At 40.2% G+C, this 72,089-nt stretch overlaps 1 protein-coding gene across 1 annotated transcript; it reads left to right on the forward strand.

Annotated features, from left to right (window-relative positions):
- The first annotated feature begins 11,624 nt into the window (after window positions 1-11,624).
- On the forward strand, window positions 11,625-59,430 carry Sp3 (Sp3 transcription factor). Its single transcript, XM_057755211.1, has 7 exons — window positions 11,625-11,763; window positions 12,387-12,535; window positions 13,016-13,165; window positions 20,567-21,926; window positions 50,463-50,655; window positions 55,842-56,038; window positions 57,517-59,430. Exons 1-7 carry the CDS (start codon window positions 11,757-11,759, stop codon window positions 57,831-57,833), a joined length of 2,373 nt encoding a protein of 790 aa, XP_057611194.1. The 5' UTR covers window positions 11,625-11,756; the 3' UTR covers window positions 57,834-59,430.
- The last annotated feature ends 12,659 nt before the right edge of the window (window positions 59,431-72,089 follow it).

A 72,089-nucleotide genomic window follows, 5' to 3' on the forward strand; every position in this document is an offset into this window, starting at 1 on the left:
TTACTTATGTTTAATGTAAAGCTTCTGATGTTAAACATTTTTATTCTTTAACCAAGTCCCACAAACTGTCCTTGGAGTCTGCATGTGCCTGCCCCCAACAAAACAAAAAAAATCTAAAAAAAAAAAATCTTTTAAAAATCAGAGTAATCTCAAATCCAAACAACAACCCCCCAAACTCTCCATTAGACCCAAACCAAATGACTCTATCTCCAAACCCCCAAATATGAAGACATTCATATTTAATAAAAATATTAATAAAATTGATGTCACTTTGAGAAGAAAATGATGGGGCCAGAGGGATAGCGCCATAGTTAAACATAAGCTACCTTGTAGCTCACAACTGTATCTCCAAATCTAGGAGATCGGATATTCTCTACTGATTTCCACGGGCACCAGGCACACAGATGGTGACCATACATACATATATACACTCATACGCATAAAATAAAAACAGGTAAGATTTAGTAAAGGGTATCCACACAAAAGGTCCTAACCATGTAAAAACATCTTCTTTCACTCAATAGACAAAGTCAGCAAAACAAGGGGGAAGGATACATTAATTTCCTGATGATATCAAATGGACCAGAAATAAAAGTAGAGTTGGTAGCCAGGTGCAGTAGGGAGGCTGAGGCAGGAGGATTTTGAGTACAGTTTGGCGAGAGCCGTCCAGTGAGTTCAACGTGAGCCTGGCATACACTGGGAGACCTCATTTCAAACAACAGAACAAAGCAATAAGCAGAGAAAAGAATGAAAGAACCCTCCTAGCAGTGTACTTAAAGGCATGTAATCTTGGACCTGTGGACGTGTGCACAGACCAGTGCAGAGGTTTAGCTACAAGTATATTAAATAACATATCGATGCCATGAAATTTTACATAAGCATTATGAATGATGCCAGGAATGCTTGTTATATAAAAGGGTATAAACGATATACTCGCATTTAACAGCTAATTAAAATTAGCATCTGTCTATAATACAGCTTTTACCTAAGAAAACGTTTGTGGATAGGAAGCAGGCTGATGTCTCACGGCTTCAGGAGGAACTTGGGCAATGAGTGCTGTCATTTTCTAAGTTTAAATATTTTTTTTTAAAAAACATGAAGCGATTTTGATGCTGCCCTTTTTGAGACAGTAATGTGAGGACTGTATCACGAATCAGAAAATTTGCTCTAATTATATGATCTTGCTCAACTGATTTAATTTAATCCCTTTTACTTAAATGATGCTCTGTGGACTTAAAGTCCATAATGGTTAATGTAACCATGAAAATAAGCACTGACATTTGCTGAGTATAAAAATAAGTCAGGGCCCAAAACTGATGACACAGTCTGCATGATGAAAATATCAGATGACTCAGATTTAGGGACATCTCAAAAAATGCTTTACTATGGCGAAAGATGGCTCAGTGGTTAAGAGTACCTACTGCTCTTGCAGAGGACCTGGGTTCAGTTCTCAGCACCCATATCAGGCAGCTCACAACCTCCTGTAAATCTAGTTTCATGGGATCTAATGCCCTCTTCCAGCACCTGTACTTTATGCACCTATATAAAGAAGTAAATAAAATTCTAGACTGGCTTCGTGGGGCATGCCTTTAATCGCAGCACTTGGAAAGCAGAAGCATTTGGATCTCTGAGTTTGAGGCCAGCCTAGTCTATAGAGCTAGTTACAGGGCAGCCAAGGCTACTCAGAAAAACCTAGTCTGGAAAAACCAAAACAAAACCAACCAACCAACCAACCAACCAACCAACCAACCAACCAACCAACCAGACAAACAAATTCTAGCGGTCTGGAGAAATAGCACAGTGGTTCAGGGCATTTGTTGCAGAGGATCCAGGTTTGGTTCCCAGCATCCACATGGTGGTTTGAAGCCATCAGTAACTCCAGTTCCATGGAATCCAGTGCCCTCCTTCTGACTTCCATGGGCACCAGGAACTTATAAAATGAAATACACAAATCTTAATAGAAAGAAGGAAAGGAAGGGGCTGGAGAGATGGCTCAGCGGATAAGAGCAATGATTGTTCTTCCGGAGGTCCTGAGTTCAATTCCCAGCAACTACATGGTGGCTTACAACCACCTGTAATAAGATCTGGTGCCAACTTCTGGCCTGAAGGAACACATGCAGGCAGAACATTGTATACACAGTAAATAAATAAATCTTTTTCCCCCCTCCCCAATAAATAAATCTTAAAAAAATTATTTAAAAAAAAAAGAGGGAAAGGAAGGAAGGAAAAAAAAGGTCAAACTAACACCCTCAACAACCCAGGAACAACTGAGCTGCAGTAGTTAAATGTCTCCCCAAAGTCTCCCCAATACATTCACCGAGGTCCTGCTGTGCGCAAGGGTTTCTGCTTTCAGGAGGTTTGAGCAGATGCTCACACACGTCTCTCCTACTCTCTTGCTACTGCATTCCATGAAATGCAGGTTTATGCCTTTGCAGGGAGCTCTGTTTATTCCTTCAGCCTCCTAAGCATTTGCTCTCAGTGTGTATTAAATAAGCCCTAAGGATGTTTTGCTTCTTTCCATTTCATTGGCTGATTTATGTGTATTTTTTTTCTTACTTTCAAACTATTCATTTCTAAGTTTGTGTTCATATGGGTTTATCTTCTTTAAAGTTTCCACGGGGCCAGTGAGATGGCTGAGTGCCTTACAGTGCTTGTTGTCAAATCTGACCACCTGAGTTTGGCCTCTGGGACTCACAGTGAGGAAGAAAAGAGCCAAGCATTGCAAGCTGTCCTCTGGCTCCACGTGGGATGTGCTATAAGAAATAAAAAAGGAAATGTAGGGGCTAGAGAGATGGCTCAGTGGTTAAGAGCACTGGTTGCTCTTCCAGAGGATCTGGGTTCAATTCCCAGCACCCACATAGTAGGTCACAACTGTTTGTAACTCCACTTCCAGGGGATCTGACACCCTCACACCAATGCACATGAAATAAATTGAAATTAAAAAAAAAAAAAGGAAAAGGGGGAATGTAATTTTTAAAAGTGTCCACAGAGAATAGTCACTGTTGGACTCTCCAGGGGCCTGTCCCATGCCCTTTGCCAGCATGTGTCTGTGTGTTAGTCACTTCTCCAGGTCCCTATGGCCGTCTCCTAGGGTTTCTTCCTCTCACTACTCAACAGGACAGTTTAACTAACGTGCTGACTGGAACTATATGGTCCGTCCATCCCACGCGGCTTCACACTTTGATATCAAGGTCAATGTTGAGTTGACTGAAGTAGTTTATCCCAGTTTACATTGTTTTAGCACCAGGGATTGTGCCTAGGGCCTTGTGTGACAGGAAGATGTTCTACTCCTGAGCTGCATCTCCATCTCCGGCCCTTCCACTGGGCCTTTTAGAGTGAGCAATCTATTGACTCATTTCTCTCATTATAAAAAAAGCAGGGCCGGGCGGTGGTGGCGCACGCCTTTAATCCCAGCACTTGGGAGGCAGAGGCAGGTGGATCTCTGTGAGTTTGAGGCTAGCCTGCTCTACAAAGCGAGCTTCAGGACAGTCACTGGTGAAGAGTCCTGGCTGCTCTTCCAGAGGATTCTGCTTTGATCCCCAGGATCCATGTGGCAGCTCACGACCATCTGTAACTCTTCTTCCAAGGGACTCATTGCCTCCGTGAGCACCAGGCATATAGCAGACAAAACACCCACACTCATAAAACTAAAATAAATTTTAAAAATCAAAGTATAATTTACATATAGTAAAACATTTTAAGGGTATGGTTCTATAGATTATGACTCTTGAATTTTTACTATTGTAATTCAAATATTTCCTTCTTGATTCTTAATAGATGTTCAAACTCTTCCATAAAGACAAAAGTGTCTTGAATTGTTTTATCTTATGACTTTGACAGTTATAATAGGCAAAACTCTCATTAAAATACTGTTCATTATCTATGCGCCCCCTCTCCCATCCCCAGTACAGGATCTAGAGTTACTCAGATTGATGTCTATAGAGAAAGCATTGGTAGGCTTTGTTGGAAATCAACAATTGAAAACATCGGAAAGTTATGATTTAATTTAGAGAGAGTCAGAATGAATTCATCTTATCTGCCTCACTGTTATGAAATAATTGCTGAGTCTAATAATGAATAACAGCTGAGGAAGCCAAGAACCAAGTCCTTAGACTTTGGGATGAAGTACCACGGAATGATACTACACAAACAAAGCTAGATGTTAGCCAAGTCCGGCAGAGGGATGAACTACTTAAGTTGATTAAACATTGATTTTGATATCAAAGTGTGGAACGGGCTGGAATAGATGGTCCACAAAGCTCCAGCGATCAATATTAGGACCAATTTTATTCATTATGTCAATGGTTTGGAAGAAGGAACATGCAGTAAGCTTGTTACACAAAACTAGAGGGAGGGTCAGTCAATACAAAGAGGGGATGGAATGAGTGGACTAGGGACATAAGCAGTTAAGTGGCTTATTCCGTTCGGGGGAGGAAATATGAAGCAGAAAGATCATCTCACAGGAGTGTGAAGTCAGAGCATTCAAAGTGGGGCGAAGGAAGAGTACAGCAGCAAGCGAGGACGGGACAAGTAAAATAATCCAAACACTTAAAGGCAAAAATGGTGACTAGGGAAGCTAGATAAAGATGCTTTACTAGATTGGGTTAAGAAAACAACTCATGAAACGCATAATTAAGAACGCTTATCATCACAGATGACAAAACTCTTGAATTAGGGGTGTCATCTTAAAATTAGATGACAGAGCATAAGAATTACTTATTATGTGTTAAAATTTGTATTTATTATGTATTTTACATATTAGATGACATATAATAACAAATATTGATTTGTAAGTTATTCAGTTTATTTGGTTTTATTAGTGTTATATTTTTGTATAGTGTTAAGAAATATTTCCAGCCGGGTGATGGTGGCACACAACTTTAATCCCAGCACTCGGGAGGCAGAGGCAGGCGGATCTCTGTGAGTTCGAGGCCAGCCTGGTCTACAGAGCTAGTTCCAGGACAGGCTCCAAAGCCACAGAGAAACCCTGTCTCGAAAAACCAAAAAAAAAAAAAAAAAAAAAAAAAAATTTCCATACCTTAAATTGGAAAAATAACCTTTTATATATCCTAAAATTTTTGTTTTATCAATTAAATTTGTTCTTTGACAATTTTATAAATGTGTCTATTCCAATTACTCCTGCCGGACAGGCTCCTTGTCCTCTCCCTCTGCCGGTCCCTCCACTCCCCCTACGGTCCCCTGCCCCTCCCCACAGGTCCCTTTCCCTTCTTGTTCATATCTTGTTTTGTGACCCACTCAGTTTAACAAGGGCCATCTTTGTGACCAAGGGTATGAAACTACGCTGGAGACTGGTGATTCCCAAGAGAACCCACAGGTCAGTGAGACATGCAGTCCAGGCTGGTCTGGAGTTTACAGGCTTCTTTCGTCAGCCTCTAGGGGCTTGGACTGGATTTCAGACAGGGCCATCACCATCTTCTTTACAATTTACGATTGTTTGTTCAACTGGTGAGTACTGTTTTTTGTTTGTTTGTCTCCTTCACAATCATTTTATGGTAGGTCATATCACTAAATAGTTCTTTTCATTAAAATAAGAAGTTTGAACCATTAATACTAAAATTACAAACTTATAGCTTATTGAAATTTATGCCTTGTTCAAAAATGTTGACGCACGCCTTTAATTCCAGCATTTGGGAGGCAGAGGCAGGCAGATCTCTGAGTTCGAGGCCAGCCTGGTCTACAGAGCAAGTTCCAGGACAGTCTCAGTTACACAGAAAAACCCTGTCTTGAAAAGAAAACAAAACAAAAACGGGGGCTGGAGAGATGGCTCAGCGGCTGAAAGCACTGGCTGCTCTTCTAGAGGTCCTGAGTTCAGTTCCCAGCCCCCACATGGTGGCTCACAACCATCTGTACTGAGATCTGATGCTCTCCTCTGGTAAGCAGGCAAACATGCAGATAGAACACTCTATATTTAATGAATAAATAAATAAATAAAACAAAAACAGAAGGTAAGAAGAGCTTGTGAGCACAATGCTTATGGTTAGGCTGTACCTGACAGCGCAGAGTCATTGCTAAGCCGCGAGTTAAAAGAGCTGTGGAGGGTGCACAATAAGAGTAAGGAAGGTTAAAGAGGAGGGGCTTGCTGCCAGGCGCCAGCGAAGGCTTTAAGGAAGGCTTGCAGGGAGTTTAAAGTCTTGTCCCAGTTGCCAGGAACACAAGGGACCCGGGAGCAGGATCCCGACAGTCAAGTGTGGAACAGTGAGGGATTATGAGGGCTGTCCTTGATAGGACCCACGAAGGAGCTGGAGCTAGGAAAAGGGAAAGGAGTAGAATGGCAGATTTAGAACACAAAGGGCAGGGAAATGCAGACCTGGCCAGGGCCAACCAGGCCTTCCTGCCTTTCAGCAGTGCTGGCTGACACTCAGTGGTTGAGAGGAATGGGAGAGTTCTTCGGCGAAGCATTTGGTCTGTCTGACTTTTTTTTTTTTGTTGTTTGTTTTGTTTTTTTGAGACAGGGTTTCTCTGCGTAACAGTCCTTACTGTCTTGTAGACCAGGCTGGTCTTGAACACACGGAGATCCACCTGTCTCTGCTCCCAAGTGCTGGGATTAAAGGCGTGCGCCACCACTCCTTTTGATTTGTTTTGTGGTGTGGAAAACTGAATGCAGGACCCTGTGAACGTCAGTCCACCACTGAGTATGACACATTTTGTGTCTTCTGCAGACTCCATTTCCTGAGGGTAAGAGCCTTGCAGGGTCTTGCAGAACAGGGGGCAATAAATTTTGTGCTTTTTAGCAAACAAGTCATTAAGAGAGATTATACAGGAAAACTTGCCAGTACCACATGGCTTCTGCTAGTGGGAAAGCTGGGGAAGACTGTCAGACCTGACTCCTGCCTGGAATTTTGAAAAAAAAAAAAACAAAAAAACATGATGGCACCATTGTGTCCAAAGGGAAGACAGAGCTGTGTTTGTAGACAGGTTAGGAGTTCAGCTGTGAACATTTGCAGTTTGAGGCTAAGTGAGACATTCAAGAGGAATTTATGGAGCCTAAGGTACGGAACAGGAACTCAGGAGATAGCAGAAAACGAAAGATAAGAGGTAGACCTTAGTTGAGAGGTGGCGGCTGGAGTTGCAGGAGTGCCGAGCTTGCTGAGAAAAGCCCAAGGACCCAAGAGCTGCGCCTGGAGTGGTATTCTTCACATGAAGGGCCGGAAGAGGGCCGATACTCAAAGCAGTTCTGTCCAGTATGTTAGCCCTTGACCATGGGCAGCCATTTAAGTTTGCATTCATTAAAATAAAATAACTTAATTGCCCAGCCACACTGATCATATTTCAAGCACTAATGGTTGCGTGTGGTTAGTGGTTGCTGTAAGGAACAGATAGGAAGTGTTTTCACTGCCCTAGATTGTGTTTGTGCATGCGCGCACACGTGTTTGTGTGTGTTTAAATTAGACTGTGTGGCTAAAATGGAGAAATATTCATTTGAGAGAAAACCAGAAAGCAGATGAGGTACTCAGGAAGTGTTTAGTGCTGAATGTTGAAACTGGCGTCAGGAAGGCAAGCTCTCGAGAGCTTGCGTAAGGAAAACTCAGACCACTCCAGAGGCAACCGCATCGTCCCACGGAGGGGTCACATATAGGTGACGGGGACTGAACATGGGGTCTCTGACATATTCGGCAAGCACGTGGCCACTGAGATAACCGGCCCGCCCTCTTCACTTCTTATTTTGAGATAGTTTCATTGAGTAGCCCAGCAAGCCAGTTTGAGATTCTCCTGCCTCAGCATGCCAACTGCTGGGATTTCAAGAATGTACTAGCACGCCTGGCCTACATGGAGTGTTTTAAAGGCAAGAAACTTGTTTGTGTCTGGAACAAACAGCCAATAGGACTGTGAGCACGGCAAAGTCTCCTGAGTTTGTGCCCTGGTCCCCTTCTTCTTTTAGCTCTGCTTCCAAACCCTCCTATCCATGGGCCATGGCTGTCCCCTGGTAGCCTGCCCACACACCGGAAGCCATCTCCCAGCTGCTCTGTCTTTATGGTCCTTGCTTCAGTCCGGTTCTCCAGTGACTATGGCTGGAGCCCTGAGTCATGAGTCACTCCCATACTGGTCAGTCAAGGCATGCTTGTTCCACCGCCTTTACAGGCGCTCATTTAAAAGGTTTGCCTTCATTTGAAGACGATGATACAGTATTTCAGACAACACAGTGTGTAGAGCGACGGCGCTGCCCTCGGCCTAACTGAAGTAAAACCTGACAGCACCTGGGAAGTTCATTCAAATCTCGTTTTCCTTACATTTTCTTTTCATATTTACTTATTTATGGTGTTTGTGGGAGGGCCTGAGTGCTACGGCAGGTGTGTCACAGTGAGGGGACCACTCGTGGGGGAGAGTTCTTCTGTCACGTGGGTTCCTGTGACCAACCTTACAGCTGTCAGGATTGGTCACAAGCCCTTCTGATCTGCTAAGTCATCTGTCTGGTCCTCATTTCCCTCTTTAACCATTTAAGACTTAGCGTCTGTCATCCCCGCCAGGAATGTTACAGTGAGTTTCTGTATCGGTGTCACTTCTGTTGCCGTGACACAATGCCCTGACCTGAGTGGAGGAAGCTCCTTTCAGTTTAGAATTCCACCTTACAGTCCTTTTCTAGCGGGGAGCTCAAGCAAGGAATTCAGCCTATCGCATGGCATACACGGAGAGAAACGAAGGCTCGCACAACTTGGTCTACTGTCTCCGCAATCCAGGACTCAGATCTAGGGGATGGCGGCACCTGTGGTGGGCTGTATCTTCCGCATCAGTTAAGACAGGCCCTCACAGACACAGGGCGACCTGACCTGGACAGCCCCTCGCCGAGACACTCTTCTCAGGTGATTATAGATTGTGTCAACGCGACAACTGAAACCAATAGCTACCATATTATTTATATATATTTATATATATATCCATGGATGGTCACAACTTGGTGTGTTTTAAAACTTATGCTTCTGTAACTAGCTCCCCCCCCCCCCGACTGCTTCTTAAAAGCAGTTCTAAGTTCTACATCTTCTGAACCAACTCACTGATAGAGATGCAAAAAGGAAAACCAAGAGGCCAGTTAAACACGCCCAGCTGTCCGGACAGCACTGACATTTTCAGCTAGATATGGTAAGACTAACTGCTGATCATGACGTCATATTTCACTGTTCAGTGCAGTGCCTTCCAGTCCCAGCTTGGTTTCCTCGTCTTTTCCTGGAGTTGTAGCTGATGTCATTACTGAGTGTTGTCCTAGTCTACAGAGGAATAAGGTGATCTGGTTTTGTTTCTTGGCCAGGAATAGCTCATGAAAATCTTGAGAGAAAACATGACAAGAAACTGGGCCAAGGCATGAGGATGGGGAACAGATCTTACTGTTTTGAGATTTATTCATGATATTTGTACTTTTAAATTAATTAATGACTATACCAAAACATATTACTCCATTGTGAATTATACTATATTAGTTACTACATGTTTTATATATACATATATGTTTTGCATACGGTTTGAATGTGTCTACACTAGTTAAGAAAAAAGTAATCTTTCAAGACACCATAGTCTATAATAGTGGGGCGGTGGTGGTGCACGCCTTTAATCCTAGCACTCAGGATGCAGAGGCAGATGGATCTCTGAGTTTGAGGCCAGCCTGGTCTACTACAGATTGAGTTCGAGGACAGCCAGGGCTACACAGAGAAACCTTGTCTCGAAAAATCAACCCCTCCTCCCGAAAAAAAAAAAAAAAAAAAAGATAGCCTATAACAGTAACTCTTTCAGATGTGGGTGGAGTTTATTGAATCTCACCATAGTCTTGAGTGATGCTTTTGCTAACATGCACTCTTTAAAAGCTATGTATCAAAATAGCTAGTGTGGGTTATCGTTTTTGTGAGCTAAAAAGATTGTTCATTTACAACACAATAGAGAATATGTGTCATTGTCAGCATTAAAAATATCAGAAAATATCTGAAATATTCTTTTTAGAGCATCCAGGTCAGGATAAAGTTACAAGTCTGTGACTCCCATTAACTTGGGTTTCACCTCTACCTTACTCTTTCATCCATCCATCCCTCTAATCAGTCCATCATTACAAATTTTCTCCAAAAAGTTAGGTGTAAAAGTGTACTATTTATACTATTCAATTTAAAAGCAATACTTCTAGTGAAATATAGGAACACAGGAAACTACTGTTAGAAGAAATGAATCCTATTCTTGGATTTAGAATTTCAAATTTTGTTTTTGCATGTCTGCACATGTGTGTGCTTTAAGGACAAGTCGTTGGTAAGATTTTGCATAATAAGCACAGGTTTGCTATTCTATGAGCATAGACAACAAATATGAGTCTTCTGGAACTGAGATGCATTTTTTTTTGCAAATGAAATAAGATTTCTTTTTAAGTTAGTGCATTAGTTTAGATGTTTCATCTTCACAATATCCAAAATGTAACTACAATAATCGGAAGGTTGATTCCAGCTTGAGACAGACTTCTAATAAATGGAGTATTGTGGACAGTGTTTCCTCCTGTTGAATTTAACCTTTTAGCAAATGTATCCAAAGGTACATAGGCAGCTACGTCTCTTGTTGGCAGAGCACACAGAGAACCTGAACATTTTTCTCCTGAATGACAGCAAGTCATTAAGGCTGTCAAAGGAAGGAGTGTTAACCTAAATCACTAAGTGAAAAAGTGTACCTAAATGCTCCCAAGGGGGAGGGCACTTTAGTGAGATTTACTATTTTAACAAATGTTGGCAATTGTTGACTTGCTTTCTCAGGAGGATTAAGCAGCAAAACAATTTGAAAAGGTGATTGTGCTTCATTAAGTATAATATAGCTAAGCCTGTTTTTGTATCACGGGCCAGAATGAAAACTCTTTTTCCCTTAAGAAGCGACTTGAGATACCTTTTAGCAATAAGCGCCTGCCTCTAGGGTCCATAAAAGATGGTTGGAAACCAGGGGCTAAAGGGGGTCCGTAGGGGGGATGGGAAGGCGATGGATCCGACAGTGGATTGAATGTGTGTGAAAAAGTCCTCCTCCAGCCTCGGAGGGGGTGTCTCCCCCAATACCAGCTCCCTCCCCCAGGGCTCATGGGGCGGGTCCGGTTTGCTCAGTAGCAGCGGCGACCGCAGCAGCAGCCTTGGGGCTCAGCGGCGGTGGCCTCCTGGCAGCGCCGGCAAGAGGCAGCTCCGAGAGCCCAGGCCCTGGGGAGATCCAGCTCAGGCGGCTGCCAGGATGGAGGAAACGTCGAGCGGAGCCGGAGCCACCGGGGACGGACTTCCTCCCCAGCTCAGCTCCCCGACAGCTTGGCGAGGCCTGCTCCAAGGGCCGGCGAGTAGAGGAGGCTTGTGCCTCGGGCCCGGCAACGGCGGCCGAGGAACGAGGCAGGCACGGCGGGGTAAACGCGCGAGCCGGGGCCGTTCTCAGGATCCTACGGCGCCACGGCCGCTCATTGTCTCTCCCCTTCCACCCGGGGGCAAACAGGAAGCCCGCCGCCTGGCCAAGCGACGGACGGGCGCCGGGACCAATGAGCGCAGCCGATGGCGAGCGTGGCGGCAAATGAGCGCCGGGAAGAGGGGCGGAACTTCCGGGCGGGCTGTCACCCTCTTCCCCCCTTTTGGGCTGGAGGCTCCACCTTTTGTGTTTCCCGCACAGTCAATCAAAATAGGAAAAAAAAAATCCCCGGACCGCTCGGGCCGTGTCCGCCGCCGCTTCCCGCATCCTCTCCCGCCGCCGCCGCCTTCGCTTCTCACCATGTGTAAGGCGGCGGGGAGCCCCGCCTGAGGTGTCCTAAACACACTATGACCGGTACGTAAGAGCCGTGCGAGAGCAACCCTCGCTGCCTCCGCCGCTGCCGCCCACAGCCAGCCCGGGGCCGCCACCGCCGGCTCCCGGCCCCGAGCGTGCGGACCGAGTGTCTGTGGAGGCGCAAAGCCGCACTCGCCGTCGCCTCCCTTCCTTCCCCTTCCCCGCCAGCCAGCGTCCAGCCCTCCAGCCCCCACCAGCAGCGCCGAGCGCCCCGGCGGCTTCGGGCCGGGCCGGCCCCGCTCCCGTCGGGAGCGCATCCCCCTGTGTGCGGGCGCGGGCGGCGGGCGGGCGTGTGTGTGAGTGACTGACGGTGCGAGAGCGGCGAGCGCCGCGGAGGGAAAGGGGAGGAGAGGAGGAGAGAGGAGAGGAGAGGGGGCAGGGGCAGCGCGGGGAGGAGGAGGAGGGAACGAGGAGGAGGAGGGTTACAGCCGCGGCGGGCGGGGGCAGCAGGAGGGGAGGAGGGAGCGCGCCGCCGCGGCCGCGGGCCCGGGGGGAGGGGAGGGGAAAGGGGCCGGGGACCCGGCTGGCGCTAATGTGGCCGCGGCCCGCGGGCCCCCCTCCCTCCCTCCCCGCACCCGCCTTCCTCCCCGCCCCATCCCCCCCCCCCCGCGCTGTGCCTGCAGCTCCCGAAAAGCCTGTGAAACAAGAGGAAATGGCTGCCTTGGACGTGGACAGCGGCAGCGGCGGCGGCGGCCATGCAGAGTATCTGCAGCAACAGCAGCAGCAGCAGCAGCAGCAGCAGCACGGAAACGGCGCGGCGGCGGCGGCCCAGGTGAGGAGCGGCTGAGCGCGGCCCGGCTCCCCGCGCGCCGCTTTCTCCTCCCCTCGCCCTCCCTCTTTCCCTCCCTCCCGCGCGCGCCCGCCCGCCCCTCCCCCGCCCCGGGAGCTGCCCGCCCGAGGCGCCAACGCTCCGACCCCGCCCGCGCGCCCCCGCCCGCCGCCTTTCCCCCCCCCCTTTTTTTTTTCTCTCTTGTGCGTGTGTTAAGTGTGCAAGCGTGCGCGCCCTCCCGGGTGGGATCGGGGCGGAGGGGGAGGCCCGGCGCGCAGCCGTCCGCCGCGGGGCCGCCGAGCGGGCCGAGCGCGGGGAGAGGCGCCGCCGACCCGGAGGAGGAGGAGGAGGAGAGCGCGGGCCCGGCCGGCGCGGCGCGGAGCGGAGAGGCGCGGAGCGAGCCGCACTTCCTGTGCGAGCGGGCCCGGCCCTAACCGCCACCCCCTCCCTGTCTCCCTCTCTGAACCCGCCCATCGCGGGTAGGACACCCAGCCGTCACCGCTCGCTCTGCTGGCCGCTACCTGCAGCAAGATAGGGCCGCCATCGCCGGGCGACGACGACGAGGAGGCGGCCGCAGCCGCCGCCGCCGCCGGGGCCCCCGCTGCCGCCGCTACCGCTGCCGCCGCCGGAGCGGTAAGTCCCGCGCGCACGGCCCGCCCCCGCCGAGGCCCCGCGCCCGCCATCCCGGGCCCGTCCGCCCGCCCTCCCGCCCAGAGGCCTCCCGCCGCCGCGCGCTCGCCCGCCAGCCCGCCACGCGCGGCCTCCCCAGCCCCGCCGCGCTTTCCTGCCCGCTCGCGTCCCGGCTGGGAGCCCAGGCCGGCCCGCGCTTCCCGGAGGTTGTCACGGCGGCATCGCGCGCAAAATTCTTCACAAAATGAAGTCTGGGAGGGAGGCGGTGGAGGGTGGGCACGGGACTCCAAAATGGATGTTGGAGGAATTGGGCTCGGGGCTCGCAAACTCGCTCGCAGCACTGCCTGTGCAGGCTCGGAGCCTATCGGCCATGGATAGAATCAGCTACAGAGAGAGGCTGGGGCTCGAGTTTCCAGAGTTTTTCAATCTTGGGCTGGTTTGCTGAAGTTCCCAGATCTTGGCTACTGTAGGCCGTAGATCATTTAAATTTAAAGAGCGTGTTTTATACGGAGGGACGAGCACTTTTTATCAGTTTTTTTTTTTTTTTTACCTGACCATTCACAATTCTTGGCTTTTCCAGACTGCTACAATTTAGCACCAGTTTTTCCTGAGTAGGGTTAAGTGAAACAATTGGAGGCTATGGAAATTTAGAAGTTAAAAATTGGCTAAATATAGGTCTTAGAAACAAAAAGCACGTGAGAGTCATTTTGTTTATATGCAAGTTAGTGCACTCCATCCTTAGAGTTGAATATGGTTGGCAAAATTGAAATTTATGACTACTCTGATTAGGATGTATTGGGGTTCTTTTGGAAATTTTAGAATATCTAGGGCATGGAGAGGAGCTGGAAGTCATATGTGAAGACTGTATAGAATAGATGCTGTAGGCAACGTTAGTTTTACATTTGTGTGGATCATTGCTTTTTTAAGCCTAAGGTGAACACACTTCTCGAGACTAGATTTTTTTAGAGGTGGATTGTCACTGTTGGAAAAGTTTGCTATTGCTAATTTTTACACTATGTTAGTAAATATATAATTTGTCTTATAGTATGGACATTGGGAGTGTTTTTAATGTCTTGTACTTTTTAAAGCAGATTAAAATGTAAAAAGCTTTTCAGAAAATTAGTTTTAAAGAAACATAGGCGGATTAGCAAACTTTTAAAGTAAGTTATAGTACCCCCAGCCCCAAAATGTCAGAATAAGTTTATTGGTTACTTTTGTAAGCCACTACAGAAGTAAAATTGAAAAACAGACTTTAATATTTTAACTACAGCAAGACTTTTCTTGTAACTACCAAAGTCTAGAAATGCCTCACAGATGGGGGAGGGGAATGGCGGCAAGAAGGCTAAGGGTAAGAACTTGTGTTTTAGTCTCATGCAGGATTAGTAATATTTCCTTGCTTTAAGATTCTCTGAAGTATCAGGTCACTACCAAGAACACTTTTCCTGCCAGATGAGCACGAATAATCTGAGCTCATTAACAGTAATAATAATATGAAAATTTAGTTTTGCTAAAGAACCCCCAAACTTGGCGCTTTTTTTTTTTTTTGTGCATGTTTGGTACTTGATCAGTCTCAGTGGTTTTTCAATTTCTCATTTTGAGCAAAGTTGGAAAAAACTGAGCTTGAATGTTGAATAAGCTGAAAAAAGATGAGCTCTCTGTGTATTTTTGTCTAAACATTAATGAAAAATGAAAGTTAATTTCCAGCTAAAAAGTGATTCAAAATTTTTTGGAACATTTTAGAGAATAAACTAATTCAAATGAATTCATTGGGATACTTGCACCATTTAAAGCTATATTGAGATAAATATGTCTTCAGTACTCTTAGATTACTGGAGATCACTGGAGGACTGTAGTGTCTTGAGAGTTGCATTAAAAAGCTGTGGGATATTTTCAGATTTATATCAAAACTGGAAGTGCTGAATCAGAGTTAACTTACACCCTTCACCCAACTCCCCCAATGCTTCCATTACTGCTGCACATTTCTCAGCTCTATGAGACGAGCACTGATGTATTGCTGAGAGAGTGCAGATCTTATTTGAGTTCTGCCAGTTTTTCCATTAATGTCCATTTTCTGATCTAGGTTCTAATCGAAGATAGCTAGCAAATGTGTCTAAAGTCAAGTGCAGATGTTGAACCTAACGCCAATTTAGCTTGGTATTTCAAGATGAAAACTACTAAAGACTTGTTTAAATACTATTTTGAGTTTGGAACTTGTTATGAGAGGATCCTGCCAAGGGTGTTTGTGCAGGTAGAGATTAGACAGTCGCAGTTCCACCTGTCATGTCCTCCAGCATGGACATCCAAAGACAAGGCTCCTTTGTTTGCATTGCTAATACTTAGAAGTATGAAATCTCTGCATATATTCAATTAACTTGTCCAATTTATATGCTTGAACTTACTTCATTTGTACTTAGTGAAATAAACTATACAAGCAAACCTTAGGAAAATCACTGGTTTAAGTTACAGATTTAGTGTTCATTAGTTTTTCAGGTAAATGCTGACACATTTCTAGTAGGCTGTTTTGCCCTTAAGACCTACAGGGCTAGGATTTAGCTTAGGGACAGGGCTCGCAAAGCCTTGCCTTCCATTTCTCCCATCCCTCCCCCACTCCCACCCACATTGAGGTTGGGGAAGACTCTACAGTGTCATTGAAGTTGGAGTTCTAATTGAAGTTTTTCTTGAGTATCTGCCCAAGAATGTTATGTTTTACTCCACCTTAATTCCACACTTGTTCTGATTTTTATAAAGCCACTTATGGGGTCTGAGAAATTGCATTGAGAGTTTCTTTTCCTTTTCCACTGCTACAATCTAAGAAGACAGATCCTGTTTTTTTGTTTGTTTGTTTGTTTGTTTTTCCTTCAATCTTTCTGTCATTTTTATGCCCAGTTCCATTGGAGAGTGCCTTTGTCATGAATTGCTATAGCAACATCATTGGGAATGCCATCACCCCCCCCAGGGCTTCTGTAGGCTATGATCCTTTTTACCTTGTGTGTGAAAATACACACTTCTTAAATACCAACTTTGATATTAGATAAAGTTTTCTTTGTTTATTTTCTAGTAAGAATCTTAGAGTGACTGAAAAAATGTTGGCTTAGTTTTACCAGGAAACTTGAGTAGAGCTTTACCTGACACCTAAAGCAGCCCAAGCCCCACTGTTTCTTCACCTACTGCTTCCCCTTGTTTCTGCAGAGCTTCCAGTCACTGTCTTTGGTATTAGATGGATTTATTACTTTTCCATTGGGTATTTAGTGTACTTGATCTTTTTCCTTGGTATGTTGATAGAACTTGCATGAAGGAAAGGGCTTCAGACTTAAGGCTTTGTAGATTTTGAGCTATCTAGAACTTGCTCATAGTGGAATTGCATAAATAGGTTTAAAATTGTTTTATAGTTTCTTGGCCACTAATATCTCAAAGTCAGTTTTACTAGTGATTTTTTTCATTCTATATACACTTCCTATAATTTTCTTTTGAGTGATTTGAAACTAATACATTTATTCAGAAAGTGTAAATTGATCTTACTTTGTTCCAGGTATCTAATGGATGTTTTTTAAGTCTGATAACATAGTTTTAATAATTAATGATAACTTGAAATTACATAATGCTTTGCATATGTGTGTATGTATGTGTGTGCACATACAGAGTTTGTTTTCCTTGTCCCCTTTTTAGACAGCCTTGATATATAGCCCCAGTGGGCCTCCTGCCAAGTGTTTGGTTTATAGGTATAAGCCACTGACCTAGCCCTAATACTTTCTTAACAAAAGTCTTAATTTGTCATTTTATGTTTGATGTAAGTCTACCCCTTCATTTAACTGAGTTTACTGTGGGAAGTTGGTCCAGTAGTTTACTTAGCTCTGAAGAGGTGACATAGATAGTATTTAGGTGAACTTGACACTTGAGTAGCTGTGTTTATTTCCAAGGAACTTGTTGACTAGAAAGCTGTTTATGGTTAAATATCTCCTTTATTACTCTTGTGAGAAATTATCAATCAGTCTGTCATACATTTGTCATTTTATTTTGAAAACAAATGGACAAAGTAACAGCTTTGTAAAACTAGCTTATGATAGTTTAAAGTACTGTATTCCTCTATAACTCGTAAGAATATTTGTGAATTTAGTGTAAAGTACTGTATTCCTTTATAACTCTAAGAATATTTGTGGATTTAGTATAAAGTACTGTATTTCTCCATAAACCCTAAGAATATTTGTGAATTTCATGCAAACTAGAAATTTGACAGTTAATTCTCAATTGAACAATAACTTAAGATGATGAATGGATTTTATTTTATGCAGATAAAATAGACTAAATTTCAGTTTTCTTAAAATGCTGAGAGACTGAAATAAAACATTGAATTGTAATGTTAGAAAAGATTATTTATGCTTATAATTTCAGTTCCAAGTCAAAATTGAACCAAAAGTGACTTCAGTGCCTGATCCTTGATATAAACGTTGAAGACTAGCTTTAAGTGTGTTTTAGTTCAGGCCTGGAGATTTCTAGTGGGTCCAGTTTCTTCATTTTATTTTCTTCTGCATTTATTTCAGTCTCCTTCATTGGGCCTTTAGTTTATCTCTATAAAATACAGATGTGATTGCACCATTCACTTGCTTATAAACCTTTTATAGTTCTCATTTACTATCTACAGGATAAAGTCCAAACGATTTAGCATGATCTACAAAGCCATTTATAAGTCATGACAGAAGTGTCTGCTTGTATTCCCCATTGCTTTTGTCTATGAATATAAGCCTTTTCTGGATCCTCTCTTGAACTCCTAAGGTTTCTTTCTGTCTTGTGGATTTTATTGTCTGTACTTTTATTTATTAATGCCTGTAACTGACCAAAGTAAAATTTTATATGTTAATGACTTAGTTATCTTTAGTATGGACAGTCCCCACCCCTACCCCCATCTTCTGTGTTCTCACATTGTGTTTTGATTAGTGGTTAGTATATTCCACTTTTCACATTATATTAGTGTATGTGTCTATGTTTGCTTGAATAGAGTTGTGACCATTTGTAGACACATTTTATTTTGCTTGTACATGCTTGTTTCATCTTCACAAATATGCTGAAATGTTTGCATTAAATCAAAGATGAACTGTAGTTCATTCTTTGAAATAGACTTTTCAACTATGAAAATTGAGTATTGGATTTATTAGTGTCTCACTATAGTCTCAGAGAATTGGTGACTAAAAAAATTAAAATAAGTAACTGTTCTAAAGTTTGTGCAGAAGTTAGTGTCAGTTACAAACTAGGCTGGCCTCTCAAGCAGTACTTCATAGGAAGTAGATATACTGTTCCTTGATGCTCAGTCATATATTTGACATTGCTGGGCAAGCTGTATTTGTATATTTTCATTGTTCGGTGACATATAGAGTTATTGAAAATCAAAATGGATCTGGAATAAGTGAGATAGTGATGGCTTTATTTTGATGGTGAGAAGGTTATATAGGGTCCTTTTTCCAATGTTTTTATGGCTGGTCTTAGTACACTTAGTATACTTTACTCCTAGTCATTTAGTGAGGGCTAGTATAACAGTATTTGAGAGGGGTTAGGGTCTAGTGGTAGGTGTTTCCCCTTAGTATTAAATACACTGCTGTTTGATGGCTGTTTACTTGTCTCTTGTATTTCTTATCTATGAAGTATAAATGCTAATAACAGTACCACAGGATTGCTTTAAGAGTGTGGAACTATGGTACCTGGCATATGAAAGAAAAGTTCATATGTCAGATTCTGCCCCCCCCTTTAAAAAAAATCTGCTCTTTAACCTTGTTATGTAGGATTTTTTTTGCATTGTTTGCTTATATTAGCATTTTTCTAGTGCATAATCTATAAACCATGGGGATGATTCTTGAGTGTTACAGAATGTAAAACATATATGCTTCATGTTCTATTGCAATTTTAGGATATTAGGTGCAGCCACATTCTTTATTATCCAGCATTTAGCTAGTATTAAAACTCTGTGGACTTCTGTGTAGTCACAAGACAATCACTTTTCCTCATTAAGTGTTGTTTTTGTTTGAGACAAGGCCTTACTCACAGCCTGGGCTGGCCTTGGATTCCACATGACCCTCCTGCTTCCCCTATGCTGGGATGATGGGTAGGAGTCTTATTAACATTACCCAGATGCTACATGTTTTTTGTTTTGTTTTTGAAGGTTTCATCTCCCCTGCACCCCTAGTAGTTTATATATCTATATAGATATAGATAGTATATATAGTTACTAATATATAGTATATAGTAGTTACTAATAATATGTATGTAGATACACACACACATATATATATATAAAATTTGGTGGTTTAAACATCATAAAATTGTGGCTTTTTAAGATTTATAACATAGCAATAATACATAGATTTACTCTTCTAATGCAGATAGCTTGGTAACAAACACTATGCTGTTTGTGTATACCTATCTACTTTCCCCATTTCCCCAGTGGTACCTGATATGAAGGTTTTTGTTGTTGTTGTTTTTTGCTTGTTTTTCTTTTTTTAAAGTCTTGCTATATAGCCCAGGCTTGCTTCAGTAGCACCAAGGCAGCCTTTTTTTTTTTTCCTTTTTCTTTCTTTTTCCAAATCAGTTCTGAGTGCTGGGATTGAAGGCGTGCACCATCAACGCTCAGTGCCCAAGCTGGACTTAAACTTGAGGCAAGCATCTGCTTCAGCCTCCTGAGTGTTGACATCACGGTTGTTCTATCCTGTCTCTCTCCCTTAAAACAGGGTTTCTCTGCAGTCTCCCGAAACACTCTGGAGACCAGGCTGGCTGGTTTTGAACTCATATCCTACTTGCCTCTGCCTCCCGAATGCCAGTATTAAAGGTATGCCTCACCATTACCTGGCTTATTTAAGTATTTTTAGTGGGTTGAATACTCTTTGCAATCTGTTCTGTTCATAATCTTGCCTACACCCCTTTATTTGTACAGCTTAAAGATTATAGATGAGTGCTTAAAAGATAAATTTGTATTGCTAAGCTATATCTATATCTACCTATCTATATATATATAAGTATATGTATATATACTTCACCTTACCCACACCCCCAGTTCCTCTGCTGCTTTGGCTAAGACTGAAAAATCATGTGGATATGTGAGTTCCAAGACAAGTCTGGTCAACATAGTGAGACCTTGCCCATCTCCTCCTAAAACAAACCAACAAAACCTATGGTTGTAAAATAATCTAGAATATCCTGATTAAGGTACTTCTCCATGTAAATAGGATGTACTATGGTTATCATAATTTACAATTAGAAGTGAAAATCACTATGGTATATATATAGCACTGCTTCTGTATTTGAACTCTTATTAAGATGGCTTTCATATTTACATAGTGGGATTTATACTAGGTGAGAATTTTTTGGAATTGGGTTAAACTATAACAAATACATCACAACATTTTTGTTTTTTTCATCCAGACAGGTGATTTGGCTTCTGCACAGTTAGGAGGAGCACCAAACCGATGGGAGGTTTTGTCAGCCACACCTACAACTATAAAAGATGAAGCTGGTAATCTAGTACAGATTCCAGGTGCTGCTGCTTCAAGTGGGCAGTATGTCCTTCCCCTTCAGAATTTACAGAATCAACAAATATTTTCAGTTGCACCAGGATCAGATTCATCAAATGGTACAGTGTCCAATGTTCAGTATCAAGTAATACCACAGATTCAGTCAACAGATGCCCAGCAGGTTCAGATTGGCTTCACAGGCTCCTCAGATAATGGGGGTATAAATCAAGAAAACAGTCAAATTCAGATCATTCCTGGCTCTAATCAAACCTTACTTGCCTCTGGAACACCTCCTGCTAATATCCAGAATCTCATACCACAGACTGGTCAAGTCCAGGTTCAGGGAGTTGCAATTGGTGGTTCATCATTTCCTGGCCAAACTCAAGTAGTTGCTAATGTGCCTCTTGGTCTGCCAGGAAATATTACCTTTGTACCAATCAATAGTGTTGATCTAGATTCTTTGGGACTCTCGGGAAGTTCTCAGACAATGACTGCAGGCATTAATGCCGATGGACATTTGATAAACACAGGACAAGCTATGGATAGTTCAGACAATTCAGAAAGGACTGGTGAGCGGGTTTCTCCTGATGTTAATGAAACTAATACTGATACAGATTTATTTGTGCCAACATCGTCTTCATCACAGTTACCTGTTACGATAGATAGCACAGGTATATTACAACAAAACACAAATAGCTTGACTGCTTCTAGTGGGCAAGTCCATTCTTCAGATCTTCAGGGAAATTATATCCAGTCGCCTGTTTCTGAAGAGACACAGGCTCAGAATATTCAGGTTTCTACAGCACAGCCTGTTGTACAACATCTACAACTTCAAGATTCTCAGCAACCAACCAGTCAAGCCCAAATTGTGCAAGGTATTACACCACAGACAATCCATGGCGTGCAAGCCAGTGGTCAAAATATATCACAACAGGCTTTACAAAACCTGCAGTTGCAGCTGAATCCTGGAACCTTTTTAATTCAGGCACAGACAGTGACCCCTTCTGGACAGATAACCTGGCAAACATTTCAAGTACAAGGGGTACAGAACTTGCAGAATTTGCAAATACAGAATACTGCTGCCCAGCAAATAACTTTGACGCCTGTTCAGACACTCACGCTTGGTCAAGTCGCAGCAGGTGGAGCGTTGACTTCAACTCCAGTTAGTCTAAGCACTGGTCAGTTGCCAAATCTACAGACAGTTACAGTAAATTCTATAGATTCTACTGGTATACAGCTACATCCAGGAGAGAATGCTGACAGTCCTGCAGGTGAGTCTTAATGCTATGCCGTAAGAAGTACAATGATAAATGTACAGGGAAACTTGGCTTAGTTGTGTATCAGCACCTGACACCATTAAAGGTGACATCCTTGTATGTATATAAAAGGAGGCATCATAGTATCTTCCAAATTGTTCTTTTTGAAACTTTGTAATAGTTGAAGTGAAAGATTTTCTGTTGTACTAGTAACACCCCCCTCCAACAGGTACATACTTGTTTTGGCTTATGATTAATATTATCAGGCATCATATGTTTTTTGGGGGGTGGGGGAGAGCAGGAGAGTGTCTTCATTGTTCTTGGTGTGGGATGAGTTTGACTTCTGGAAGTGGGGCGGGATAGTGTAGCTAGCCCAAGACTGGCCTAGAAATTGCTATGTAGACCAAGCTGACTTTGGTCAGAGATTTACCTTCTTCTGTATCCCCCAGTGCTGCAATTCAAGATGTGTGCTACCAAGCCTGGCTGAGTTAAACATTGTATATATTTAGATGGAGTATTAGGTTGGCACAATAAAACATGGTGCTAAAAGTACTTAACAGTCTCAGCCACTAGATATGTAATTCTGGGTGTTTTTCTCTAGCAAATTCAATGTCTTCATTGTATAAAATGTTAAGACTAGGAAACTAGGTGGATACTAGCCAGAGCTTACATTTTGATTTTTGTGGTAGAGGCCCTTAAATTTGGCTGAGTTAGAAATAGCTATTGATAGGTATAGATTGTAGAGGTTTTAAGTCTACTCGTTGAATGCTTTGCATGATGAAATAATGAAGCTTAAAATGTAGCATTGCTAACAATATTACTGTTATTTGTCTAGATAACATTGGATATTTTTGTTTCACACTAATTCCTGACTTTTATAACTTTAATTCCTCTAGTTTACATTTACATTTCTGAGGAGATTATACTGTTAAAACTTTCTAGTCTGTCTGATCTTTAGTCTTAAATTGGGTTACAGAATTGAAGTGATTGAAGGAACATCCATCCATCTACGCTTTTTTATACCAATTTTTACTTTTTTTTTTTTTTTTGAGACAGTTTCTCTGTGTAGCCCTGACTGTCCTAGAACTAGCTATGTAGATCAGATGGCCTGAAATTTAGGAGATCTGCCTGCCTCTGCCTCCCAAGTGCTGGGATTAAAAACTACTCCACCCCATCATCACTTTTAATTATTCTTTTCCCCCATTTTCTCTCTTCCTTTTCTTAGAAATTTAGATATGTGTCCTTGAGTCTCATATTTGCATTTGGAAATTCTTTATTGTGTCTGGGGTTTCTGAAACTGAGAATAGGCTTCCCTCACCACCCCCTACCCCCACCCCCTTATTTTGATCTTTTGAGACAGAGTTTCTCTCTGTAGTCCTGGCTGTCCTGAAACTCCCTCTGTAGACCAGGCTGGCCTCAAACTCCTTTCTGAGTTCTGAGGTTAAAGGTGTGTGCGCCACCACCTGACTTAGAGTAAGGATTTTCAGAGTTTATCTGTAGGCCTCTAGAGAGTCTGGGGATCCTTTGAGAAATCCTTTTTCTAAAATACAAAGATATTATTTGCCTTTTTTTTTTTTTTAAACTATGTTCACAGTGACTGATCAGATTTTTAAACTCAAGGCTGGAGAGATGACTCAGTGGTTAAAAACATTTGCAGCTCAATATGAGGACCAGTTCTGATCCTAGCTTGTTGGGTGGCTCACAACATGTGTAACTCCATTTCCTAAACCTGCATCTGACACCTTATCCTGGCCTCTGCAAACACCTGCATATACCCCGTGAATGTAAACACATGCACATATATTAAAAGAAAGGAAAAAAACCTTTAAACTGTACAAGTATTTGAATTCTTCATGATTATATACTTCTAGTTGAGTAAAATTACAATCTCACTGAAAACCTGCTTGATAAGTCAGTCATGTTTACAAAATTTTGACTCGCAGTGTTGCGTAACTTTTAAAAGTAGCAGCCTTTTATAGAAATTCCATGTGTGGGCCGGGCGGTGGTGGCGCACGCCTTTAATCCCAGCACTTGGGAGGCAGAGGCAGGCGGATCTCTGTGAGTTCGAGACCAGCCTGGTCTACAGAGCTAGTTCCAGGACAGGCTCCAAAACCACAGAGAAACCCTGTCTCAAAAAACCAAAAAAAAAAGAAATTCCATGTGTGTGAGTGCCGGTCATTTATGTGTATGCGGTTGTGCACGTTAATTCAGAAGGGGCTGGTTCTCTTTCTGCTTGTGGCAACTGGGATCAAATTCAGGTCCTTAAAATTCATCTTAAGTGCTTAAAAATAATAGCTTTATTGTAGTATAATCCAAATACAAAACTTGTCTTGTAAAGAGTACAGTTCAATAGTTTTCAATATGGTCACAGACTTGTGCAACTATAATCTGCCTATTTTGGGAGCATTTTCAGAACCCCAAGCAACCCATATTTAGTCTCTGTCAGCCACTTCTCATACTTACCGTACCTACTTTCTATCTCTTAATTTGCTTTTCAGTTCATATAGTGACCTATTGTGCCTCACTTTCATCTGATAGTATTTTCAAGGTTCATTCATGTTGTAGATGTGTATGTTACTTCATTTTATGACTAATATTCCATGGAGGGATATATTAAAACTTGTTTGTTGGTAGTCATTGGGTTTCTGTTTTTTTGTTATTGTGAATCATGCTGTTATGAGTGTGTGCGTGCGTGCGTGTGTGTGTGCTTGCCTGCCTGCCTGCCTGTGTGTGTGAGAAAGTGTACAAACATCATACTGTTTTTATGTTTTATGCTCGAGGGTTCCAGTTTCTCTGCACCTCCATCAGTACTTAAAAATTGACTACTTTTTTCACTTCTGACATCGTAGTTGGGTGAAAATGATAACTCAGTGTGTTTAGGTGTTTTTCCTACATGTATTTGTGTAGCATGTATGGTGCCCACAGAGGCTAGAAAAGAATATTGGATTCCCTGGAACTGGAATTGCAGATGATTGTGAGCTACGAGGTGGATACTGAAATTGAACTTGGGTCCTCTGGAAGAGTAGCCAAGTGTTCTTAACCACTGAGCCATTTCTTCATCCTCAAAACTAGTTTTTGATAGCTCAAAAATGAAGTGATGTGTTTTCGTAAGAATAAAAGTGAGCTACCTGACTGGCAAATAACTTGTCGGTGTAAAATTGAGGATTTCCAGGAGAAGTTGGAAGTTTTTTCTTTGGCTCAGATTTACTATGCAAGTTTATATTTTTTCTGCTGCTATGGGTGGTAGTGATAAAGATTTTTTTGTGTGATAAAGATTTTAAAAATAGAATTGGATGCCTGACACTTGGAAGTCTTTAGAAGAGCTGAGTGAACCCATGGTTCTTAAATGAGCAGTTTACAGTGTTACAAACCATTTAAATGGCAGGATAGATCAATAGAGCATGGAAAGCTTACTGATAGTGTTTAAGAGTCTACATTAAAACTGACCTTTAAGAGACCTTTAAGAGTGCATGCCTTTAATCCCGGCACTTGGGAGGCAGCAGTAGGTGGGTCTGAGTTTGAGGCCAGTGTGGTCTATAGAGCAAATTTCAGAACAGCCAAAGCTACATAGAGAAACCTTATCTTGAAGAACCAAAAAAAAAAGAACAAGTTTGGGGTAGGGGTAGGGTAGTATCAAAGAATACCTACAGTAAGCTGAAGGGCTCTTAAATTATCCCTTTTTCCCCAGACCTCATAGCACTAGCAGTTGAATATAGAATATGATCTGAGATTCTGTCTTCTTTCTTCAAGCAGTCAAGGATTTGCAAAAATGTAAAGCACATTTCAGCCCTAGCTGTCCTAGAACTCACTCTTGTAGACCAGACTGGCCTTCAACTCACAGAGATCTACCTGCTTCTGCTTCCTGGTGCTGGGATTAAAGGTGTGGCCACCACCACCTGGCTAGTACACATTGGTCTTTAAAATTTACAGTATTGATCCTTCTGCCTCTGCATTCTAAGTGTGGGATTACAGACATGTACCACTATGCCTGGCTTGTTTTCTCTTTAAAAAAACTTGTTTGGCAGGTAGCTTTTCATAAAGTGTTCATTTGTGTTAATGTGATGTATTTGTTTATTTAGCTGTTTATACTTGATGCTGGGGATTAAGCCTGGGGGCCTGACACATGCTTAGGCAAGTACTCTTAGGATTTATTTTTAAGTTTTGTGTATTCCTCTCTTCCAGTGTGTGTGTGTGTGTGTGTGTGTGTGTGTGTGTTTATCAGAGAGATCATGGATATCCTATTATGAATAAAATGTTTTTGAACTTTATAGAGAGGTTAAAACGAGAGGGCTTGGGTTGGTGCTCAGTGCTTAACACAACAAGTTTTGGATTTAGTCGTTTTATGCTTGAAAATTACTTGTGAAGGAGACATCTGAAGATATAGGCTGATATATTCGAAAGTTCTGAAATGTTCTAAAAAACATTTAGAAATTCTTTTTTCCAGTTTTTGAAGATTTTATAAGGTTAGTGTTATACAGTGCTAAATATGTTAGGAAAACATTACCGGAAATTTTACGATTTTGTTTTGAGACAAATCTCACTCTAAGGTAGACAGACTTCAGACCTGCATCAGTCTTTCTTCCTTGGCCTCTCAGGTGCTGGGGCTGCAGACATCCACAGTGCAGGACATACTTTAGATTCGTGTTGATGGTGAAACTAAGTTGGGATACATGAAGTGCTTCCATGAAGTTTACCTTCAGGTGTTAGCAGATAGAAGTACTGGCTTAAATATAAGGTAGGCATTTTAAGGCTGTGACTTTTTTTTTTTTTTTTTTTTGCATGGGTACTCTAGCACTAATAATAAAAGATAGGACACTTTCATTTCGGGAGTAAGTCTTTACTTTGTGAGACTAGTTGAATATGCTGTAGGTGTGGATGGTAAGGCCTACCTTACCCAATTTTTTTCTCTTGACAGTCTTTCTGTAGATCTGGTGCCCATTGATTGGTTAGAATGGGTTGTCAGCAAGCTCCAGGGATCTTCCTGTTACCCTCTTTTCTTTTTTACTGGGGGATCTGAACTCAGGTCTGGTCTAACAGTTTGTGCCGCAGACCTTTTACTGGCTGAGCTATTTCCCTAGCCCCAGTAAACATTAGGTTATTAGAAAAACTTTGTTTACTGTCCTTTTAATTGTCAAGGTGGGGAAAAGAAGGCTGGGCTTAGTGGTGTATATAGCCCTGATCCACAGCATTGGAAGAGGGGAGGGAGAAAAAAGTTAGAGTAAAAAATTTTTATCTGTGCTTAGGCATAGACACCTAGATGAAAATGCTTAAAAGTATGTCCTTGTTTGATGCATTTTAGTTTTGGTAGCTAGGAATTTAATTCCAGTTTTCCAAACTTTTGGAGGAGGACCCCTAACCAGTGCTCTATAATCTGTTATTTTTTTAAAAAAAGCCTTTATTCTAGACTCTTTGTATGATTGATTTTTATGTGCATTGTTTTGCCTGCGTGTATGTCCGTGTGAAGGCGCCACATCCTCTGACACTTTAGTTACAGACGGTCGTGAACTACCGTGTGGGCGCTGGGAACTGAACCCAGTCCTTCAGTTACAGACGGTTGTGAACTACCGTGTGGGCGCTGGGAACTGAACCCAGTCCTTCAGTTACAGACGGTTGTGAACTACCGTGTGGGCACTGGGAACTGAACCCAGTCCTTCAGTTACAGACGGTTGTGAACTACCATGTGGGCGCTGGGAACTGAACCCGGGTCCTTTGGAAGAACTTGGAAGCCATCTTTCCAGCTCCTATTCCAGCCTTTTATTATTATTATTATTATTATTAAAAATTTCTGCCTCCTCCCTGCCTCCGCCTCCCTTTTCCCTCCCCCTCCCACGCTCCCCTATTCCAGCCTTTTTAAAGCAGTGAATTTGACCAAACTTCTTGACATTTTTAAAATCCTTTCATTGCCTCTCCTCCTTTAGGAACTGACTCTTGGTGCAGAGAGTAAGCACAAGGCAAAGGGGAGAGATTTGGCTAAGCCAGTAGGAAGGGAACTGAGGAAGAATGGGGTAAGAGGAAATTCATAACTGTTGGAACCTGGTTACATTTTATTTTAATGTTCAAGTGAATGGCTTTAGTATACTGTTAGTTGGATATCAGAATCTGCTGGACTAGAAATGAGATGTTGAATAGCTATGACGAGATGAAACAATTTAGGTCTAGTTGGAAATTCTGTCCTAATTTCAATAAACAGGTCATGATTTTCATAAAACAGTTTACTAATTTTTATGTCTATGAGTGTTCTGTCTACATGTTTGCCTGTGCATCAGGTATATGCCAGATGCCTGTAGAGAAGAGGATATCGGGTCCCCTGGATCTGAGGCACTTTGGATGCTAGGAATTGACCCTGGATCCTCAACAAGAGCAGCCAGTGTTTACTGCTGAGCCCTCTCTCTATGGCCTTGAATCTTTTTATTTTTTACTTTTTTTTTTTTTAAGTGAAACTCAGACCAGTAACTCAAATCTCAGTTTTAGAAATCAAGGATCCTAACATAGCACAGCCTAAATACTAAATAAATACATACTAAGGAAGTAGTTGTGGTCATTACAGACCTAGGAGTTTTTCTTAGGAGGAAGATTACTCAAACAAAAGGTGATGGTTGAGACAGAAAGAAGGCAGAGTGGAGCAAAGATGTTTAAGTAGACAAGCAGGAGGAAATGTAGGATACAGGTATAGGGTTGGATGTTGTAGTGAGATAGTCATATTGTGACTCGGGGCGGATATGGGGACTAGAAGCAATGTGTCAAAAAATGTGTTCTTGTTTTATAATAGAAACCAGGTGGGTAGGGTGCAAATGCTACAAGTTTGAGAAGGAGGTCACTTGAAAAAATTAGAAATTAGAATGTGAAATGAGTAGTATTAGTACTAGATGCGCTCTTGAATAATAGAGTTTTCTCCAGTTATCCATAGCTGCTGAGGTGGAGATATCGTGTATATTCGTTAGTCTCTGTTCTCTAGTATCTTGACTCTCTACTTTGGATTCTCTGTTCTAAACTGTGCTTCTTTTCTCACTTTGTTAGTCTGCCTCTTAGAGTATGCTGTGCAGTTGGCAAGGTAGAACACATACCTCTGACCTTTCCCCTTTCCAGTACATACTCTCTGTGCTCTGTGTGTGTGTTTTGTTTTGTTTTTTGAGGCATGGTCTCATTATGTAGCCCTAGCTGTCCTAGAACTACTATGTAGACCCCGCTGGCCTTGAACTCAACAGAGATCCTCCTGAATTCTAGGATTAAATAAAGGCTTGTGCCATTACATCTGGCTGACATTTCAAATTTCAAATAGTCAATGCTCACATTAAACACAAATTTACAAGCTACAAACGGGTAGTTTAAAAATACCTTTCTGCAATTTTTTTTTCATTTTTCTTTAGAACTGAGTTTTAGTCACACCATATTTTCATTATCTCTTCCTTTTGTTGGTGGATATTTAGGTGAGGTTGTACGATCTCAGCAATGAGCTGCATGTTCTTTCATATAGAACCTAGCCAGTGCCATACATACATGTCACAAGTGTACCTGTGGGTATAGTATAACGTGAAGGAAAAAAGAGAGCTAGATAATCAGGATGAGGAAGGAGAATGCAAGTAACCAACATGAGTTAGGAAAGGATGTGAAGCTAATTGTCAGATTCTAGTTCTGTTGTGGATTTTTTTTATTGTTCTTGGTGGTGATAGTTAAGTGGATAAAATATATTCACTACTGAAAGTGTAAAATTTAATGTTAAGCTTCATTCATAGCTTCCATTTCTAATGCCAATTCTAATTGTAGATAAATTCATTGATATAAATTTTGGAGTGTGTTTTTATTTACACTTTTTAAGTAATAAAGCTTAAAGCAAAAAAATCTCAACAGCAACAATAAAAAGATCAAAAAATCTAAAAAGTGTTTTCTTTGTAAAGTGAAATCCCTTCATAGTATTTGACCTTGTAACCGGTTTTATATCCATGTCTTCGTGTTCTCTTGACAGTTCTGGACACCTTCCTTCTGAGTTAAACATGTCTATGCGGTGTCTCTTGATATTTCTAGTTATAATTGTTCTATTTCTGTTTGTTTTTCGAGACCGGTTCTCTGTAGTCCTGGCTGTACTGGAATTCACTTTGTAGACCAGGCTGGCCTCAGATCCCCTTGCCTCTGCCTGATTGCAGGGATTAAAGGTGTGCGCACCATCGCCTGGCTAGTATTTTTACTTTTTAAAGATATATTTACGTGTATGAGTGTTTTGCTTTTATGTATGTTATATGGACACCATGTGCGTGCTTGGTGCCTGCAGAAGTCAAAGGGGCCTCGGATCCTCTGAAAGCGGAGTGATAGATGGTTGTGAGCCACATGTGGGTGCTGGAGACTAAACCTTAGCCTTCTAAGAAAAGCAGAATGGTCTTTACTACTAAGCCGTTTCTTCAGCTTCATAATTTCACATCATTCATGAATGGAAATTGTGGGCTACTCAAAAGTTGTTAAAAGATGAGACTGGACTTCTGTTGGTAGAAATCTGTAATGCTTGGATTAGAGACTCCTGTTCCTAGTAATAACGTTGGCCCGTGTGTGACTATGAACTTGGTTTAAAGGTGGGAGGAGTGTTTCATGATCCATGAAAATCTTGAAGATGGATTGTGCCTCTGGACACTCTTACTGGTTTCTTTCCCGTATTCTGAAGAAAATAGTTGATAAGTTTGAACGAGAAAGCTCATTTTATAATACTTTTGATTCTTACATTTTGCCTTATTTGGATAAATACAGAGAAAAGGCTCAAAAACGCAAAAGGAGGGTAGTTAGTTTTTTTTTGTTTGTTTGTTTTTTGTTTTTGTTTTTTGTTTTTTTGACATAGGGTTTCTCAGTAGCTTTGGAGCCTGTCCTGGAACTTGCTCTGTAGATCAGGCTGGCCTCAAACTCACAGAGATCCACCTGCCTCTGCCTCCTAAGTGTTGGGATTAAAGGTGTACCCCATCACTGCCCTGCAGTAGGTTTGTTTTTAAAGAGTAATGTTTGATCGAATAGTCCCTTTTTTATATTGGGTGATCTTTAAGAGGACTAAGTACACCTTCATATTCTCTTAGTTTGTTGATTTGTTGAGTCATATAGTATAAAATTATACTGTATAAAGCTTTGTAATTGACTAAGTTACTAATTTCTATGATTCAAGTGAGAAAGTTTCTAGTGTTGGGAAAATCTTTTAGAGAAGGTAGGATTTGAATGAGGGTGTCTAGATTTGCTCAGGTAAAGACTTGAGGGCAAGATGCTTGCTAGTGAGTGCAAAGAGGGTCCTCTTCAGGAGACAGGGCTTTATTTCTTAATGGTTTTTTGCTTTGGTTGGTGTTTTGAGATATAGTCTCATTGCATAGCCCAGGTTTGCCTCAAACTTTGAAGCATACTATGTCTGCTTTCTGAATGCTGATAGAACAGATATGCCCAGCCCAGAAGATAGTTTTAATAACTCAAGTAATTCAGCATTTCTCCCTGTCCGCCACTTACTTGCATATTAAGGTTTCTGTGAGAAATCTGGTGCAAAACAAATCTGTTGAAGAAAAGGAAGCAAAGTTTTTTCCTTTTAGATTATATAGCTATAGAAACTAGTAAGTCGTATGACAATGAGGAGCTTCATTAGGAAATGTTAGTATGAGGGCCATATGTGCTATTTGGTTAGTAGCTTGGAGAGCGCCCTTTATAAAAAACTATTCTCAGTTTGTGCATGGACTTCATGCCATGCATATGGTGGTCAGGACAGTTTGTGGGAATCAGTTCTTTATAACATGTACGTTACAGGGTTGGAACTCAGGTAGTTAGGCATGGTGGCATGAACATACAGACCCCCACTGAGCTGTTTCACAGTAAAATTGGATAGGAGTAGAACACTGAATTTTAGTGGTAGGAACTATATATGTATGCATATATACACATATATGTCTACAACACACACACATATATGTGTGTATATATATGTATGTATGTATGTATGTATGTATGTATGTATGTGTATATATATTTTGGAGTCGGGGTATCTCTAGGTAGCCCTGTCCTGAAACAGTAGACCAGTGCTGCAATTAAAGATGTGCACCACTATTCTTGACTTACTAAGTATTTTTTAAGATTTTTTTTTTTTATTTTTTTTTTTTTATTTTTCAAGATAAGGTTTCTCTGTGCATCAGCCCTGGCTGCCCCGGAACTTATTCTGTAAAGCAATCTGGTTGCAAACTCACAGGTTGCCTGTTCTGCTTCTGCTTCTCAGTTCTGGGATTAAAGGTGTGCACTACCATGCCCAGCTAGAAATATATAATTTTTTAATTTAGGGTTACAACACTTTGAAGAGGAATAACATGAATAAATGAATGCTGGGAAACACTTGGGGATAAATTGGACTGAGGAGAAACTAGACCTAAAAGCTGTTTTAGTTATACAAGATAAAGCGATGAAAGGAAGAAAGAGTATTAAGTGTTGAGACTGTATTTAGAGGATTTGTGGATCCATTGTTAGGTTATATCCTTGACAGTTTAAGATTCTCCTTAATTTGGGTATGACAAGTAATTTGATGACTTGAAATGACTATAGCAATAGAAATGTAGAGAGTGAGCTTAGAATGTAAACCAAATTAAGTAGAAGTTATAGATATTGAAGTCAGAAGAGAAGATAATTGACAGCGGAGCTAATAAAGGAGTGTATGGGGGTGGCGTTGGTGTTGGTAAGATAGCTCAGTGGTTAAGAGTGCTTACTGCCTTTGCACAGAGTTCAGTTCTCAGCACCCGCCTCATGTGGTTTATTGTTGCCTGTGAAATCCACTTGCTGTGGATTCAACACCCTCTGGTTTCTGCATATACCTCCATACATGTAGTACATACACTCAACACAGTTGTACACACACAGTTTTTTATAATCTTAAAAAGAGTTAAAGATGTTTAAGACAGTTTTCGTTTGAGACATTGTCTCTCTGTGTAGTCCTGTCTCTCCTTAAACCCACTATTTAGACCAGGCTGGTGTCAGACTTGAAGACCTACCTGTCTCACCGCGCTTCCCAGATGCAATGGTTAAAGGGACATGCCACCATGCCTGGCTTGGTTAGAAAAGTTTTGAGGGTAGATTGGGTATTTTAAGTTTACTACTACTATTAGTAAAACTTGGTAAGTGTGTACGTTTTCTGTAACTTCTCTTATGCTCTGTCAGGGTGTTTTACTGGGTAGCATTTTGTTGAGTAGGAAGATTTCTCCTTCTCTGATATCTGGCATTGGGAAGTTTAGAATAGGTAGATAATTTTGTTTTGGATTGGTGTATTTTCTAGTACTCTGATAAAACATCGTCACCGTGACTGAGGCAACTTATAGAAGGAAGGTTTTATTTAGGCTTAGCGTTCCAGACTGATAAATGTCCATCACAGTGTGGTGATAGCAGGCCGGCATGGTATTGGAACAGCTGAGAGCTCAACTAGAGGCAGAGGACTCGGAATTTGAAACCTCAATGACTTCCTCTTGCAAGTCTACACCTCTTAAGTCTCCAGACAGGATCACCAACTGGTAACCAAGTACTCAAATGCCCAAGGTCATGGGGACATCTTATTCAAACCACAGCGTTTTGATTTTTAGCATTTTTTTCTCAGAAAAGCAATTGCATGATTGACTAGATATTATCATCTAAGTATCTTAGTAAGTTAGAGCACTGTAAAGTCTGGAAAGATAGATGGCTTAGCAGTGAAGAACACTGACTGCTTTCCCGGAGGGCCTGAGTGCAGTTCCTAGCACTCACATGACAGCTCACAGCTGTCTGTAGCTCTAGTCTTAGGGAATCCAGAACACTGTCTTTTGGCCTATGCATGTACCAGGCACAAACATACATGCAAGCAAAACACTCATATACATAAAGTAAACAAACCTTTAAACTTTAAGTTTATAAGGAAAAAGGAAGGCTGTTTGGAGTGAACACACATCTGAACCAGTGCAGTTTTCTCTAAATATGTATGTCTCTTGTTAGGATGCTTTTTATTGCTTATCCCTTACAAGTTTTTAATTCCAAATATTTCTTGTAATTCAGCCATTACCATGGATCTTCAAATATCCCAAATGCTTTTGCAAATGCTCGACTGTAAATGGAACAGAGTAAGCATTTACTCCGAGGAAAGGGGGAGTTAGTTCAGCCTCACCTGTGAGACCACAGCGTCAGCTTTTTAACCTTGAAAATCTGATACCGATCTTTATATTTGGGTGAGTGAGTAGACAATTGATTTTTAGTGTTAAATGTTAGGAAATTATGAAGGAAATAGAAGAACCTTTATAAAAATTGTTTTTAGTTTTTAGTATTTGTTAATATTAACCTGTCCCCTTACTTCTTTTTGAGACAGGGTTTTGCTATATAATTCAGGCTAGCCTTGGATTTGCAGCTGTCCTCCATTTTTTTTTTTTTCTTTTCGATTTTCGAGACAGGGTTTCTCCGTAGCTTTTTGGTTCCTGTCCTAGAACTAGCTCTTGTAGTTTAGGCTGGCCTTGAACTCACAGAGATCCGCCTGCCTCTGCCTCCCGAGTGCTGGGATTAAAGGCATGCGCCACCACCGCCCGGCAGCTGTCCTCCTTTTTAAGTGCTGTGTTCAGGTGTTTTGTTTTCCTTTATCCCACTTTTAAAGAATGAATGTAACATTTCCATCTAATTTTCAGAGTCTTGGTATGAAGTTGTGAAAGGAATTTGAAGTCTTGTTTGAGTAGAGTTTGGGCAGTGTTGATATTTCTTGTTGCTTTTCCAAATCTTCACAAACTTTGTTAAAGGAGAAATATGTTAGTTGGTAAAGAATTTGCTTGTCAAAATCACTGTTACTTAGTTGGTTTCAGAGTACATTTAGTCTAGATTATGATCTCACCTTTTATTGCTCCCCTTTCCTCCTGCCCTTCCCCCCTTCAATAACTTCCTCTCTCCCTCCCTCCTTTTTCTCTGATCTCCTTAAGCAAACCTTCTACCCTAGAAATGCAAGGGTGTGTATTGAGGGAGAAGGAGGAAACATTGGGATAAAATCCATTGAAAACATAGTTTGAAAGTTTCAAATCGTGATTTTTTTTTTTTAATGAGTCTAGCACACTTTTAATCCCAGCGCTTGGGAGGCAGGTGGGTCTGAGCCTGGTCAACAGGAGTTCAGGGCAGCCAGTATTACACAAAGACACCCTGTCCCCAAACCAAACCAAAATAACAAGTCTGCTTAGCACACCCTTCCCACAGCGTACCCAAATTGTGTATAATTGCTTTGGTTATTGTGAATGCCAGTGTCGGTTCCATCATGATTGATCTGTGAGCAAAGCTTGAAGTACAGCATTAGCTGTCATGGTGGATATGAGTAAAAAACCTTTAAGATACTGTTATGTTGGGGATTATACAATCTGCTTTTAAGTGCTTGAAATATGTCTAGACTGATTGAGGTATGAAAATATACAAATTAAAATTTGAAGATTTAGTATTGAAGAGTATACAAATCTCAGATGTTTTTTTTGATAGTCTCATGTAACCTAGGTAATGGTCCCTTGACGTTTTTGTCTTGTTTCACTTTGAACATGCTGGGATTACAGGCGTGAACCACATTGCCTGGCTCAAATGAGTAATTTTTACATTGCTCTTAAGTGAAATAGTATTAAAATTTGCTGCTTTTTACCTACTTGACAGTAGGAAATTGTTGGATCATACAGTTAATAACTTGTTTTAATTAAAAACTGATAGAAGGAATGTATGTTCTTAACAGAAAACCTTACTTGTAGTATTGGCTCAATCAGGCAGAGTAAACTGCCCGTGGGGATGGTAATGTGTAAAGGAGAAACATTTGGTAAAACTTAGCTGCAGAAACAGCAAGGACTTGTATTGTTTTGGGGGATGACCTTGGAAAGCAAACAGTATTTTAGCTGCCATTATCACCCCCCCCCTTGCAAACTCTGAGGAGAATGAGATGCACTGGAAAAGAATGTCAATCCTTTAGAGAGGATCCACTCAAGGTTACTGGTGGCTGTCACTCACTTCCATTATTAAAACTTAGGAAAAGGTTAAGTTGACTCAGTGGTTTGTTAAAGGGCTTAGTGCTTTTCATTTGGGTTAGGAGGAAAGGAGACCAAAGGTGTTGATTGATTGCTAAGTTTGAGGAAACTCAAGTAGGCACAGTTGGTTGAGGGAGCAGAGAAACCTGGTAGACACGGCAGTATTGGGGGAAGGAGGTGTGGTTTAGACACTGGCATTTGGAACACTCAGTAGATGAAACCTGGTCAGCTTCTCAGTTGTGTAGCCAGAGAAACCAGAGACCTGAACAAAAGTCTGAAAATGGTTTAACTCCAAGATTTGAGCTAGCCTGGCTCAGACCACTCTGATCCACTTGTGTGCTGAGGATTCCTTTCAGTTAGGGGACATACTCTGATGTTGTTTTAACTTGTGTTGAATGAGGATTACAGATACAGAAAAATCTTAGAGAAGAGGCTGGAAAAGTAGTGGCGTGAGAAACTTCTCTTAAGAGTTAGAGCATTTCTCAATCCTCCAGAGCTCTTGTTAACTAGGTTTACAAATTACTCAAGAGCTAGAGACTATTTTGTCTCCTGTTTTTTCTTTTTTTTAAATAAAGGTGTTTTCATGAATGTTTTTTAACACTCCACCCCCATGTGTCTAAATTTAAGAAGAGTACAATGAATTGAGTTTCCCCATCTTCCAGGCATATGGTAGGCTTGCCCCTCCCTGTAATGGCTGACATAGATGTGACAGCAGTCCCTTTATGACCAGGGAAATGTGAGTGAAAATGAAGACTAGGGTATGATCTGCCATGTGCCCCTCTCTTGGTAAGGTATTCTTGGAAACCCAGGTGGAGCTTTGGTTCCTAAGGACCATTAGGATCAGATCTTTGTTAACCTGAATTGATTGTGTGTAAAACTAGTGAGAGATAAATCATTTTTTTGTTGTGTCAAACCATCAAGATGTTAGGGTTGTTTGTTATTATATTTTCAAGACAGGGTTTCTCTATAGCTTTGGAGTCTGTCCTGGAACTAGCTCTTGTAAACCAGGCTGTCTTCAAATTCACAGAGATCCTCCTGCCTCTGCCTCCTGAGTGCTGGCTTTTAAGGCGTGTGCTACCATTGCCCAGCTTAGGGTTGTCTATTATATAGTACAATCTTACTAGTCCCAACTTGATGTGATAGAATGTAATTTTGAGGAACTCTTGTTCTTGAGGACAGGGCCAGGTTTGGGTTTTCAACACTCACCCATGTGGTGGCTCACAGGTGTCTGTGTCACCATCTTCTGGCCTCCATGGGTGTACAGAATATATGCAGGCAAAATAACGCATATATATATATATATATATATATATATATATATGGAAAAAAAACCCCAGCAACAACAGAACCTAAGTCCCGTGTAACAACTGTAAGTTACTTTATTAATAGAGGAAGGTTATTACACAAATTTAATATCCTGTGCTTTTTTCATATAGAAGATAGATAATGTCTAATTGATTTTTTTGGGGGGGAAACATTCTGTTCAAACTAAGTTATTACTCATAGTTTCCCAAGTAACTCATGACCTGAGGATTTTAAATTTTAAAAGTACTTGAGATAAGTTAAAGTAGTAAGTAATGCTCTTCCAGTGTTTAATTTTAAAAATTTATAATTCAGTTTACTAAAAATCTCTGTTACTTTAGTTTCAGAAAAATGGGTTTGTGCTGTATCTTTTCCATTGTATTTCAAATTAAAAGAACAATACGCAATGCCTAAAGAACACTACTGGATCTGTCTGGTGGTTTGAGACAGGATCTCAGTTCAAGCTAGCCTTAGTCTTGATAGTCTTCCTCTAGCTTAATGCTGGATTTACAGTAGACATGTGCCAATTGATGCCTGACTAAGAGCTATTATTTCTAAGGACATTTTAATAGCTTATTACACCAAGTTTGGAAGAGTGTTCTTACAGTGAAATTAAAATAGATTAATAATAAAACTTTCTATTTTTTGAGGCAGTCTTTCTCAAACTTGAAATCCTCTTCCTCTTGCCTTCTGAGTGCTGGGTTTGCAGTTGTGCAAGGAGTGCAAATATGCACCTGCCTGCCCAGTGCTCCATTTTTGTATTCTTGTGACTAGCAGAAACTCATGGCGGGGGGTCTAGAAGAAGATGTCTTTTGGATAGAAACTACAAAAAATTGATCATAATTTGAGAAGTGAAAATTAAAAAAACATTTAATTTATGGCTGTTTTATATAAACTACTCGTGTTATCAATAATGGGTGTGGCTTTTAAAGAGTGCAATCCTCAATTCCTTAGACTAAGAAGGCAGTTTCTGTGATGTAATGATTTGACAAGTGGATGTTTGGGGGATGGGAAGAAAAGCAAAGTAAATTAGAATTCCATTTCTTTTGCAGTTCTGAACCAAGTTCAGTTTTATATCTTAAATCTTTAGTTTGACTCCCTAATCATTTTCATAATCACTTTCAGATCATTAGTTTCTAAAAATTGAACCCCCCCGGTTTCTCTGTGTAGCCCTATCTGTCCTGGAACTTTCTCCATAGACCAGGCTGGCCTCAAAGTTAGGGGGATCCTGTCTCTGCCTCCCGAGTGATGTTGGTGGCATGTGCTGCTACTGCACTGCCCGGCTGGATTTGTTCTTAATATGAATGTTTGGTACTGTTAGAATTTGAATAGTGTGAGTTATGATTGTGTTTCAGATAAATCACTTGACTTCTTGGATAGCAGTTGTTGTTGTTGTTATTATTATTATTATTTTTGGTTTTTTAAGACAGGGTTTCTCTGTGGCTTTGGAGCCTGTCCTGGAACTAGCTCTTGTAGACCAGGCTGGTCTCGAACTCACAGAGATCCGCCTGCCTCTGCCTCCCAAGTGCTGGGATTAAAGGTGTGCGCCACCACCGCCTGGCGATATCAGTTATTATTGTGACTATCTTTCAGTTCTTTTTTTTTTTTTTTTTTTGTAAGCCTAGGGAGAACATCTTAACAACTTTAGAGTAGCTTCAAAAACTATTTTTTAAAATTTGGAGAAAAAGCAGGGAAAACTATTTCATGGAAGAGGGTAGACCCTTAGGAAATCATGTATCTTCAGTAATTTTTAATATTGCTGTACATTTTTCATTATTCTAAACTTTTTTTTTTTTTTTTGGTTTTTTGAGACGGGTTTTTATCTGTGAGATCCCTAAAACAAGACCTTTGTAAGTGGGAGCCATTCCTAGGGTTTTCCTTTAATTGAATTTTAAAAAGAAAACATTTAAATTTATCATCTTAATTGCACCATAGTACTTGAATGGAGTCAGAACAGCTTTTGAGAGCTGGGTCTCTTCCCACTAGGAGGGTCCTAGAGCTCAGGTTGTAAGGTTTGGCAGCAAGCACTTTTACCCATTGAACCCTCACTTCAGTCCTTACTAATTTGTTTTTAATTGTTCACTTAAATATGTTCATATTGTACAACATAGCTCTTAAACTGGGTGATATTACAAAACCACAGTTCTTTATGTACTCAGTGCAAATTCCCTTTGTTCTTTTCCCTAGACTGTAACTTTCTACTTTCTGTTTTAGTGATCTGGCTACTTTTAAGATACTTGATGTTTATGGAATTTGAGTTTTGCTAATTGCTTATTTCAATTGCCATAATGTCCTTGAGTTATTTCTAAGTGGTAATATGTAAGGATTCCATAAGACTACGTAGTAGTAGGTACATACTGAAATTCTCAGGTTTTAAAGTCATTAATTTTATCAAACTGCAGTTAATGTATATTACACATATGGGAAGCTAATAATACTCTGTGAACTGTCTCTTATACAAAGAACTAATGTATGGGTTTGCACATTCTCTCACACATAATAGTGTGCTTGTGGAGATCAGAGACCAGAGTTCAGTGTTGACTCTCTTCCTTAGTTGCATGCCCCCCCCCCCTTTGTTTTTGAAAGACAGGATCTAACTATGTAACCCTGACAGCCCTGGACCTACCTGGCTATTTAGAACAGGCTGACCTTAAATTCACAGAGCTCTGCCTATCTCTGCCTTTAAAGTGCTGGGATTAAAGATGTGGATCACCAAATCTGACCTTCACCTTATTTTTGAGGTAGTGTTTCTTTGTCTTTTTGTTTTTTAGTTCAAACCTTTTTTTTTTTTTTTGATTTTCTTTGTGTCTTTCACATCAAGCATCTCCATCCTGTTTATTCACGGTACCTTCCTATTTACCCTTTGCTCTTGTAACCTCCCTGTCCAAAATAAAATTTAAGGGAAAAAAGAAAAAAAGAGAGAGAAGGAAAAACAATCAATCTTGTCATGGAAGCTGTAACAGTGTAACATAGTCACACAGTAAGCTCTTTGTATCCCTATATCTTTACTTGCAAGTGTTCATTGCAAAGAGTCATTCCTCCAGTCTCTGTTTTCTGCTACACTGTTGAGGCTGGGCCATCACTGGAACCCCTTGGTTATCTTGTTGTTGCCTTTTGTTGTGGAAATCCTGCAGCTTTGGGTCTGAAGGACCAGTTCCTTCACAAGATGTGAATGCTGGGGTGGGCCAACAGGTAATTCTGGTTCTGGGCCTGGATAGGATAGTTAGTCATCCCGCCAGCTCTTCCTTGTCCTCACCACCAGGGTGAGCTCTCCTGCATTGTCCTGGCAAATTTACCCCTTGCAGCAGTTAGCAAGGGGCAGGGCCAGTTCTCTTGCTTTCATGTCCTCAGGGTCAGGTCACTTAATACCCTCAAGGTGCTGACCTGTGTTGTCCAGGCCTAGTGTAGGGGCCAGCTCTCCCACCTGCCTCAGGCTTGATGGGCATTGGGGAGGTCATCTCTCCCCGACCCATGCCACCACATGACAGATGGGTAATAGGGCAACTCTTCCATGCTCACAACTTCAGGGCTGGCTCATTCATGAGATAGTGTTTCTTAATGAACCTGGAGTTCACCGATCCATACACTCGGATCCCCAGGACTGGGATTACAGGCATATACCATCAAACCTGTCTCTTTACGTGGAGGCTGTGGATTTGAGCTCTGCTTTTTCATGGTTGCATGGCAAACACTTTACCCATCAAGCCATCTCAGCCCCAGAAGTTAATTCTCAATAAGATCTCTAAATAGATTTATGTAAATATACCTATTTTTTGTTCTTTGTACCAACTTTGTCCGTTTTAACTGCGACTTAGGTAACTAGGCAGCATCTCTGTGGTGTCATCTGGAAAAAATATCAAGGGTAGTTGGAGGCATGTGGTGTCATCATATTTAATGTTTACCGTGGTCCATAGTAAGTATTAAAATGTATTAGCTATCATTGTCTAAAAGATTAAAACACTATCCCATAACAAGTTAAAAAAGTGAAGCTAGTATTTTATTGTTCATGCTGTATTAATAGCAGGTCATATGATCTTTTTCTCATTTGTGGTAAAGCGACAAAGTGGGATCTTTTGTAAGACATTCAGAAAGTCTTAATTTATGAGTGTATGCCTTGTTTGTATGTGTTTAAATAGGTTGTATTGTCTAAATTTATTAGGAAGAATAACTGCTCCAGAATATTTTCTTTCAGTGGGCAGAAAAGCTTTGATGGTAATCTGAAAAACTGCAGTTTAAAAAAAAAAAAACTATTTGATGAGGGATTTTTAGTTGGGATAAAGCAGTCATTGAAGAGGAGTGATCCCGAATCTTAAGGAGTGAAGGTTTAGGGGACGGTTACTTAAAAATTGAGGTAATGCAACATATGTTCTGTCTTTTGTAATATTTGGAAGTACCAAAATAAATTTTAGTTTTGAATCCTTAGAGTCAGGTGCGGTGACTCATTCCTGAGACAGGAGGGCTCCACAAGTTCAAGGCCAGCCTGGACTACACAGCAAGTTTCAGGTTAGCCTGGGCTATTGAATGAGACCCTATCTTAAAAACAAATAAAAACAAATGAATCTATCTTGTATTGTTTTGATTAGCCCAGGGATGTTAAGTTTCTAGGAACCCATGTCTATAAAACTGTTCCCTTAAAAGGAAAGTTAGGTAAACATTTTTTGATAGCTCTGGAATATGTCCATAAGAATGTTTAGGAAAACCTAAATAAACAGTGTTTGTGATTTTGTAGGACATATCCTGTAATTCTGTTTGTGGTTTGTGCACAGATGAGAATATTAAAGAAAAGAGGTAAATAAAACTTTAAAAATCAAAGAAGTATTTTCATTAGTATTTCATTAGCTTTAAAAAAATCAAAGGCAGAAAATGAAAGACTTGGGTAGAAACCACACACTGTTGATAAAGGAGGGGGAGGCCTCATTCTCTCAACACTGCCACAATTCATATTTATACAGTGTTGCTATATTAAATGTGCACATTCCAGACTTAATAAAGCAGTTAAAAATTGACATTCTGTTTGCTCTATTGATAGTTAGTGCCAAGTTTTAGGAAGAGATTGTTTTGTTTTGTTTTTTTTTCTGGTAATACTTTTGATAGAAATTTATGTCCTGAGTTAGTACTTAATTGATGTTGAAAATTAGTTTTATCTTTGTAATCATATTGTATGCCTCTGTGCATATGTGTCTTCTGTATGTCTCATCATTTAAGTTTTTATTTCCCCCTTTTGAAATTTGAACTCTTAAATGTTTTCGACCCCCTCCGCTGCATCACATTCTTCTCCTGCTCTGTCCGATGTCCATAATGTTAGTGAACTCTTAAATGTGAAGGAATTTTTTTCACATACATTTTCTCCTTCTATTTATTAGTTTATTTTACAGTTTTGTCTTAAAAACAAAACACAACAGAAGTCATAGGACAAACATAGTCCAGAGGGAACTGTAAACATTTTTGAGGAAGATGATGGATGTAATTAAAGCCAGTGCTGGTACTTTGTAAAGTTCTTAAATATGTTATGCAGGTGACCTTGGACTTCTATTTCTGTCACATACTTTGTAAAGTTCTTAAATATGTTATGCAGATAACCTCGGATTTCTATTTCTGTCACATAGTTTTCTAATTTAACTTTTTCTTCAAATACTAAGTCATTTAAATAAGCACTTTTGCTATTTATATTACTGATATATTGTACAGGCATTGTACTTGGTATAAGCTAAAATACCGTAAGTATTTCAGATAGTCTTACATGTTAAATTTACTTGTGGGTTAACCTAGGGAATGTCCTGACCTTTTCTCTCTCTCTCTCTCTCTCTCTCTCTCTCTCTCTCTCTCTCTCTCTCTCTCTCTTTCTTTCTTTTTTTGGTTTTTTCGAGACAGGGTTTCTCTGTGGTTTTGGAGCCTGTCCTGGAACTAGCTCTTGTAGACCAGGCTGGTCTCGAACTCATAGAGATCTGCCTGCCTCTGACTCCCAAATGCTGGGATTAAAGGCGTGGGCCACCACCACCCGGCCCGACCTTTTCTTTTTAAAAAAAATTTTTTTTTATTACTTAGTTATGTGTGTCTGTGTATGTGTCCAAGGACCTGAGAGAGGTGTTGGACTCTGGAAGCTGGAGTTCCAAACAGTTGTGAGCTGCCTGATATGGATGCTAGGAATTGAACTCTGGTCCTCTTGCAAGAAACAATATGTGCTCATACTACTGAGCTATTTCTCCAGACTGACATTTTCTAAATCTTTGTGTTAGTCAATTTCTAGTCCTGTGTAACAACATACCTAGCACAGTCAAGTTTGAAAAGATTTTTTGTTTGGCTTACAGTTGTGGTGGCTTCAGTCCTGTGAACAGGTGGCTTTGTTTTCTTGGGTGCGAGCACATCCTTGTAAGGAGGGAGGGTCAGGCAGAACTGCTTATCCTTCCAGTTCCCCTGTCCCTACAAGGGGGCACACGGTGACCTAAAGATTTTGTGTTTGTTTTTCGATCCCAGACTAGCCTTGAACTCCCATTTCTCTTGGCTTTAATTGCACAAGTGCTGGGATTACAGGAGTTTATGATGAACATACTCAGCTGGTCATAAAGACCTTCGGCTACTTGAAGGTTTCTCCATCTCCCAGTTGTGCCACCATGGGGCATGCTTTGTCACATGCACCTTTGAGGCACATTTCACAGCAGAACTCTTGGAAAAAGTTGAGTCAGCTCTGAGTGGAATTTTGAACTGTTTCATGGAAATAGCTCTTGTCGAGTTAGGTAGTGCTTACTACATCTTTTCTTGATTGTATGTATGTATGTAATGCTTTTTTTGGGACAGGGTTTTTCTGTGCAGCCATGACTGTCCTGGAACTTTGTAGACCAGGCTGGCCTCAACTTGGAGATCTGCCTACCTCTGCCTCCCAGTGCTAGTATTAAAGGTGTGTGCCACTAGTACCCTGCTTACTTACTATTTAACATGGTTGATTATATTTCTAAAAAAACCTGACTTCTTTTGACTTGTTTCTTCCTTCATTGGCTACTCTTTTTTTAAATTTTATTTTTTTATTTATTATGTATACAACATTCTGTATGTATACAACATTCATGTATGCCCGCATGCCAGAGGAGGGCTCCAGATCTCATTACAGGTGGTTGTGAGCCACCATGCGGTTGCTGGGAATTGAACTCAGGTCCTCTGGAAGAGCAGCTAGTGCTCTTTAACCTCTGAGCCATCTCTCCAGCCCCTCATTGGCTACTCTTGCTTTGCTTGTTTGACGATGGAGATTGAGCCCAGATCCTTGACTACCCTAGGCAAACCACCACTGCCCTCTCCTAGTGTGGATCAGATTGGCTTGAAATTTATTTTATAGCCCAGGCAAGCTTTGATCTTGGATTCTTATGTGCCAGCCTCCCTAGTGCAGGCGTGCATTAAGGCCAGTAGACACTGTCATCTTTAAAGAATCACTGTGTAGCTCTGACTGCCCAAGAACTTGTTATATAGTCCAGGCTGGCCTTGAGCTCACAGAGGTCTGCCTGTTTCTGCTTCATAAGTGCTGGGATTAAAGGTTTATGTCACTACATTTGGTAAGTGACTGAGTAATTTATAATAGTTTCCTATTATAATTAGTGTCCCTATGTTTATCCTTGTCTTCTACAGACTTTATACAGCATCCAGGGTAACCCTGAGTTTATTTTAATAAAATCCAATTCATATATTCCTTTCCGTAATTCCATCAGAATAACATGTAAGGTTGTATAATAGCCTGCATAATAATGTATGTCATATGGTTCTCTTCCCTGTCTACCCCAATTTTTACCTCTTTGATCTTAATACAGTTCTTCACATTGATTCTTGAACTCTTACCATACAGGCTGCCTTCTTTTCTTTGAACTCATCAGGCATACATCCAACTTGTTTTTCTTTCTGCTTTTACTATACCTGCTCAGTTATTTCCTTATGTCAGATGTCACCACATTGGCAGAAGCTGTCTCTGTCCACTCTGTTAAAAATAGTAATTACTCCCTTCTCTCCCCTTTCTATTCCTCCTTAGCCTGTTTCTTCTTCACATACTTAATTGCCACCAAGTGCTGCCTGCTTTCTTGTCCCCTCCTAATTAAAAGGCAAACCGTATAAAGACGCGTATTTAACTCTTGGTAACAATTTCTCCTTAGAACCTAGAAGAGTAACTTAACACGTTGCAGCTGTTTATGTATTTGTTGAACAAATAAAATTATATTCTAAACTTCAAATAATGAATTTTTAGAAGATACCCTAAGTTTCTTGGGTTTCAACTCAGTTAAGTGGAGGAAAGAATTGGAAACTAAAGATGCAGCCATAGTAAGAGAAATTGAGGTATAATTTTCAGATAATATATGAGTCATGAACATTAACTATATTTTAGAAGATAAACACATGAAACACAGACCAAGGAATTGGCTTTTTCAGCAACGCAGAACTCTTTCCATATCTAGTTATTATCCATATCAGAAGTATCCCATTGAGTGGCACATTTGTTATATTTGGTGACTCCACCCTAAGAAATAACAGTACACGTGTTTTAGGTTTCTTTTGGTGGTATACATTCTGTGAGTTTAAATTAATACATAAATCATATTATCCCATTGAAATGGTAGAGTATTTTTATTCCTCTAGAATTCTTCTTTCCTGATTTTTTGAAATTAAATCCTGGGGAAAAATAGAAAATGAGTACAAGCTGGGCGGTGGTGGCACATGTCTTTTATCCCAGCATTTGGGAGGCAGAGGCAGGCTGAGCTCTGTGAGTTCGAGGTCAGCCTGGTCTACAAGAGCGAGTTCCAGGACAGGCTTCAAAGCTACAGAGAAGCCCTGTCTCCAAACAAAAAGAAGAAAGGGAAAAGAAAATTAGTGTCTTACATTGTTTCAATAAAGAGATGTGATTATATTTTTATTTAGGAGCAAGATTTTGGTAGGTTGAGTACAAGATGACTTGGAGAAAGATGAGAGAGAGCCTTGCATGCACTAGCAGACTTTGCTGAAGTTGATAGTTCAAGTATTTAGGTTACTGATGCCAAGGGGATACAAGGAGAAGGTTTGTTTTTTATTGGACAAGATGTGTTCAGTTTGGACTTGGCTAAGTTGTATACATCTGCACAGTAAGAAAGAAAACTAAATTGTGTTAGCAGCTCTTTTTCTGGCTGTAAGTATATTTTGAAGGTTCAGGAAGAGAATGAGCAATAGATTAGAGTAGGAATGTTCTAAAACAGTGGCTCTCAACGGGGTGAGAGATCTTTCCTAGGGGTTGTGTATCAGATAGCCCCTATATCAGATACTTACATTACGATTCATAGCAGTAACAAAGTTAGAGTTATAAAGTAGCAATGGAAGTAATAATTTATGGTTGTAGGTCACAACATAAGGAACTGTATTAAAGGGTCTCAGCATTAGGAAGGTTGAGAATCACTGTTCTAAAATATCTATTCCCTCGGTCAGGTTTTCCATTCTTTGCCTTACTTTCCTTTTCCCTTTCCCTTTCCCTTTCCCTTTCCCCTTTCCTTTCCTTTCCTTTTTCCTTTCTTTCTCTTTCCTTCCCTCCCTCTCTCCTTCCCTCCCTCCCTCCCTAAATTTTATGTGTATTGGTGTTTTACCTGTGTAAGGGTGGCAGAACTCCTGGAACTAAAGTTACAGATATTTGTGAGTCATGGGATGCTGGGAATTGAACCTGGGTCCAGTGTTTTTAACCAGTGAGCCATCTCTCTATCCCCTTATTTTTGTGTGCTTGTTATTTTTGATGGTCTTTAAGTCTTAGTGGTCCATATTCAGATAGGTAGATATTCTTTCTGTCTCTTTCTTGAGAGACAGTCATATAGTAGTCCTAGCTGGCCTAGAAGTCTCTATGTAGGCCAGACTAACCCCAGACTTGAAGCAGTCCTCCTCATCTGCCGCCTGGTTGTTGGGATACAGCACTTGGTTTATTATATTTCTTTCTTTTTAAAAATATTTTTAATGTAGATTCTCACACTGAAACTTAAACTGGTCTGGAATTCATTGTGCAGCTCATACTGGTCTCCAACCAGTATTTTGGAGCAGTCCTCCTGTCTGAGCCTGTATTTTTAAGATATATTCTTATAATGTCTTGCCCCTGCTTTTTCCTCTGTCCCAGTATCACAGATGGTGTTGAGTAAACATATAGAAAATTGAGACTTAAATGACATGATCAGTTTTTAAAACATCTAATAAAATTCTCGTTTTATTTTTGTGTATATGCTATCTGTAAAGTAGCCTTATTCAGCTTGTTAGAGCTAACATTGTACAACCGCAATGCTCATGTGGTGTCTGTCATGTGACAGACGGACACCTAATATGAAAGGGTAGGGTCTATGATCTCTAATATGTGGAGAGGTCTGTAATATCTGATTCTCTATTAAGAATAGAAAAACAACAGATAGAATACCACTTTTTAAATTTTTAGCCACCAGATGAAAGTCACACTGCACATAGACTCATAATTGTTGGAATACCTGGATGAGGGAATGTGTTCTTTTTGTCCCTCATCTGACAGGAAGAGTTGATTGCTCTGTCAGCTAAATCTTTTAAGTACTCTCTGGGATTATCATCTCTTCCTGGCATTTTGACCCCCCCCCCAACACACAAAAGTGAATATTTCTCAGAAGCAGCTAAACACAGTCCTCTTTCTTGTTTCTCAGAATAAAACATTCCTTGTTGTTTTTAACTTCCAAACTTCTGCTTTGTTTCTTCATGTCTCTTGAACATATTTAAAAAGTTGATTTCCGGGCTGGAGAGATGGCTCAGAGGTTAAGAGCACTGACTGCTCTTCCAGAGGTCCTGAGTTCAATTCCCAGCAACCACATGGTGGCTCACAACCATCTGTAATGAGATCTGGTGCCCTCTTCTGGCCTTCAGGCATATACATAGACAAAACATTGTATACATAATAAATAAATAAATTAAAAAAATTGATTTCTTTAAAAAATATTTTTTTTTACTAAGGTTATTTTATTTTTGTACGTGCATGGGGATGTGACTGCAGGTACCCACAGAGGCCAAAGGCTTCCATTCATAAGGAGTTGTAAGCTACCTGGTGTGGATGCTATAAGTTGAACCCAGGTCCTCTGCAAGAGTTGTATGTGTTCTTAACCACTGAGCCATTTCTTCAGCCCTTGGTTTTGTTTTGACAGTCTTGCTATGTAGACTAGGTTAACTTCAGATTCATGAACCTTTTGCTTAGCTTCCGAAGAGATCTGAGACTACATATTTGTACAACAATATGTACCCACTTATGCTTGTTATTAGTAGTACTTTCTTGCTCACTATTTATTTTTAATTATGCACATGTATTGGTGGTTGGAGATTGCTCAGTGGTTAAGAGAGCATGTGCTGATTTGCAGAGGACCTAGGCTAGATTCTCAGTACCCATGTCAGGTGGCTTGTAACTGCCTGTAGCTCTGTGGGGCTCTAATGCCTTTGACATTCACGGGCACCTGCATTCACATGTACACACACATAATTAAAAATAAAAATAAGTGTTAAAAATTATGTGTGCATTTGTGTGTGCATGTGAGTGTAGCTACTCTTGAAGGCCGAAAGAGGCTGTTGGCTCCTGTGCCATCGGGATTCTAGTCAGTTGGAGCCACCATGTTGGGGCAGGAACCAAACGTGGTTCCTCTGGAAAAGCAACACAGTCTGTTAGCCACTGAGCTGGTTCTCAGCCCTGTCAGTCACTGATTGGCATTGATTCAGATGTTCTTATGTCGTGGACGCTAATATCCACCCTAATGCTCAGGCCTGAATTCCTTCTTTCCCCTATATTTTTTTAATGTGGTTAAGTTTGCATTACTGTAAAATTATATGCATTTTGTTTTTATGTTTCCTGAGGCTAGGGACCAAATTTTCGGCACTACCACCAGGCTGCACCCAAAGTATTAGTGATTAATAAAGATCTAAAATAGGATTCTTAGGTTTGTATATATGCTTTTCAGGAATTTGGGAGTGTTTTTGTTGCCGTAAAGGATTGTTTGTATATGATACTTTTATCATCATTTATTATCTTTTAGAATCAGTTTTCTGAGTTGAGAAAACTAGTTGTCATAGGTTCACCTAGAAAATCATGCATTATTGATAATGTAGAGATCTTTCTTTGTCTTGGCCAAGAAAATAACACGATTTCTTGCTATATTTACTTTTTATCATTCTATTCTCATTTTGCTTCCCAGTCTGGTTTATAATAAACTAGAAACCTTCTCATACTTGGCATAGCCATTATAAGTACTTCAATAACTGTTGACTTTGAAGCTTGAGTTTGCATGTTACTATACAAATGAATGCAGGTGTATGCTCTCTGTCTGTGCTGGCCCCCTTGTGTGTGTGGGAGGGAGGGAGGAAGGGAGGGGAGGGAGAGAGAGAGAGAGAGAGAGAGAGAGAGAGAGAGAGAGAGAGAGAGAGAGAGCGAGAGAGAGAGCGAGAGCGCGCGTGCGCGAATGAGAATGGAGACCAACAATTGACCTTGGGTATCTGTCTCGATTATCCCCCTTTTTGAGACAGAAGCTCTTTCTGAACCTGGAGCTGATTTGGCTATGCTAGCCAGTAGGCTCTAGGAATCCACTCAACTTGTATGTGTTCCCTGGTGTGCTGCGCTGTCCCCACCCCCATGACATATATGTACTGCAGTGCCCAACTTTTATGTGGGTATTGGGGACTTAGATCCTCATGCTCCTGAGGCAGGGCACTAAACTGACTGAGGTGTATCCCTGGCCTTGTGAATATGTATTATTCCTTTACATTCATATGGTATCTATAAGTAGAATGGCTACAAGTTGTAAGATATTAAAGATGTATGTTCCAGGCTAAATTGGTCATTAAATTTATTGATTGGACCTGCTGTTGCAGGCCTCAAGTTTCAACTGTTTGGTATGCTGAGGCAGGAAGTTCATGACTAGCCTGGAAAACTTAATCATAACATATCTCAAAATTAAATATTACAATAAAAAAGAGGGGGCCTGTGAGGCCCTAGGTTTGGCCCTATAGCACCTCACTTAACTAATGAACAACATATTTGAAGTTTACATTTCTTACTGGATCTTTAAAAAAAGTAAACTTTGCTGCTTGCCCTGTTCCCTCTTCTGTGAAGTCTTAAAAATAAAATTGATAGTTTTGAAGGAATAAAGCTACAAAGGAAAATGAATATGCCTTATAAACAGTTGAAGTTTTTTCTTATACTCACTTTAACTAAGAAAAGTTTGAAACTAATGTTTGTCTTTTTAAACCAGTAAGCTGTATCTCATGTATATGTGTGCTGCCCCCTCCCCTTTATCTTTAGATATAAGGATCAAGGAAGAAGAACCTGACCCTGAAGAGTGGCAGCTCAGTGGTGACTCTACATTAAATACCAATGACCTAACACACTTACGAGTACAAGTGGTAGATGAAGAAGGGGACCAACAACATCAAGAAGGAAAAAGACTGCGGAGGGTAGCTTGCACCTGTCCCAACTGTAAAGAAGGCGGTGGGAGGTATGCACACATCAACCATGTGTTGTTTGAAGGAGTGCTAATATCATCCTAATTTTTAAAATACTGCATGCCATATCACTTTTTACGGTAAATTATTCATCACATGATCATTTTGGGTGTGTGACTGTATGAGTGGCAGAAGTTAGACAACTAAATATATAGATTTTCATATCTAAATGCCTTTTAAACTAAAATTGCTTAGTCTTTAAAAGAATATAACAGAATTTTATAGATCCCAGTTTATTAGCCTCTTTGCAAACTAGTATTGAGTTTGACCTAAATACAGAGAAAAATGCTATATAATGCAGAGAATGCTATATAAAAATAAGTTCAAAAATAGTTGATAAGTGTGAATACTTCCATTTTCAACAGAAATGAGAATGAAAGGTCTTAATGATGGGGACTTACTTTTTTCAAAAGTAGCATGGTAGGATCAAAAATGTTATAGGAATGAGTTCAAATGGTTGGTAATTACTTTAAATGTAGCTAGAGTAAACTTACTAAGAGATTTAGGTAATAAAAAAATAACAAAATCCATCCTGATGTTAGTATAAGAAACATTTCAAATAATTGGTACAGTATTATAGAAGATGGAATGAAAAATATTAGATTTTAGCAAAATGAAAACTTGGATAGCAGTGTTGATATCAAGCAAGTTGCAGTTAAATTGGAAAATACAAGACAGGCAAGATTATATTTCATAATAACATTTCTGTCTAGATTCAGTAATCACAGTATCTGTTTGTCCAGCTTTGAAATATATAAAGCAAAAACAGAATGCTAAAGTTGTGCTAGCAAATCTCCACTCATCGTAAAAGGCTTCAATACCTTTCGCCTATGACCTACTTTAAGTATGCAAAATACGCTGAGCAGTATAACTGTATAAATGCACATGGTTATAAACTTGATTATCTTTCAGTTCTCTGGTTGGTCCTATTAGTTGATTTCTACTTTGATGAGTTCATTTGCAACAATAATGACTAGGACAGAGATATCTTTCAGTGAGTCCTGAAAACCACAAAAGGGGGAGGCGACTGATAGCTGCTAACATGCAAAAGCTACTGTATTCTTATAAGTGACACATATGTGTCACACATAGGTAAAATTACTTAAATGCACACGTGCATTCAAGTAGAATTGCCAGCACTCAGTGAGAGTTTAAGGCCAACCTGAGCTATAATGTGAGACCATGTTTTCCAGGAAAACAAACAAAAAGCAGAAACAAACCAAAACTGGACCAACTGGGTTTCGAACCCATTTATGTACTCCCGAGTTTTTTAACCCTTATATTGTATTGCCAACTCAATGGATCTACTTCTGAACATGACCTTAGATAATTTAGTGGAATTCTGGATAGGCAGTAACTTTCCTGCAATGTACTTTATTTAAAAGGCACTTTCATGATAAGTTACTCATCAGATCTCTATGGTGGTCAGTGCTTAACCTTTACTTAGACAGTTAAACATGCTCCAAAAATGCAGAGGAAGTAGAGTATTTCAGAACAACACATAAAAGCCCCACAAGTCATAATCCTATCTCAGGATCTAGCCACTGTAACATTTTTATGTAATACTGCATATACTTTAAAGCAGAAACATCTTAATGTTTATGTCTCTGGTTTTGTAAGTTTTTGTGGCCTTATTCCATGTCTGAGCTGTGTCATCTTTTGATCTATGTGTAGTATTGTATGTGGATATATAATTTAATTTTCTCCTTTGTTTGGGATTCATCAAAATCCTCACATATACGTCCTTGTACATCTGTCTGATTGTCTCATTAGTGTATGTTGGCAGAAATAGAATTGCTGGGTCAGTGGAGTTGTCTACTAAAAAGCCAAATTCCTCTCTATACTTAGAGCAGCCCTGTCTCGGATGTCTATGTTCTCATGTGCTGACCAATTCCTTCTGCTTTCTTTTAAACCTTTTAAAGTTTGATAGGCAAGAATTATCTCATTTATTTTAGTTTATGTTTTGTTTATTGCTTGGTGAGGTTGAACATATTTGGTAATTAGGTTTATAAAATTTATTTTGTGAATTGTCTGTCTTGTGGAACTGTTAGTTTATGTGAACTTTTACATGTACAAGTATGTTTTCTCAGTTCTTTCTACATTACTCTTAACTGTCAGTGGTCTGCACAGTGCACTATATAAGTAACGGAGTTCACTTACAATTAACAAAAAATTAAGTTAGTCTTTTAGATGCTAAAAGTATGCCAGAAATGATAGCAGGTAATGTTTTTTTTTTTTTTCATAGAATTTTTTACCTCATTCTTTTTATAACTTATTCTAAACAAATCAAGGTTCTTAGGATAGTAGTAGTTTCAGAGACTTGATTTGAACAGAATTCAACAGGTTTCTATCCTTAGCTTGTATAAACAGCTAATTATTAGAAGCATTAACATAAATAGTAAGTCTAAGAACATTCTGCAACTTAAATTAATTGTTTTAAAAGAGTAAAATATTGGCTTTTTTTTCTTAACCATTTTCTAAATACATATACAAATGGGCAAGATAGCATTTTTAGAAATCTAATTTCATTTAGCTGCAGAAAACAAAACAAAAAAGTTTTGTTTACTTTTTTGAGCAAGCTATAAAAGAAATTATTTCAGGGGCTGGAGAGATGTCTCGGTAGTTAATAGCATTGGCTGTTCTTCCAGAGGACCCAGCTTTGGTCCCCAGCACTGATATGGCAGCTCACAAACATCAGTAACTGGAGTCCCAGGGGATCTAGCACCTTCTGTTCTCTGTGAGCACTGCTTGTGGTGCATAGATACACATGCAGGAAAATCACTCACATTATAAAGTAATAGATTTAAATTAAAATGGTTCAATTAGCCAGTTTTTATATAGCAGAACCAGTCTTTAGACACTAGTAGAAGAACTAATTGTAACAATACAAAGCGATCTAAAGGCATTATTGTTACATGGGTTTGTGTGAATTAAGCATCAATCCATTAAACTATTTTACAAAGTTTGTCAGCATTTCAGCTTGCATTTCTGCCACCATAAGCAAAAGAGGCTGTGATTATTTTTCTTTCCTTAACTTTGTCCAGAATTTAGATTTATTCTGTGTTGCTGTCTTGTCATTGAATTATTGGGCGCAAGTTTAGACACTCACGAGTAGAAATTTAAAACTGCTAGTTACGTGGGGCTATATAATGGACATTATTATGTTCAAAATGGAAACACTTGAAGAGCTTTCTTTTCCCTCAGAGGATAGGCCATGAATACCTCTGGTCTATCTAGATCTTTCCCTGGGTTGAATTTCCTTAAGTCTAATTTGAACCTCAGCAAGCTAAACATTTAACTTAAATTATAATACAGTTGATGCAACTTGAAATTTTTCTTAGATGCATATCCCATATTTAATGACTATTTTTTTCATTTGCTTTATAATTCAACAGGAAAAAAAAACTTTCCCTACCATTTTTTCTCAGTCTTCTGAGAACCTGTGTTTGTTGCTGTTCATTTGTTTAGTCTTGTATTTTGTTGGTACTCACAGGCTGAGTTTTGCTAAATTTGTCATATCACACTGTTGACTTTATAAAACCACAGTAGTTCACCAAAGTGGCAGCCTTAACAAAGGAGTGTGAGGTCATGAGTGAACTGAGTTGGGTTTCCTGTGAAATTGCTATGGTGAACGCAACATTAATACCAGTGAAGACACTGTTTCTTTCTCTTAGATCTATTTAAGAATAAAGCAAATTTTAAAAAGCTAAATTAAATGGAAACAAGACTTGGGCATTGAAAATAAGCCAGGAAAAACCTGTTTTTTCTCAACTCAGCTCTTTAAAGAGATTTAGAAATTGGGGGTGGACTGGAGCAGGAACTAGAATGTGTTAGATTATGACATCCTTGCCCTTGAGACAACAGCATGATTCCTCCTTGTCTTTACTTATGCTATTCCTCTGCCTGGAATGCCTTCCCTCCTTTCTATCTAAATCCTACCCACCTCCTCCACGAAGCCTTCTCTAACTACTGGAGCCCACATTGATGTCTCCCTGTTCAGAACACCTATGGCATCTAACAGCCAGCACTGCACCGTTTAGCACTGTTTGTCCTATGGCAATTTCACATGCTACTGAGTGTGAGTACATTAAAATATAAATGTGGGGGAAATTTGAGAAACGCTAGGTAGATTGTATACAGGAGGATTTAGTAGTTGCGGAAGGTTTACAGGCTACACTTAGATTGAGATTGAGGGAGGAGGGGAGTTGGGAAGGGGTTAAAGGTGCCTTTTTTTTTTAATCTTAGAGAAACATTGTAAAGTTTATACAGTGTTTTGATAATTATGTCCAAAAAGTCATGCTTTAAAAATATATTCAATAACAATCCTAATTAATTTTTGTCAAGAAATGTTTATGCTTAATGCTATTGAGATACCATTTCTGGATTCAAAAAGGTTTCTTCTTGCTTAGACTAAGACTCCTCTGTTCACTCATCTAAGCACGACTCCCCAACTGTCCTTTGTATCAAATACCTAAGTCTATTGTAAAATTCTGAATCGTGGAAAAAATGGTATTTTGTTATATCTCTGTGAATAATTTGGGGTGGCTGCATTGGTTTATGGGGGGAGAATTTTAACAGTAAAGATAATTTTTTTGATTTGTAGTTTTTGTGTGAGATGCCAGGAGAGCTAAGAACATAGCTTTAGCTAGATTTTTTAAAACTGGATTTCAAGTCAGTGTATGTTAGGTGTGACCATTGGAGCACTTAAATGTTCTTAAATCATGTTTATTTAAAACTGCTTCAGCTGTCTATCTGCCTTCTAATTGTATGTGATGAATTTCTGTACAGTATTCTTTGGATAAGAAATTACAAAAATTATCTGACATTATGACTTTGAATAAAACTAGTTTCCTGTACTGTTAATTGAATTGGTTCTGTATTTGCGAGTGGTTCTGATGGGGTAGTTTAGCTTAGTGTGCATTCTTTGTGTATGAAGTGGTCTTTTAGTTATGTCATTGTTGAATGCAGTTATATTCAGACAATTCTTGAATAAAATTAATACATTAAATTTGTTGTTTAAAATACATAAATTTCTACTTAAATAGATTTAAAATGGTTTTGGTTTCTGATTGTTCTCTTGGTGATAATATCTTCTCTTTGAAACTCAAGAAGCTATATGATGATATAAATGGTTTTGAATGTTTTGATATAAATGTATATTATTCTATGTGTTTTTTAGAGGTGCCAACCTTGGGAAGAAGAAGCAACACATTTGTCATATACCAGGATGTGGTAAAGTCTATGGGAAAACCTCACATTTGAGAGCGCATCTACGTTGGCATTCTGGAGAGCGTCCTTTTATTTGTAACTGGATGTTCTGTGGCAAAAGATTTACACGAAGTGATGAATTACAAAGGCACAGAAGAACACACACAGGTTACTAATACCTTTATGTTTTTCCCCTTGCCTTCCTCCCTCCCTTTCTATTAGGGATTGAGCCCATGTGTATACTCAAAACACATTGAGCTGTCTCCCTAATCTATATAGTTGGTTTTAACAGACAAAATGAATTGTAGTCTATAGCTGCTAGACATTTTTTCCCCATGACTTACTTATCAGATCTTTAAATTGATTAATTAGATCAAAAATCAGCCTTTAGTAATACCAATCGCAAGTCTAAAGAACAAGCCAGTATAAATTTTCTTGAGGAATGGCTTTTATGTTGTATATACCTGAGTTAGCTTTCATTGACTGTTGAATGTCTTAAAGCACATTTTACTGTTTATTCTGTTTACATATTTAAAATTAGCTGCTGTTTCTCTTATTGTTATGCTAGCAAATATCTATTCTGAAATTCGGATATTTTATCTTTTCTGTTTGAGTATCTGAGGTGAGGGAAAGGCATTTTATTGAGGTATTTGTTAATTTTTTCTTTTTTTACATAATATATGGTGATTTATGAGATGGGTATAGGTCAGACTCAAACTGAAGTCTAATGTAATGTAATTTTCTGCCAAAATTAAATAATCAAAGTGTTCATTATTCTATGTGTAGTGTTGAAGAATTGAGAACTGATACTCTAAGGTGATGTGTAGAAGGAAGCGTGGTCAAATGAGCAACATGAATTTTGAAGTCTGATACACTAGGACTATTTGCAGTTTTTCTATTAGGTTAAGCAAATAAGTTGTCTCTGCTTCACAACTCTTAATTTGGCTTTGAATGTCAGAAGATAACATTGGAGTATGAGGCAGTATATATGCACATAAGATTCTCTGCTTCTTTTAGTTCTGTTCCTTGTTATTATAAAGATAAAAAATGTGATTAACCTTTTTGAAACTAACATGAGTGGCAGGACTTTCTATTACAGTTAGGAGAGAAAGTTCTAGATATAATAACATTGAGCGATTGGAATGTAGATCCTAAAATGGCCCCCAATAGAATTTTCCCCAGTGGAATTTATCCTCAGTAGGTTGTGAAAAAGAATAAAGTATATGGAGAAGAAAAAAATCTGACCAAATACATGTGGGTTATTTGTTCACCCAAGGGCATGGATTAAAGAGGGAACATGAATTCATAAGGTAGTACCTTGAGCTTTGAATAGTGTTGGGTAGTCTTGGTGCATGTGTTTAATTCCAGCACTCAGGAGGCAGTGGCAGGCAGATCTCCAAGTTCAAGACAGCCTGATCTACATCGTGAGTTTCAGGATAGTCAGGGCTACACAGAGAAACCCTGTTTCAGAGGGGGAAAGGATGCCAAATATTTGGGTAGAGTTATCGCCATAGGAAAAATCTTACGGGGGTTGGGGGCAGCTGATGAGACTAATACAGCTCTTCAAGATCTTCTGTTTCAGGAAAGACCATTGTTAATCTGTAAAAGTGGAATTTAAAAATAAGCAGTTTCATTTTTCTTTACAGGTGAAAAGAAGTTTGTTTGTCCAGAATGTTCAAAACGTTTTATGAGAAGTGACCACCTTGCCAAACATATTAAAACACATCAAAATAAAAAAGTTATTCATTCTAGCAGTACAGTGCTAGCGTCTGTGGAAGCTGGGAGGGATGATGCCTTGATTACTGCAGGAGGAACAACACTTATCCTTGCAAATATTCAACAGGGGGCTGTTTCAGGGATAGGAACTGTCAACACTTCTGCCACCAGCAATCAGGACATCCTTACCAACACTGAAATACCTTTGCAGCTTGTCACAGTTTCTGGAAATGAGACAATGGAGTAAACATTACACAAATACTTATTCATTGTGGTTATTTTTATACAGTAGTGAGAAGAATATTGTTCCTAAGTTCTTAGATATCTTTTTATTGATGTGCAAAAATTTTTGGATTGACAGTAACTTGGTTATACATGACACTGAAATGCCTTACTTTGTATGATATTCCATAGTATATTAAAATGGTAAAATTGCATGGGTTTTGTAGGTACTTTTGGAATCTAGAAGAAATGAAATTTTACCAAGTTATATAAAGAGAAAATTGAATTTAACAATGCGAATGGTAGTCTAACCAAATGCATCAATCCTGTGTGGTTTAGTGTAAAAATGAGAAACTGTTGGTATTTATCTATTGTAAGATAAAAAAAAGTTGATGGGTAAAAGAAATCATGTTATGATAAATTTTTGTAATTTTCTTGATGACTGGAATTTTTATTATGCATAACTGACAAATCAAGTTTCCAAGCAAATGTTACATAGTGTAGGCTTTACTTAGCTTATCAATTTGTCATTTTGAAGCTAATTATTTTAATTAGGTTAACTGTACAATATTTTAAGCATTACTCTTGTAAGATTTTGAAAACTACATTTTAACATGGACCTTTAGGGATAGTCACCTTTTAAATCCTGTTGAAAAGCCATGTTTAAGATTTAATTTGCCAAAATAATGTCTTGTTAATATTCTTTCAATAATGAAGTTGGGCAATATAACCGATGTTTTTAAAAAGTTTAAAATGTGTAGGTTGAGGCATTTGGGTGGTAAGAAAATGTTCTAGTGAATTACCCCTTTTCCTGAAGTTTGGAGGACCAAAAAAAGAACAAAAACAATAATAATAAGGTGTATTGCGTCTTAGCAGTGATTGTTTTCTTTCTTTTTTAAATCCAATCTTGTTTCCAAAAAACATGTCTGCCAGGGCCTTAAAAGCCATTGTGTAAATTACCAATAAAGTATAACATATGCAAACATAACAAAATCACTTCCACAGTGACGATACTCCAACCATATGGATATTAGTCATAGAAACTAGAAGCTTTATGATATTTTTTTAATTTTTTTTGTCTAGATAGTCTGCACTTAAATATCAACCATTTTCCTTTTTTTGCTTCTTTCCATAAAATTTATATGTATCCAATACATTTAATTGAGAAATGTATGTTTTTTATTATGCTGTATTTTCTTTTTATTTTTTAATTATTGTTTATATTTTCAATTAAAAATGTACAAAATAAAATTACATTGCTGGTCTTGTAAGAGCGCTACAATTTTCCTAAATGTACCTATAGCTGCAGCAGTTCACCTATTTCAAGAAGTTGGATTCTGTTCATTTGTTATCTTAAGACCACCTCAGACTGAAAGGCTACCTTATTGTACGTTTAAAGTGTATTATAACAGTGTGGTAGTTAATAAAACACTATTTTTTTTCTTTTGAGTTTGTTGTAGTCCAATGGATTTAAAATACTGCAGTGGTATGGATAAGAAAGTCTGACTTATCTTTAATTTTGGCCTCTTGTTTTAAGATTCTTGATTTCAGACGCTGGGATTGTACACAAATATATTTACTTAAAAAGAGGTGCTGACAATTTAATTTTTCACTTAAAATGAATTTATTAAATATAACTGGAAAAAGTAACTTCTTAGCTCACATTGATTTTTATCACTTATCAACGCCATTTTGCAAACTACTTCCCTTTACAAAGCACTGCAAAGTATTTTGATTTAGAGTTGTGAATTTACTTAGGTATTCCTGCAAATGGTAACATAGACAAGCTGTGGTAATCATGGCAGGCAGGAGCTATTCTAAAGGTTTTGAGTATTGTGCCTGGGATGGTTATACAGGAAGGGAGGTAGGAGTGCGAGAAGACAGTGTGTGGACATTGATGAGGTTTCCATCAGCTGTTACCCAGGCCCAGCCTAACATTGTCACTTGTAATTTTTAGTGCGTGTGTTGGTCGACTCTAGGCGCACACAGTAATTGTGGGCAGTTTCTCTAAATAAAGCTTAAACCTAGGATGTTAAAAGGGAACTGTTACTTGGAATTTATTGGAAATCAATACTTTGAGATTGAGGATAAGAATTTGAAATAATTTTTTAGAATAGTTTTCATTAAGATTATAAGAAGAGGTTACTTGCTGAACCAAACATACACTGAATCAGAAGGTGGGTTGTGTGTGTGGAGGGGAGAATTGGGGGTGTAGGGAGGTTAGCCTCACGGCTCCCAGTTAGGTTAGGCTGACTGGTCAGTTAACCTTATGGGGCAGGGATGTTCCTACCTCCCTGGTTGGGGACCACCACACCTGGTGGTTTTTTTTTTTTTTTTTTTTTGTGGGTTTTTATGGGCTCAGACTTGAGTCCTCATGCTTATGTAGACTTTACTGACTGAATTACCCTAGCACCAAGATGTTTTTAAGTAATTGAAGATTGACAGTTTCAAAACATTTCGATCTAGAAATTCCCAAGCATATATAGACTAAATGCACTGAAGAAAGGTGTTGATGGTCTTGAAAAGTCTTTGTGGACTTTAAATATTTTGTTTAACAGGTGAAAATATTTGACTTCCAATGTAGTGATGGTATTATTGTTTTTATATTTGAATATTGGATGTTTTAGAAATAGTATTTGAGGCATTGATCTGAAGCCAGGTTCTGTAGTTAAAAAATCTATCACTGGACAAGAATATTTCTCTGTAGATGTTTTAATCGTTTGTCCAGTTTTTTTTTAAATAACTAGAGTTAAGTGCACATTGTATTGATATACAAGTAATTACTATTGTACGCCTACTGAGCTGGATGTCTACTGTAACTCGAAGATACCACTCAATGCTTCAAATGACACACCACAAAGTCAGCTACCTTATAACTTTGGCCTCAAAATAGTGAAAGTGCTTTAATTAAAGTCACTTGTTAGGTAAGCTGGAAGCATGTTAGATAAGACATTTTTTAGAAAATATTTCTGGGGACCAGAGAGATGACTCAGTACATAAAAGGTGCTTGTAACACAAGTGGGTCAACCTGAGTTCAGTTCTAGGCTTGGAAACCCTGTAGAGGTTGAGGGAGAACCAACTCCACAAACCGTCCTCTTTTCCGTCTTCCTCTTGGAGAGGCAGCTTCGCTTCTGCCTCTCTCCCCACTTCTCTGTTCCTCCCCCTTCGCTCTCTCGCTCTGTCCTCTTCTTTCTCTCCCCCCTTCTCCCCTCTTTCCCATTCCATAATTCAAATAACATCCAATTCTGTTCTGTACAATGTGTCCATGTCCCTGTCTCCTGCTCGTCTGCCATGTGTCTCTCTGCCTGGGAATGGCTGCTCCTAGGGCCCGCTACCACCATTTGGGGACCTACAACATTTCTGCTGCCTACTGTCGCCGGGGATCTTGCAGCATTTTAAATCATAACGGTTGTCCATCTAGAGATGAATGGATCAAGGTCAGGCTGTTAGGATTTTGTGGAAAGCACTTTGCCTGCTGAGCCATTTTATAGGTTCTGGAAAAACGTTTTCTTTTTTAATACTATTTTTGTTTTATGTGTGTGGGAGTTTTGTCTGCATGTCTTTCTGTATCACATGTGTATCTGATGCTCAAGGAGGCCAGAAGAGGGTGTTGGATCCCTTGGGACTGGAGTTAACGGTTGTTGGCCAAAGTGTGGGTGCTGTTCATCAAACCTGGGTCCTCTGGAAAAGCGGCCAGTGCTCTTAAATGCTGAACCACCTCTAGCCACCTAGTCCATTTGACTTGCTTCATCCGTGACTAGATAGGGTGGGTTTTGTGTGTGTGTGTGTGTGTGTGTGTTTGTGTTTGGCAGCATCTTAGGTTGTTACCTAACCTTTATTATGATCATTTAAAACTCAGCAGGAAAAATAGAGGTTTTATATCAGAAGAAAATAGTAGCAGCTATTCCTTGTGTTACATATTTAATTTTGCTTGGGAAGAGTGTATGCTTTTATAAGCCCCCCCAAACCAAGCAACCCACTTTAAAACAAAAATATTGTAAAAATCTCTGGGAGTTCGAGGCCAGCCTGGTCTACAAGAGCTAGTTCCGGGACGGGCACAAAAGCTACAGAGAAACCCTGTCTCGAAAAACCAAAAAAAAAATATATTGTAAAAATTAATAAATGGTATTTTGTGGGAAAAATAAGTGCAATAGGCATTTCTTTCAGATTCTTATTATAGATTAGATCCTAGAACTGTCTCAAATTTCATAAGTTTTTGTTTCATTGTATTTAATATTTGGATTAGAATTGAAATTTTGGTTTTAAAGATTGGCATTCTATAAACTACAGTTGAATTTTATGAGGTTAGTAAATATTTTCAGTGTAAATAGACTAGTGAGCTATAAATAAGTAGTCTTGTGTGACAGCAGGAGACCAGTTGACATCCTGGAAACAGAATTTGATGTTAGTGGTTCACCTTTATTAAGGTTGAAAAGATTGATTGGTCTCTTGCCTTGTTCTTACTTATATGTAAAATCATTTACATATGTATTTGTTGCATTTGTAAAGTGCTTTGGGAAAAATCCATGAGTCCTCCTCAGGAAAAAATAAACTTCATCCAGGTCCTGAGTTTTCAGGCACTGATAAGCTGAGGACTAAACCCAGGAAAAGGAGCGTAGGGCTGGGAGACCTGCCAAGGAGACTCAGACACTAGAGAGAGAGGGTGTACATCACACACCACAGCTGGCCTTAGGTTGCAGAACCGCCTACCTGCTGAGTAGTCGAGTGGGTAAAAAGACTGGTCATTTGAGGGTGTGGGAAGAGTGGAGACAAGAACAGAATAGTTTTAGCGGTTAGGAGCTGATTGGTGAGCTTTGCTATTGGGGAAACACTTGTGCTGAACAAATAGAAAAAAATAAAGTGAAATTATTCTATCACCCATAAAGCAGTTTCCTTTTAACATTCATGAGGCTTTTTATTTTATTTTATTTGGTTTTTCGAGACAGGATTTCTCTGTAGCTTTGGATCCTGTCCTGGAACTAGCTCTCTTGTAGACCAGACTGGACTCGAACTCACAGAGATCCTCCTGCCTCTGTCTCCCGAGTGCTGGGATTAAAGGTGTGCACCACCACCACCTGGCTCATTCATGAGTTTTTAAAAAGACAGTTTTGAGTTTATAAAACAAACCACAGTATATGTATTTTAAAAGTATTTCAGGTTGATTGTGACATGCCTTTAACCCCAGCCCCCAGGAGGCAGAGCCAGGCAGATCTGAGTTCAAGGACAAGGGCTAGACAATGAGACCCTGTTTTAAAACAAAATTTTCATATTTTGTGGCATTTAAATTATCAAACTTAGAACTTTGAATGTACTATACAAGTATTTTACCACTGAGCTACATCTTTAGCCCTTAAAAATACTAAAGCTGGGTGACTTGCTTTCAAATAAAACTTTTTGTTAACTGCCTATATGATGTAAACCCCCCCTGTCTTTCTCTCTCTCTCTCTCTCTCTCTCTCTCTCTCTCTCTCTCTCTCTCTCTCTCTCTCTCTCTCTCTCTCTCTCTCTCTCTCTGTCTGCTCACAACAATGTGTAATTGGCAGTATCCAAGGGGATTGGCACCCTGTTTTGTAGGCAGAGACTGCTCGTTTGCTTGCTCCTGGCCGCCCAGACCTGAGTCATCACACAGAAACTATATTAATTACCACACTGTTTGGCTAATGACTCTAGCGTATTCTTAGCTAGCTCTTACATCTTAAATTAACCCATTTTTATCAGTTCTTATCACCACGAGGTTGTGGCCCACTGGCAAGGTTCCTTAGGCAGCTACATGGCATCTCTTTGACTCTGCCTACTCTATATATCTGTTTCAGCCTGGCTATATTTTGCCTTGCCATAGGCCAAAGCAGCTTTATTCATTAACCACTAAGCAATACATACACAGAAGGACCTCCCACATTGTCATTACAGCCTTCTTGCTGCATTGCCACATATGGTGAACCTACATAAATGTAAGCAAAACAACACATACACAACTTTTAAAAATGGGTGCTGAAGGAAATGTGTGTCGCTCCTCCCAACTTCCCACTTTCTGTCTCTCTTCAAGTCCATGCTACTCTACGGACATTTTACCTTCTTAAAGCATTCTTATCCATAGAAAGGGTAACAGGATTGCCATCTTTTAAAAAGTAAGCATGTAACAAACAGGTCTGCATCAGGGGTTCCTTGGTAGGCTACCATCTGCTTAGTTCCTCTATGTGTGACTTTACTGATCCTCTGGGATGGATTACACGGCCATGGAGTGGACTTGGCTTAGGCGAAATAGGGAATTACGAACAATGTTTTCTGGCTTAGTCCTAAACAAGTAGTTCCTGTACCATACATAGTCATAAAATTTGTAGGGCTGATCACATCTGTCCTTCAACTGACATTTGAGAGCATATTATATACATGCATAATACATAGCATACATTCATACGCACATATACACATACACTTAGGATGAAATGATAACTCTTACATGATTTCTAAGTGTTCTGGGTAGAGGCTAATGACATGACTACAATTACCTTTCTGGCTTTAAAGAAGTTCTGTTTGCTTTCTCTTGTGTCATGTGCTTGTTTCATTATAATGGTACAGTCCCTTTATTTAAAAAGTTAAGAGAAGGCTAGTTTTTAAGAGTTACAGCATAACCCTGCTAACTGCCCACAGATGTGGCATCTGGAAGGTCTACCCCCAAACACAGGAGAGCCTAAGTGTAGCCCTGAGGCTGCCTGCTTGCCACAGTTCACGAGGACAGCTCATAAGCCTTATGACATTCACACAGAACAGAGAACCTTCCTTGTTTACACTCTCATGTTGAACTTGAGGGTTACTTGGTAGGCCAAATTCAGGAAGAAAAACAGTGCCAAAATATTGCTTCTGGAGTTTACCAAAATCTAAACTACTCTTCCTTGGAAGTCAGTGAGTCAATCCTGAGAGGGAAGTTAGAAACTGCAAAGCTGCAACGGAGCGGAGCAAATCACTTTTTAATCCGCTGGGAAAGGGGGAAGGGGAACCAGCCTGTTGAGATACAGCAGATGTGGGGTGAGTTCTGAAAGAAGACAAAGGTAAGGGTTTCCGAGACACTTTGTGTGTTCTGGAATTGAAGCTTAGGATGGGGGTGTGGTGAGCAGAGATAGAAGAGTCATCACAATTGGCGCGGAGAAGGCCAGTGGTGTAGAATGCGCTGTGTGGACTGACTGCTGGGTAGCCTGAACCTCAGATCCTGTTAGTGCTAGATCTCTTGACAACCTAGATGTGAAGAGTTGCCACAGGAGGCGCCTTGCTGCTGTCAGGAGGTCTTAACATGACTTGAAGCTGGCCTTTTGGTTTCTGACCCATTGTGATCATTCTTGTTCTTGAGGCTTTCCCCACAACTCTGAGAGCTTAGCAATGCAGTCTGAAATCTAAAATCCCTCACTTGATTTGTCATGAAGAGCCAGCAGAAATGGACAGGATCATGGTTTCCCTAAGGTTGTAGAGTCAGGCTGCGGAAGAGCCGCTGTGAAGCCCATCACTGAACTCTTACAAAGCAGCAGCAGCAAGGTGCTTTTTATTTTTTTTTAAGACCCTTTCTGCTGTCTCAGGTTCCTATTGCCCTACCTCCAGGCAGCTAGGTGAGGTATTGGCTTGTGGAATTATCTCTGCTTCACGACCCACTTTTGGAAGAATTACCTGCACTCTCCACTTCTCTCAGTCTTCACAATCCCCTCTATGTTTTGGTTCCTGCTCCATAGTCCATTGAAAACGCTGATGTCAGCAGTGGCCTTTTCACTAAACCACAAACCATGTAAAGGGTGTCCGGCTCAGATGCTTTGCTGTGGCACTACCCCCAGTGACTTACTTCCAGCCAAGTTGCTCTTCCGAAGATCGCCACAGCCTCCAGAGCAGTATTACCAACTGACGACTGAGCATCCAAAACCTGAGCCTGCGAAGGTGTTTGGTATTCAAATGATAACAATCACATACCATATCTTGTTTATCGATTCACTAATTGATAGACATTTGTCTATTCACTAATTGATAGACATTCGGGTTGTCTCCACCTTTTTGTCCTCGTGAGTGTGGCTGCTACGTATATTTGTGTACAAGTATTTACTTGGATTCCTGTTTCAAGCTCTTGCACATATACTTAGGAGTAGAATTGCTGGATCTGCTGTGCCCTTGATTTGAAAAGGAAAAAAAAATGTTTTTATGGATTCCTAGATGTACGTTTTGGCCCTGCACCTGCTTGTGCCTGCGTTGGATTCTTCCCGTGTGAACCACTTCTCTTCCCATCAGGAGAATGGTGGCGCCAGCTAGCAGGATGTCTTTTGGAAAGATCAGCTGTGCCTCACAGAGCAGAGATCTGCTGATTGGCTAGAGAATGGATCCAGTCTCGGTTCTCATCCCGGGGAACACCAGGAGTTGATTACAAGTGCCAGGCTGAGCATACAGCAAAGACCATTCCTGTGTATCTTGGCAGTCCGCTCCTCGGCTTGCTCAGCTGGACTGGGAGGGGTGATGCCCATCCATGTCTCTGGCTCTTGGCTTGCATGAAGGCAGCTATGACCCTTGTGGTTCTCACGTGTTCATGTCACCTTGGCTACCTTCCTGTGGTGAGTTTGGCCTTAGAGGTGAAACAAATAAAAACTTATCTTGATAATAACACTGATGCTGTTAATTAAATACAGCCAAGTTACACTTAATCTTAATTTTTTTCAAGACCAAGGTTATGTTCTTGTATTAGCTGGAAAGTCTCAAGTAAAATTTGAACTTCATGAAGTAAAAAATTCTGAGTAGAATGAGTGATAATGACTTAGATTTCACCAGCATGTTGTCTGGATCTCCAATGACAGACCCACAGTTTGTTTGAACAGTAATCTGTCTCTTTATGTTAGTGGCAGGTTTCTTTTCTTTGATACTTGCATATTCAGCTTTTATCAAATGGGATAAGGTGTCTCTACTTATCAGCCCTGTTCTAGACTCCTCTCCATCTTCAGGGTTGCATCTCATGTTGTTGGGAGGAGTCTGGACAGATATGTCTTCCTTTCCCGCTCTTTGTATCCATGCTTCTGTCTGCTGACATTTGTAACAGGAGAAGGTTACAGTTAGGTCCTTACCCACATTTTCTTTCCCTTGTGAAGCCCACAATAGTTTCCATTCCCCCTTTAATTACATTTTCGCTATGGTTTGGGTAAGACCACATTGCTTGCTGCCCAAATTATTTTCCAACTACCAAATTGCTAAGTAAGTCCCTGACAATTTCCCCAAACCATTTCCTCCATGCTTTTAGGCAAGCTAGCTTTTACAATACTCCTTATGATGATATAATTACAACATCAATGTCTACACTTTTTGTTATAAATACCTACTAATTTTTTTTTCTGCTTCAAAATGACGTAAGTAGTTATCAGGCATTACAAGATACTATCAACAGGGTAAGTACTGACCGTTAAGGAAGAAATACAGAGGAAGCAGTTTCTCTGAAGGAGCCCACTAACTTCAGCCCCCAGTGATACGTCTCTGTATGTTTCTGCTCATTAGGGATTGGTGACTTCCCCACCTTCTTTTGAATTATTTTGTGAAACGGTAGGGTATGAAACGTCAATACTCAGTAACTTTTCCTGTGTCTTGTGGAAACTGGAGACGCAAATGGCCTTTGTGGTTAGTCACTCCATAGCAGCTGATTCTCTGCCCTGGAAACATTGTTTACTTTGTGTGCAGCTCGAGATAATAAACATCAGGACACAACAGAAGGCTAGTGGGGATGGAAACCGAGGACAGGACTATGTCGGGGGGTGCAGAAAAGTTTCTGAATTAAAAAATGCTGTGATTTCATCCAAACCTCCACACTCCTGAGAGAAACGAAGCGTCTGAAGGTTTTCTTAGGCAGGTTAGTTGGTTTCTCTCCTTCTGGTTTCGCTGTGGTTTTGTATCTTTCACTATGATTTACAGGCCTGGTTTTCGTTTCAAAGTTTAAACATGGGGCTTAGTCCGTCAATGGTCTTAATTCATGGGATCCGCTTACCAAAATCATTCCTACCTAGTCATCCAGTAATGTTCAGGAAGACACAGGAAGGTACATGGGGAGCCATGAGGCTAGAATCGGGGCTGTTGGTTGGGCTGGTGGCAGGGAGAGACTGGGTCTTTGACAGAAGACTGGGGAGCTGATGAAGATGATGCCCTTCTTAGCGATCTTCACAGTGAAACCAAGGCGGAGTCTATCAAGGCCTTGCCAGAGCCAGTAGCTTTTCTCATTATCTGCTGTCTTGATCCCTTCTAAAGCTTCTTATGGGAAGTTCCTGAGAAGTGTTTCATTAACAAAGTAGGGCTATTTTAGTGGATTGTAGTGACATAGACCAAAGTCATGAATGATAGAGACATAGCTTGTGTTCTCTCTCTCTCTCTCTCTCTCTCTCTCTCTCTCTCTCTCTCTCTCTCTCTCTCTCTCTCTCTCTCCCCTCTCTCTGACTTTCTCCCACCCCTCTCAATAACCTCTTTCTTCTCCCCATCTCTTCCAGGGTCTAGCCTACCCCAAGCTGGCTTCAACCTGCTGCAATCCCTTCCCCCAGTACTGAGATTATAGGAGTGCACCATTATACCAAACATATTTTTCCCCTGATTTTGTCCACTGAATCCCATCTTCCCTTGCTTTCAGTAGTGTTTAAGAATGAAAATGCTGTGAGGATTATTTTATATAGTCTCTTACATCTCACATGAGAATGACACCAATTTTGAGACGTGTAAAATAACAGTGCACCTCCAAAATCCTGGGAACCGGGAATTCCTTTTCAGTGAAAAGTGTTAGGGGCGGACAGAACATTGCAGGAAATAGAACAGTGTCCAGTGAAATCAGACAGGGGTCCACAGGCACTTCCTGGAGGAGTGGGGGAAGTAACTGACAATAAAGAGTTAGGTGACCCACTCTGGGAGCTGAGACCAGATGTGCCAAGTTCAAGGCCAACATGGCGTGACAGAGTACAAGATAATTCTGGGATATTAGAGGGACCCTGTAAGGAAAAAAGTTTGTTGGATAGAGGTAATCTCATACTAGGGAAGCTAGCGTGTCTATTTTGCTTAGCATTGCCTCCTCAGCCTGTTTTGGTACAAAAAGCTGTCAATAAATATTTGTCATGTGACTGAGGAAAAGCTTTGTGGTGGTTTGAATGGGAATGGTCCCTATGGAGTAGTGTATTTGAAAGCTTAGTCACCAGGCAGTGGAACTGTTTGAGAAGGATTAGAAGGAGTAGGAGGTGTGGCCTTGTTGGAAGAGGTGGGCTGTGAGGTTTCAAAACCCCAGTCAGGCCCAGTGTCTCTCTGCTTTCTGCCTTTGGATCAGGATATAAAATTCTCTGCTAATGCTCCAGCACCATGCCTGTCTGCTTCCCACCATGATGATGATGCTCTAACCCTCTGAAATTGTAAGCAAGCTCCCAATTAAACCTTTTTCTTTATAAGAGTTGCCTTGGTCATGGTGTCTCTTTACAGCAATAGAATACTGGCCAAGACAGGCTACTAACATGTTGTCCTTCCAAGGAAACATGCCGGCATTGGGCCATTGGGAGACACCTTAACCCAATGCAGACATTTTGGGAATTTTTAAATTAAAAATCCCTCTGCCTTCAGCACCTGTATCCTGCAAAGGAGTGAGTGCTGCTTCCATGCTGAGCTTTCTTCTTGACCGAGAGTGTGTGGCGCTCTCTGGAGGCAGGTGACATTGATTAATACTCCAAGGTAAACACCCATATCTAAAGATATGAAGACAGCATCGACACATGAGAGAGAAAGAGGTGTGTGTCTTTCCAGGTCTGGCTTAGCTCACTCAGAACGATTTTTGCTAGCTCCATCCAATTACTCGCAAATTTAATAATTTTATTTTCCTCAACATTGACTAATATTCTGTGTGTATGTACTGCATTTTCATTGCCCATTCATCCAGTGATAGACATCTAGCCGTTTCCATGTCCTGGGTATTACAAACAAAGCATTAGTGAACACGGATGAACAAATATGTCTGCAGTAGGATGTAGACTCCTTTGGGAATATGCCCAAGAAGCGGTATAGCTGTATCATACGGTAGATCTATTTTTAACCTTTTGAGTTACTTCCACATTGATTTCTATAGTATTTTCACTTCCACCAGAAGTGCACCCCCTTTTCCAACATTTGTTGTCTCCCCTCCCCCCAGAGCTGAGGATGGAACCCAGGGCCTTGTGGTTTGCTAGGCAAGTGCTCTACCAGTTGCTAAATCCCCAACCCTTTTGTTTTTGTATTAGTTATTCTGACAGGGTAAGATGAAATCGCAATCTCAAAAGTAGCTTTAATTTGCATTTTCCTAGTGACTAAAGATATAGAATAGTAAAAGAAATATTTGTTGTCTGTTTGCATTGCTTCTTTTGAGAAGCCTTAAACTCAGAGAGATCCACCTGCCTCTGCCTTCTGAGTGCTGGGATTAAAGATGTGACCTACCACTGCCTGGCTTTTTAAAATCAGCACTTTTTTGTTTGTTTGTGTTTTGAACAGGGTTTCTCTGTTTAGTCCTGGCTGTCCTGGAACCTGCTGTGTAGACCAGGCTGGTCTCGAACTCAGAAATCCATTTGCCTCTGAGTGCTGGTATTAAAGGCATGTGCCACCACTGTCCGGCCAGTATGTTTGTTTTTATTACTGTATTTCTCTAGTATAATTTGAAATCTGGGATGTAAAACCTCCAGCAGTGTTTCTTTTATTGTTTATGATTCAGGACTGTTTTGGCTATCCTGGGTTTTTTGATGAAGATTGTGTTGAATCTAAAGATTACTTTTGGTCATTTTTACAATCATACCAATCATATCAATCCATGAATATGGGAGTTCTTTTCATCTGATATCTTATTTAGTGTTTTTCTTTGGTGCCTTAAAAATTTTCATTATAGAAGTCTTTCTCTTCTTTGCTTAGATTTTTCTGATGGTTAATCTTGGTTGTCAATTTGGATGCATCTGGAATCAAGTAAAACACAGTTACTGGGTGCTTGCGTGGACAAGTCGTTTCCTTCATTTGATTATGTGAAGCAGGAAGACCTACCCTCACTGTGGGCGGCGTCTTCCGGTGGCTGCCCGGACCAGAAGAAACAGAAGAAGGAAATGACTTTGTCAGCTTACCCCAGTCTTGCTGGCAAAGTCACATGTCCTGTTAGAACCTATCCAGCGTTAAAACCAAGTTCTTCAGAATTCCCATGCCAACCGAAGACCAGAAGCTCTCGAGGTGGTCTTCAGACCATTGGCACTGCTGAGACATCCAACCTGGATTGAATAATTACTGGATGCTTGGCCTCGCCCGTGGGAGACAGTCACTATTGGGCTACCAGGACCACATTCGGTAAGTCAACCTAATAAATCCTTTTGACTACTCATTCTATCAGTTCTGTTTCTTTAGAGAGCCCAACTAACACAGATTTATTTCAAGATAGTTTATCTATAAAATTTTAATGGTATTGTGAATGAGATTGTTTCTCAGATTTCTTTCTTGGTATGTTTGTCATTGTGTCTGTCTATTGATTTATTTTTTTGGGAGACCTTGATTGTCTTGTGTTACTTTTGTTTCTCTACTGGGAACTGTGTATCAGAAGTAGGTTTTTTTTTTTGTTTTGTTTTGTTTTTATTTCTCAAAGACAGGATCTTACTATGTAGTTGTGGCTAGCCTGGTAGTTATAGAGCTCTATCTGCCTCTCACGTGCTGTGTCAGTCGGTAAGGGCCACCACGTCCGATGATCAAGTTAATTTTGTTTTAATTTCTTGATTAGCCTTTTTTATTGGTCAGTCAGAACTGAAAGCAGTGGTTCTAGTTCTAAAATTCCTCCCCAGGTGTGACAGGTCACCCCTGTCTGGGTTTGAAAACCCTATAGCATCAAGTGCTATACCAGGTCTACAGTGTCTAATGGGTGCTGTTGTCGAAGGCAGGACATCGAGGTTCTCATGTCAAACAAACAAGCAGCAGGCTCTGTGTGATGTCACAGCCCATGTCCGCTGCAAGTAACTGAAGAAAGTTCTTAACTTCCGGCTAGGATAATGGTCTCAGAGTCTCTAGGCTAGCTCAGGATAGTTGCAGGCTGCTGGAGAGGTGGGTGGGTGGGCCAGGAAAGGAAAGCACAGAAGAAAGGAAACTGAGTTTAGCGAGGGAAGGACACCAGGAAAATCCAAAGTGCCCGGACCACCCTTTTTGTCTGCCTGTCTCTCACGTGGTTACTTGGTTGGTGGAACCCCATTTCCTGTCCTGCAGGAGAGCCCCAGAAGTACTTCCTACAGCCTGAATTTCTGCTTCTGTATGGGCACAGTCCCCTCCGT

This window comes from Chionomys nivalis, chromosome 22 (genome assembly GCF_950005125.1).
Source record: "Chionomys nivalis chromosome 22, mChiNiv1.1, whole genome shotgun sequence".
In the NCBI taxonomy this organism is placed as follows: Eukaryota; Metazoa; Chordata; class Mammalia; order Rodentia; family Cricetidae; genus Chionomys; species Chionomys nivalis.

Bases quoted from the DNA above. Each gene is read 5' to 3' on its own strand.
- Sp3 (XM_057755211.1), top strand. The intron at 21,927-50,462 runs GTGAGTCTTAAT...CTTTATCTTTAG, and splicing joins GAATGCTGACAGTCCTGCAG to ATATAAGGATCAAGGAAGAA. The intron at 56,039-57,516 runs GTTACTAATACC...TTTTCTTTACAG, and splicing joins GCACAGAAGAACACACACAG to GTGAAAAGAAGTTTGTTTGT.